Below are 72,089 nucleotides of genomic sequence, written 5' to 3'. Positions count from 1 at the left end.
CAGAGATATCCTGCTTATAACTTAAAAAAAATAATCTAGAGTGTTTGTTCAGAGACTTGACAATTCAGCTTATGAGATGGACTTGCTGGGTTATATCTCCCAATGACCTTACTCCCTAATTAGACCAACTCAGATTCTCTGCTCAATAAGCAATCTTATGGAACCAAATTGAAATAAAAATTACTTCTGAGAAGTCTCTCTTTAGGTTGTTAGCACATTTATTAACTGGATTGTGTTTCTTTGAGGATTTGTTTTGAGGGGTTAATTTTTTGAGTTCTAAGTATATTTCAGCTACAAGGTCTTTGTCTGAGGGCTTTCTATTTATCTTGATAGCTATGTCCTTTGCCATGCAGACACTCTTCAGTTTGGTGCAATCCCCTTGATCCAGTCTTTGATTTGTTGTGATTCTGGATCTTTACTTAGGAAGTTTCAACCCATGCCAAAGAGCCCTTGTATTTGATTTAGGGAGAAGAAAGGGAAGTACAGAAACACTGGGACAAAGTGTGAACTAATTCAGCAGTGATACTCACTAGACACTATGTTGGAGATGAACTATACAACCTGAGGAGAGAAGGGTCAGGAGGGAAAAATTGGGAGAAAATGGAATGTACTCAATACATGACTTATGTAACTGTAACCCCTCTGTACAAACCTGGAGGTATGGTTCAGTTATAAAACATCTTTTGATCAAGCATAAGAGTTCATACCTCAGTAACCCCCCTTATACACACACACACACACACACACACACACACACACACACACATATGAGAGAGAGAGAGGAGATAATATGCTTTCCAGTTGACTAGAAGTTATATTATTATATGTCTGTAAATTTGCACTCATGTTCTTACCATGCTCTCTTGAGAGCATCATGCCAGCCTGGTGTGATAATCCCAGAAGGCAGAAGCAAGAGGATCACAAGTTCAAGTCAACCTGAGCTACATACTAAATTTTGGGACAGTGAGATCCTATTTCAAAACACACACACACACACAGAGTGTAGTTTCATAATCTTCAATTTTGGTTACAAAGACATAATCAGGTTTTGAGTTACAGTGCTGGAGACTGGCCAGTGAGATCTGTCCTAGACATAGACCTACACATCATGTACAACGAAGTTGTAAATTAGTGGTCATAGTGGTGGTGATGGTGTGTATGTGTGTGTTTGTGTGTGTGTGTGTGTATCACTAAGTCCTTTTATCATACCTATATGTTCCTAGCTCCTCTATCTCTAATGATTGTAAAATGATATACTTTAAAGAAAAAAGAAAGTTTAGATTAGAATTTTCCTAAATCAGTATATTCTTCGTCAGGTATATGACTAAGTCTACAAAATTAACCTACCAATTCATATCCTCAAGTAGAATGCATTTAAGGAATTGGTTTCACGTAGGGGTGGCTCCATACTGCACCAGGGCTGTAAGATGGAATATGATTGGTCAAGCTGGCCTTTTCTACACTCCCCTTTCAGTAAGCATGCACACACATGTACACACATGTTTCTGTAGGACTTCTGAAGAAGGACCATTTGAAAAACAGGATCCAGGACCAGAATATACATGACAAAGCCAATACCCAGAGTGTAGAAGGAAATCACACAGCCAAGTAAAATTGAATCAGGTCTAGAATCCAATACCTAATTTAATCTATTTGTGTTTCTCTTGTACTGAAATATTAGGAGAGAGGGAAAGGGAGAGAAACAGAGAGAAAGAGAGACAAAGAAACAGAGAGATTCCTAAGAAAAGAGACACAGAAAGAGATTCCTAAGAAAAGTAATTTAAGAATTAATGCTAAGCTGATTTGTTAGCCCATACAACAATACATCTGGCCCAGAATTACTTGTGGTTTTATTTGCTTCCATTTAAATTAGTTCTCAAAAGGCTTTCTCATATGATCTTTTTCAATATTAGTAAATAAGCACAGAAAGTTCCATGATACACACAGGCTGTTCATTTTAGAAGACTGGTAAATCCATCATGAGCTAGAATATTTGTTGCTAGAGTTCAGTATGGTTCTAGGGAAATGGAATGGGACTTTTATGAAAATTCAAATACTGTGGTATACACAAACAATAACCTATATATATATATATATATATATAACCAGAAACATAATGACCGTGGAGAATTCTTTATTTTCATTGTCACCCATTAGCAATCGACCAAAAAAAGAGAATGAGTGAATAATACTAAAAACTCAAGGGCAAATGCTTTAATGTTATTATTTTTAGTCTTCATTTTGATAACATTTTCAAAGGTCAGATCTGATACAAAGTATGCATCACTTATAATGGAAGGCTAAAAAAAAAAAAACCCAAATTGGACTGGAGAAGAAAGTGATTCAGAATTGCTTTTGTATATGATATGTTCAAATCAGCAAAGGGTATTTTCATGCATCTGGATGGAGGTGGGCTGACTGCCACAAGACAGATTCCAACAGAGGACCAAAATCAGTTCATGATATTTTCGATATGTGATGGTATGGCTTGGTTCTTGACTGACCTCTAAATGCCCATGTGCTAAATCTTTGGTTGCCAGCCTCTGGCTATCCAGTGGTGGTAGAAACCTTAAGAGGTAGGCCTAATGGAAGAAAGGTAGGTCACTAGGGATGTGACCTTGAAAGAAATACTAGGACTCCTCCCACTTCTTCCTTCTTTTTCCATCCCCACCATTATTAAGTGAGCAGTTCCTCCCTTAGATACAGGTACCATGATGCGCCTTTTCAAAACAGGCTCACGATAACAAGGACCATGCCTTGAAAGCATCAGCTAACATAAACCTGTCCTCTTTTTAAAGTTTATCTCAGGTATTTGCCACAGGAAGGGGAAAGTAATTCATATACATGGGAAGATTTTAAATATCAACATATTCTATCAATTGGCAAAACAATATAGAAGACAAAAAGAAGACATGACGTTTTCCAGAATAAATAATCAGAAAGACATGCTTTACTTAGCAAAGAATGGAAGGAACTGTATAAAGGCTGGAGCAATAGATGGACTACATGTGGATTTTAAAACTTTTTGATAATAGGATCTGAACAACAACAACAGAAATAACACATACATTCATACATACATACATGCATACATATTTACATATATATCCATAAAATAGCTATAGAACTAAGGAATTATTGCTTGCAAGGCAAACATCATCTCAATTATGTTGATAAGAAGAGATAACAGTAGTCAAGCTCTACCAAAGATATCCATGTTCTTCATTCTTATGGATGCCTCTTCTCTGAACAAGAAAATGATTCTGACTTGCACAGAAATCATGCCTAGCAGTATTTCTTGATATAGCTATGTATCTTATCTCTCTAGGGATACCATAAAAAGTTACCAGTATGTGAGTAGTTTCAAATAACAGAATTTTCATAGTTTCCAAGGTCAGATGTCCAAAATCAAGGTGTTAGCTGCTTTGAAGCTGTTATAGGGAGACCACCCACATGTCTCCCATAGTCTCTGGGATATCTTGTGTGTTCTCCCTTGTTTGGGTTTTCTTTTTCAAAGACTTTAGTTGGATATTGGACCTTCTTTCATAGATTCCTTTCTCAGTGGGTTCCTTTTTATTTTTTTTTAAGTTTCCCATTTTTCAGTCTATATTTATCTCATTAAAATATTCTGTTTCTCTTCTTGTGTTTCTTCTACCTTAATCTTCTCTCTCTCTATTTATCTATACAATGAACCTGGGGCCAAAGATTCAGGTAATATGAATTTTAATTCCATATGATGACTGCTATTTTCCTATGTAAGGACAAGTATAGATACCGTTGAATAGAATAGTCTCACCAGCTTGAAAACCAAAAGCTCAGCCTCTAAAATGCAGAAACTATAGAGCTAAAGTTTAAGAAACGTCCATTTCCTAAACACACCCAAACAAATATGTACTTATTCACAATATCTGGTGGTCTAACTAAATCACATGCCTTCTTAAAGACACAAACATACACACATGCATACACATTCACACATTCATACACACATTTTAGACTAACACCACCAGAAAACAATAAATACTGCTGACCACATAAGTTCTAGTTCCATTAACAGGCACTTTCCAAGCATTCTGATTAATGCCAAAAGCAACTTTATATTGGACCCTTGGAGTCACTCCATTCAAAGAAGTGGCAGCATTTCAACTAAATCTGAGTTTTACTGTTGTGTCTTGTAATTCGAAGTGTTTAATCTTTTTTCTTCCATCTAAGGGGGTGACATTGATCAAGATGCATTGTACTCATACACTGATATGTTGAGTTGAAACCCTTTTGTACAAATTATTGTTTTAAATAAAATAAATTGTTTAATCTGATATAAAACCTTGAGCAAATGGAAAAGCAAAGTGAAAGATTCAATGAAAACTGCAACAACAATGTGGAAATATTTCTCCTTAATTCCTTAACTAAAAACACGATGGAGACTCAGGACTGAGAGCTACCAAGCTCTCCCAGAATCAGCATTTACACAGGAAAGGTGGAAGGAAGGCAAGTTGGTCTAGGCAGTCCTTGAAAGTTGAAATTATGGACAGCAGTTGTCAGTGAGACAGGATTTCTGTTGAATCAAATTCATTATGGCAGCTCTGCAACCCTGGCAGCCAGGGTCTTCCATCATCAACCACAAGAAATAAATGAGATGGAGAGGACGCTACGGAGTGGAAAACATTTAAAGAGATCTCTCAAACAAGACAAAGATGAGACCTCTTTTTGGACACCAAGCTAAATAGACCAATTAAAACATATTAAAGAGCGAGCTCATGGGATTTGAATAATGAATGGGTAGTTAATTATAGTGAAGAATCACTATGGATTTAATTAGGTGTGCTAATATTGTTATAATTTTTTAAAGCCCTCATTTTCTACAGATGCATTTAAAATACTTTCTGATTAAAAAACATTAATTTGGGATTTATTTAAAAATAAATAATTTGGTAAGGAGTGAATGAAAATATTTATGTGGAAGTGTTATCTATGATATGAATATAATAATATTGAGGTAATATTAGATAAGATCACTCAAGTTAGGTACATTGGGATGATTATGCTAGTCTCTCTATGTCTGAATATTGTCAAACTTTTCCACTGTGAAAAGGAAGAAGAAAATATTTAACTGAACAAAATTTTAAAGCGTTTAACTGACAATGTATCATACCAGTAAAGAAGGAAAGTAAGATCGAAACCCAGGCACTGAGTATAAAGCTGTAGAGATCACTCAGTATTCTTGGAATGCTAAGTATTTTCTTGGTTTCTTAGAGACTAAGTCAAGAAAAAAAGGGAAACTAGATAAACAGTATATTCAGGAAGGCAATTAACTACAGATTTTTCTTTTTTATTATCTTTGAATAGTTGTACAAAGGAATTGCCATTTAACAAAGCTGTTTATGAATAAAATGCATCGTGATCAGTGTCATCCCTTTAAGCACAGCTAGATCCTGGAGTTTAAAGAAAAAATAAAAAAGGTCTGCTCCAGTCATTCCAACTAAATAGCATTATAAAGGGAAAACAAGCTATGCATTTATTAGCAACATGTAAAATAAATCATTTCAAACCAAATACTATCTGTGCTAGATAAACAAATGGAAACAAGATATCAGAAAACATAAAAAGTGAAAAAGCAAGATTATTATGAATGAAAATTGAGTGGAAATGAAAAAGAGGTATGTGTCAATGCTGTGTAAAGCTAACCCACTAGACACTATGTTGGAAATTAACTATACAACTTTTCAGGGAGGGAAGTTGGGAGGGGAAAATCTGTGACAGAATGAGGGTGGAGGTAACACTGTTCAAAATGAAATGTACTCAATCATGTAACATCACCTTTATAATAAAGTGTATTCAAAAGGAAGGAAGGAAGGAAGGAAGGAAGGAAGGAAGGAAGGAAGGAAGGAAGGAAGGAAGGAAGGAAGGGAGAGAGGGAGGGAGGGAGGAAGGGAGGAGGGAGGGGGGAGGGAGGAAGGGAAGAGGGGAGGGAGGAAGGGAGGGGGGAGAGAAGAAAGAAAGAAGAAAGAAAGAAAGAAAGAAAGAAAGAAAGAAAGAAAGAAAGAAAGAAAGAAAGAAAGAAAGAAAGAAAGAATCCATGAACATGATTAGCCATTATACAGGGAGGATCCTTTATTCTATCCTTTCAAAGCCTGGATCTTGATTTACCTGAGCCTCTGTTTCCTTTTCTGAGCCACAAAAACTAAATAGTCCCTAGGATTGAAGGGTAGATTTATGTACACAGGAGTGCTTTGGAGACAGTAAAGCCAGCACTTGCCATCAATTGAAGGGACCGAAAGTTCTGGCACTTAATGTGTGATAAATAAATCTGATTCTAAGACAGTAGCTTTGGGCCATTATAGTTTAACATCAAACATGAGACAACTCCTTACCTCAAGACTTTCTTCTGCATTGCCATTTCAAATACTCACTAGAGGCCAAGAAGAAATCAGGTTGCAATTGGCTTTGAGGCTTTTCTAGTTTGATTTTAAATCTTCTTTGAACTGTTGGTTGTTATTGTGTTTTTAATGGTTCTAGTATTTTTAATGTAAAAGCAGTATAATTGTTAAGAATGTAAGGATTTGGAAGTGGTGCTGTGGCTCAAGTGGTAAAGCACTCGCCTTGAGCTAAAGAGCTCAGGGACAGAGCCCAGGCCCAGAGTTCAAGACCCACAACTGACAAAAAAAAAAAAAAAAAAAAGAATGTTAGGATCTAGAAATGGAGCTATGGCTCAAGTGGTAGAGCACTAGTCTTGAGCAAAAAAAGCTCAGGGACAGTGCCCAGGGCCAGAGTTCAAGCCCAAGAACTGGCACCAAAAAAAAAAAAAAAAAAGTAATATAAAGATCTAGATTAAAATTCCAATTCTATCATTTCCAAGTTCAGTGACCTTGGACAAATGACTTTCATCTCTTCATATGAGAAAGGGACACAACAATATTTTCCCTTTGTAGTGCTGCAAAGATGACAGATGAACTTATCTGGGATATTTGATACATGCCTATAGTCCCAGGGGCTTGGGAGGCTGAGACAGAGGATGACCTGAGCCCAGAGATTTGAGTTTATGACTAGTTTAGGCAAGAGAGGAAGACATTTTCTCAATATAGATGATAGGTAGGTAGGTAGGTAGGTAGGTAGGCAGGCAGGCAGATAGACACAGACAGACAGACAGACAGACAGACAGACAGACAGACAGACAGACAAATAGATAGAATTTTGTATAAAGCTTGTTTAACCAGAATTGGGAACTCAATAAATTGTTGCAATTCTAACAATAAAATTGCTATAAGTACTAGCATTATAAACTATCATGCTAAACAATTTGAGGTCATCTAATTGCAAATTTATTATGCTTTTATTTTTTATTAAGTTATTTTTGAAACAGAATCTCACTATGTTTCCTCAAGCTGGCCTTGAACTCTCAATCCTTATGCCTCCTCCTCCAAAGTACTGGGTTTACAGGCATGTACAATCACACTGGTTTTATTTTGGTCAAGATGGAACTACAAGCCAGGTGGCTCATACCTGAAATACTAGCTACTCAGTAAGGTAAAGTCTGAGAATAGCAGTTTACAGCCAGTCTGGATGGACAAATCTGAGACTCTCATCTCCAACTAACCGGCAATGGAACTGTGTCTCAAGTAGTAGAATGCCAGCCTTGAACAAAAAACTAAGGACAACACTTGGGCCCTGAGGGGAAAGGGAGGGAAGGGGAGGGGAGGGGAGGGGAGGGGAGGGAAGGGAAGGGAAGGGAAGGGAAGGGAAGGTGGTGAGCTCAGATTTCAATATTTTAGGAACTATACTGCTTGGTGCACAGGCCCTCACCATAAGGAAGCTACACGGATCAATCAGTACTTATGCACCAGTATTTTCTATCCCCATCCTCCATAAAGACATTTCCCCTGTCCTAGTCATGACTGGAATGCAAAAAGCAGATCCTGCAATCTTTTCTCACCTCCTCACATACATCACATAACTGGGAACCTACTTACTCCTTTCTAGTTAGGTAAGGCTGTGGGTTCAGACGGCTGTCCTTTTATATGGCAGTGACTCTGATGGACAGCACTGGTTTAAGTTGGAAGAAGGATGACTAGATTATAGGCAGGGGTTCTGACCAAACACACATTCTTCTCTAATAGAGCAATGTCCCTTGCCTTGCCCTTATAGCTTGAGAGCAAACCAAAACCCCAGCAGCCTGTGAAAGACTAACTTGTTCCTAAGTCACGAATAACTACATATCCTGAATATCTTAGCTGTTACCTTGTCAACCAATATTTGCTTGGTTGTTCCCTAATGGAAAGAATCTACTTTTAATTTAATCAGGATATTTCCAAAATGTATTTCTCAAGTTTGCAATTGTGCCAAAGATGTTAACAGAAAAAAGAGTTGTGATATGATCACTGTATCTCCAAGCTGTTACTTGTTATATGTCAAGAAAGCAAAATCCAGTAGCAGCAAGCTTAACCAAACTTTAATAAACCACTATCACACATCAGCATACTGATGGGCCACAGTGCCTAAAGACATGAAAGATGACTTGCTAAAATGCTCATGAATTCTCTCTCCCACAAACTAAAAAAGTGACCATGTCGTGGTTCAGTTGTCTTTGCTTTTGAATTTCATTATGATAGTTGTACTTCTTACTACAATTAGGCAATTTAATTGAATATTAAATACACTTCAGAAATGTAAGAGAAAAGGAGAGTAGTTGTGTCTGTGAAAGTGGCCTTTGGTGTTTTATAATGAATCAGTAAACATGACTCTCTAAAGCACTGCTAACCAATAGAAATAAAATACAAGCCACATAGCTTGCATGCTCCGGTATCACATGAAAATTACAAAGCAATAGATGAAATTTACTTTAATTAGTCTATTATATTAACCTTATGCTATTATCCAAAGTATTATTTCAGGACATACTAATATACAATGCATCTTTTTGGAAATCCACTGTGTATTTTAAACTTCTGGCACAACTTACTGGAGACTGGATGCATTTCAAGAGTTCAATAACCACAGGAAGCAGAAAGCTGTTCTGCTAGGCAGTGTAACTAAAGAACTACAACTGAACTAGCAGACAATCATAGAGGGCTGGGGAAATTTTCACTACACAGTTACTGAGCTGAGATTGCATTGCCAATGTTTATGACTTCTTCCACGATCAAGAAACTCCACTTAGAAATTGTGAATTATTCATTATGAGTATAAGTAGGGCAAGAATTAAAAATAGGAATTTGAGCTGGACACCAGTAGCTGTAATCCTAGGTACTCAAAAGGCTGAGATTTGAGGATCAAGGTTTTAAGCCACCCTGGGCAAGAAAGTCCAAGAGCCTCTTATCGCCAATTAACCATCAAAAATGCCAGAAGTGGAGCTGTGGCTCAAAATGTATAATGCTAGCCTAGAGTAAAAAAGTTCAGGACCAGTACTCAGGCCCTGAATTCTCAGGCCCTGAAGTCTCTAAACCAGTCCCCTACTCTCTTCCTCTCTCTTTGTCTCCCACTCTCTCCCTCTCCCTTCTTCTCTCTCTCTCCCTCCTTCCTTCCTTCTCTCCCTCCCTCTCTCTGTCTGTCTCTGTCTCTCTCTCTGTCTCTCTCTGTGTCTTTCTCTGTATGAATTTGAATCAGTAAATCAGAGAACTCCTTGGCTCCACATTAAAAATTTTGGTAAATGAATGTAGGTTTTAAGTTAAATGCTTTATAGTCTACAAATAGCTTTCAGAAAACTGTTAGGGTTTATCTATCTTTTTTGTCTTTGTTTTTGATTTTGTTTTTTGTTTTTGTTTTTGTTTTTTTTTGTCTGTCCTGAGGCTTGAACTTGGGGCTTAGGCACTGTTCCTGAGCTTCTTTTACCCAATGCTAGTGCTCTACTACTTGACCCACAGTGCCACTCCCAGCCTTTTCTGAGTAGTTTATTGGAAATAAGAGCCTCACAGACTTTCCTGCCTGGGATGGCTTTGAACCACGATCCTCAGATCTCAGCTCCTGAGCCACCATGCATGGCCACCAGGCATGAGCCAGCAATGTCTGACATGGTTTTTATAATTCATAGTTTTCATCATGGTATTATAAAGACCTATTGACAGATGATCAGGGGAATTAAAAACGCTCATGAAAAAGATGTAGGATTTAACTGATCACAGGCTTAATGGAACTAGAGCAGTAGATGGCCAGGACAGGAAGAATCCAGCGACCAAGAGTTTGTTCCAAAGTGTTGTGACCAAGTGTTGTTCCAAGTATTTTCAGAGGGGATTCACCGGATCCATTGGGGAAGGATTCTCCCCCAAAATGAGTTTGAGATGGTTGTTCTGGTGATTGTGTATATGTATATAACAGAACACAGAGAGGCTAAGGGCTTGGATGGAATCACACACTTAATTTGGAGACAGAAATAAAGGTCCTACCTCACCTGCTAGATCTGTATGCCTGGGCGTACAGCATAACCACTCTGAGCCTTGTGTTTCAATATCACAGGTATGGCCTAGGGATTAAATGAGGTTAGATATCTGAAAGCCCTCCATCAAGAGTGAACTGTACTTTTAGTTACTAGACACTGTGATTTTTATCATTGCCATTAGGAAAATGTACATATCCCTCTGTAAAGCCATAAAATCCTGTAATTGAATCAAAGCAGAAAAGCATTGACAAGGAGTAGAGGCAAAATACCCTGAAGAGGAAAAGTTAAATTTGGTCACTGTTTGGATTGTTGGAGGATGGGGGCCACAGAACAAGTTGATTTTCTAATTGTTTTTCTTGGCAGGTGACAAGCAAAAGAAATAAACTTCAACATATTAATTTGCAAGCTATCAAAACAGCAGCCTTTTCCACAGAAGCCAATGTTCAGCTTGCATTTCCCAACCATGTCTCCTCTCCATCCCAAGGCCTCTAATGTGTTCAGAACAAAGAAAGCATCTGCCTCTTCTTCGCCCTCTCCTCTGCAGCTTAGCTCTGAGACATGGAAATGCACCTGATTTGGCCGGCTAAAAGTTATTTTCATTGGTCACCTTCTACTTCCAAAGGCAGGAGTGACAAATGGAACGTGGACCTACTCTTATTGGTACAGATAAAATCTGCATTTAAAACTTGATAGGATGCGCATGGGCCATGCTTCTTATTACCTGCCTGCCACCCACCCATATGTCAGTTGTCACCAGTAACAGCTCACAACTGCCAGATATGGGTTGTTCTTGTAGTCAGTGGCAGTTGAGTTGTGTGTTTATGCAGGGACATGCACATGCACACATGCACACACACACACACACACACACACACACACACACACACGTATTTTAATTAAGCTTACAATCTAAATAAGCTCACTATCTAAATGTCTTTCCAAAAAAGGATGCTTATTTCTAGGACAAAAATAACCTGTTCGTACCCTTAATTAGAACTCAAATGAGACTATTAAATTGTTTCTGAGACACAGAGCCACGCAAGTCACACACTCACTCATCCACAAAGGACTAGGTTGGTACCAGCCATGTGTTCTCTCTCAGTTGTTTACAATATGTTTTGCTGTGAGCTCCAGGGGAGGTGGTGCAGGTGAAGGGAGAAAGGAAGGGTGGGTGAATGCAGTCCTAATATTCAGAGTACATATGTGGAAATGGAGCCAGGTAAGTTGAGGGGGATGGTTGACTTTGAGGGAGGTGAGGGAGATTGGGAATGACACTGATCAAGCTGCATTGTACTCACAGACGGACACGCTTAATTGAAACCCCTTGACACAACTACTTAAGGATAATAAAAATGACAAAAAAAGATGAAAAGAATTTAGCATCTATATGCTTTGCTCCAGAAGGAAAACAGGTAGCCAGTCCCAGAATGGTAAAGACACTGAGAATCAAACATTATCTCCTCTGCAAATCCAATTGTATATTTCTTTCAAGGTTGCCCACTGTTTTGAATTATGTTCTTCAACTATCCAACATTAGAGTGGATAATGCAGCATGAATAATATTTGGCAAGAGCTGTGATCTAGGAGCAGGCTATACAACCAAGCAAAATCATGACATAGGAAAAGTTATGTCTTTAATATCCTTCTATCTCTCTTCTGAACATTTTTTTTAACCTGAGTAGCTAACCATCCCTTTCTATGACCTCTTTGGGATCAGAATCTATAATCAAGATCTTTGGCTTATCAAAGCTTAATGATGGTGATATACACCTTGTATTTTATTCCTTAGAAGGCATGATCTCTATTCATGAATATCATACCAGAGTTTCTTTGGATCATATCCTCTAACATCACCTGATGATATTGCACAGATGAGAAAAATGTTGCAACTATTAGAGGCACTAGGATCAGTGCCTCTATTTCTCTTGCTATATCATGTGTCAGTGGTATATTGGTTCTGATTCCTACTAGCTTGCAGGTGCCAACTGTGCACACCAGCTCTACACTCAGTGACCTTGTGCTGGTAGTATGAAATTAGCCATAGTGAAAGCATGTACACCCTGGGAAGTAGCAAATGCTACATATCAGTGCATCCTCAGGGGAACAATTACCAGCACACATCTGTGTAACTCATTCTTATGTAGGCACAGATCACAGCCTAAACTTTGATTTGGCTACCTCTTGTCCTTCTCTCTCTTGTCAATACAACGTAAAACAATTTGGCCACATACATATCTATCTGTTGTAAATGGGCTTAGCCACATCATCCCTCACCAATACAAGCTCAACATCCACAGTGCCTGACATATTGAATATGGAAAATGCCATTTGATTAGGGGACCCACAGACACATTTAACACCTACATGGGTGTGTATATGCATGGACACACGTGGGCACATGCGCGCGCGCACACACACACACACACACACACACACACACACACCTAAGTCTGAGTTAATATGAGAGAGATATTTATTTTTTAATGCTTTAGTGGAAAAAAAGAGTAATTTATCTTATGTGCTAGAAGATTTACCTAATTTGTTGCCAAAGGCCTAGAAATCCTAGAGAAGCAAATATTAACAACTGCCAGGATCCGACACTGCTTAAAGATTGCAGAAAAATATGTGATAATACTTTTAGGTTTTTATCATCCTTTTAGGAACAAGATTAATTTTTGAAATGCAAGTTATCCAAAACAAATCTTTTTAATTTCTCAGCTTCTAGTTTTCTATTTCAAGTAGTTGTCCAAAGGATTCCAAGCCAACAAGTCAGAGTGTGCATACAATGCATCTCATTCAACATCATCCCTTCCAACATTCTCCCTCCATCCCTCCCAAACCCATCCATACCCTCAAGTTACCTAGTTCAACTTAGTACATCATGTACATCAAATATAATCACTAAATTTAGTGAGCAAAATTGCCTGTGCTTGCCTGATCCCTGTTTCCCACTAGAGAATGAGCTACCTCCCCCCTTCCCTAGGCTCAGGCCACTTCCTCCACCGCTGCACACGCTCCAGGCAGCCTCCACAGAAAACACTGAGGAAAGGTCACCAGACGCCATGTCATGGGTAAATCCCACGGGTGGCACCTGGCACAGTTACCCTCTCTGTCTGATACTTGGAGCTACTTTCTAGCTCCATGGCCCTCCCAGTGTGTGACAGCACCCAGGCTACTGCCTGCTCTGCAGCTCCTCATTCTTACATTCCCTACTCTTTGACTCTTGACCTTCTGGGATGTTCCACACATTGGCTGCCACTCTACCACTTTGCTCCCGGGATTGCAGGTCCCTGAAACATAGAAGGCCTTTTGTTACACATAGAACACAGAATTTCATAGGCACACATACACCTAGGCGAACACGCACGTGTCCAGAGATGTGCACCTGCATGCATAGTTACGTGGGCACACCATTATCTTAATCCTGTTGTGGACTTTCCAGTTGCCTTTCACAAGGACCCCAAACCTCTTCAGTGCCCTGCCTTTGCCTCTAGAGGACAAAAAGCCACTGTCTTAGTCTACCTTGAAACACAATTAGACTCGCCTACTTTTTTATAGTCTTAACTATAGGCCTCTCCCAAAATGACTTGGGTCTCTCCCAACGTTATCTCAGCATTACCATCACTGAGATTTTTCTCATGTGAATCCTCACAATAAAATGCTAAGTGAACCCCCATGTCAAACCTTTCTTCCTCTACTTACCTGCCAGATCTGTCTTTCTAAAACCCCAGTAAGATGACACCACTCTTTGGTATTTGTCACCTCTTATAACACGATTTACACAAGATTATCAGCAGATTTGCTTCTATCAGTGTTATCTAGGAAGCTGATGTATAATGTAGGTTGCTAAGACTCGCTTCAATCCAAGTGAACCAAATCAGCAGTCTCAGAAATCGACAATTTACCCCAGTCACTTGAATGAGCCTTTAGCTCACTAAAGCTTAAGAGCTACTAGCCTGTACCTAACTTTGTAGGGAACTTCACTTCTCTCCCTGTCTAGTCTCTACATGCCTTTTAAATCTGATTTTCCCTATTCCATTTACCCTCTGCCTTCTTCATTCTTTAGACCTTAAGGCTGATCCTTCTGCCTGGAATGTTCTTTGCCTTCTGCTACCAGATCTTACCAAGATTCAGCCCAAAGTTCAGCTACACTAACATGTTCTGTGGTACCTCTGGTTATATCCAGTGCTTACCTTCTCAGAAACTCCTATCTTCTTCTGTACCTTTTACATTTTTCTATTACAGTAATTTTTAAGTACCTATTTGTCTTTGAGCCAAGTATTTCTTAATGGCAAGAACCAAGTTTTACTTTCTATTCCCAGAGCTAGACACATATTAAGTGCTCAGTAAAATGATTTTCAAATGGCTAAATAAATCTCATTCACCACTGCAATACAAACATCAGATGCCCTGGATGGCAGCATTTAAAGAAATGCTTAAATCCGCACTTAATGTTCTGGAAGGTCTCTGATGAATGTGAAAGCATTATGCATTCTATCAAATCAAAGGAATGCAGATTTTATTCCTGTCATCCAGGAGGTTGCACAAGGACAGTCCTATCCACATCTCACTTCGTAATTAAGGGCATGGACACATATCTCAGCTGCTCTGTGTGTATGGAGTCATTCTTAAACTAGCTGACATCTAAGACCTAATTCTCATTCTCATGGGTAACTAAGGATCATTTAGAAAGAGCTGAGAGTCAGGACCATGGAAGGATACCAGAAAAACAAGGCTCTTGATGGGACTTGCCATCTGTCATCTGCCCACAGTTGACAGCATTATTTTCCTAACCCCTGAGTTAGTAGATTAGCAATTCGAACTCAGGGGAGGAATGGAGGGGTGGAGGGAGAAGGAAACCACATGGTCCCTTCTTTCTAAAAGTTTACCATTGAGTTAGAACAACCCAAATTTGCACATGGCAAAAGCCCAGGTACAAAAACAAAGTAGTGTGTGGAAGCTGCAAAGAGGCCTCATATTAAAAACAGAGCCCAGAGCTAGGGGAATACATAAGAAAGGAAGGGAATGGGGGTTATTTACAGTCATAGAATGCTGGCACTGGGCAGGGCTAGAAAGGCCTTGTAATGCAGCATTCTCATTTTACAAATGAAAACAAATTGACGTTTCCAAAGCTATTCAAATGGTTTATTGAGCCAAGAAATTTTCCAGATAGAAATGAGGTAACTTGGGAAGGGGAAGTAGGTTTTGTACTGGGTAATTTTAGAGGTGGATAAACTGTAGACAAGGGGGGGAGGGGGGAGGTGTTGAGGAAGGAGAATGGAAAAGTGAGCAGGCTTGCGGACCCAGAGTGGCAATTGCTAAGATGAAGAAAAGAATGGTTCTAAGAGGGATGAGGACTGAGAGGTAAGAACCAGTTTTTAGCAATGAAAAGCCATGGTGAGAAAAGGAGAAGGGTTTTCTGTGCACACAGTTGAGAATTGCACTACGTGATGAATTCCTATACTATCAGAATGAACCCTCTCACTCATAAATAGTCAGAGCAAGAAGAACTTTAGAGGATAATCCAATCCATTCAACTGACAGAAGAATAGGTCCAGGCTAAGCAGGAGTGGTCCCAAAGTGTGTGGTCTTCGGAGACCTGCTGATTCTGGTTACAAAACTCATTAATCATGGATCTTCAGGCCATATATTGAAACTCTCTAAGCTTTCATTTCCTGTCTTGTAAGATGGAGAAATGTTCATCTCATACAGTTGTTATCAAGGTTGGATGGTCACTCATTTTTTTTATAATTGCACCAGGGCTAAATTCAGGGAATACATCTCACTTTTCTTTTGTCACAAAGTGAGACGTGGATTTGTCCAAGGTCACCAACTGATGGTTAGCCAAAACAGAGTCAAATACACACAGGATCTTCCACCCAAGGTACTTAGGATCCTTGTACACAGGGAAAATCTGCAATTGCTGAGAGTCTATGGGAATTTGCAATCACAACTTATTCACTTTCCTTTCCGGTTTGTCTCTAGTGAACTCATAGCCTTGATGTGGAAACAAACTCATCTGAAAACAAAGACAATATGTTGAAAAATGAACTATACAACTTATGAGGGCTGGGAGGAAAAAATTGGGGAAAAAATGAGAGAAGAGGTGACACTGTTCAAACAGAAATGTACTCATTGCCTGACTTATGTAACTGTAACCCCTTTATATATCACCTTTACAACAGCAATAAAATAAATAGATAGATAGATAAATAAATAAAAGACAATACATCAAAGGTAAGCCTTCCAGGATGTATGTTAACAGAGAAAGAGAATAAAGTTTATTTTTTGATGAATGAAAAAGTTATTTGGATCAAGATCCAGTGGCTTATACCAGTGATCCCAGCTATTCAGAGGGCTGAAATCTGGGGGTCAGTCTCCAAATTAACCAGCAAAAAGTAGGTCTAGAAGCATGGCTCAAGTGGTAAAACACCACCTAGCAAGTGCAAAAATTCAAAGCCCTGAGTTCAAACCCCCGTATTACAAAAAGAAAACAAAAATCTAGTTGATCTGGACTCATAATTTTCTAAGAATTGTAATAATAATAGTGAGGATTATCAAGGCAATTCATACCTGAATGTGCTTGGTCTTTCTCACAGCCTGAGGATTTTAAACTAGATTGTCTTTAGCGAATAGACAGAGGTATGAGATTGAAATAAAGTTGAAGGAAGCTCTTCCAAGGAGCTGGCTTTCTTCCAGTCTTTGAAGGTTCACCACTACAAAGTGGAGAGCTTGTAAAAACTCTGATGCAGTGTACAACTAGTGGTCTTATTAATGACCTTGAGCTGTGCTATATTCTGTTTTCTATTTTCGGAGAGGTACTACCATTCTGTTCAAATATAGTCATCATTTCCCAGGTTCCAGAGAATGTTGATGTTGACTGATTCAGGGTCTCTACTTTTCAAGACTGTTTACATTCTAGGTTGAATCATGTGGCTCTTCAGCTCTGTCATATCTTTTGATCTTAATCAAACAGCAGCCAAAGTCCTTGCAGAGACCACTGGCTTCTAGAGGGTTCCTTTGCCCTTCTCCGAAACCCTGCCATCTACTGCTCACTCTTGCTCATGTCACTCAAGCCCACAAGTCTAATTTCTGACACTGACTATGTAGGCCATCACTCCCACACCCCCCCCACACACACACAACCCTACCCCTGTGAATGAGTGCATTTTCTTTTCTTTAAGAAAAAGAGATCGGCTCTCTGAGGGGGTGTGAGATATCAGTATGTGAAGAAAGAAAATTCTGACTTCACCTAAAAACTCTCCAATTGGAGGCCACTTTTTGCATGTTTATAATATGAAGGAAAAAAAAAAAACCTTCTGAGATTTCTGATGGGCTAGCTTCCTTACTTAAAGTGACAACATATCTGGCTAGCTGATCCACTCTGTGACAAGATCCAGCCCTGTTACCAAGAAATATTTTGGTTTACCAAAATTCTGAAATCATTAGGACGGAGTCCAACCACTCTATTATCATTATAACTGACCCTGATTTCAGGACTGTTTTGATTTCTCTTAGGGCAGCAAAGTCTAGAAATGAATAACAACAAACTCTCACATATGTGAGACCACTAGATAATTTTATTATCAGATTCATTGTCCAGTGGATACAAGAAGACTCACTCAGTGAGTGTCTCATGATGCCTCCATTGCGGCTACTTCCACATCTGCAAACTCTTTTGAAAATAAGAAAGAATAACTCCAGACTTCTGTAAAACAGGCCTAGACGCTCAGCAATGGAAATATCCAACACCGACAGGAAGAGAACTAGAACCTAAGAAGTCATCTGTGAGCTAGCATGTCCTCAGCCTACAAAGGTGTCCCTGTGCCAATAGGAGAAGAGCCTACTGTCAAACAGTGAGTGGAGCCTAGGAAACTATTTTGTGGTTGACTTGTCCAAGGCCACTGCTGCAAAGTTTTCAGTAGCCATAGCACTTGCTGAAGTACTACGCAGTCTCTTTGCTTCCTCATTGTCTTCCTCTATCAGAAATGTCTTGTAGGCACACTCTACGAAGTTTTCTTATGCTTTCTGAAAACTTGCCACAGCAGCAAATCAAAGCCTGTTTTTATTAAGCCCATAAATTCTAGGCTATTTGTTACTCACCCTGTCCAGAATTTGGGAGGCAGATTCATGTTTAAGGGTTATATAAATCCTGGCACACCTGCTTCTAAGTAGAGAATGGCAGGCTACTGGATGGAACATCCACTGCCTTGTGCTCCTCAGTCTCTCGCCATCACGTGGACATACGAGGCTGTGGAAGCATCACAGAACAGGTTGAGATAGCCTTGGGAGGTTTCAGGGACGTAGTTCCAGGGATGATATTAGGCACTGTGAGATAGCTGATTAGATAAGAGTTGGAGGTAGAGATGGAGGAGCAAGTAAAATGGGGAAAGGGAGGAGAAGGTAGAATTAAATATGGAGTGAAGTTGAAAGTCAAGACAGAGAAGAAGGAATAGAAATGAAGGTGAAGGAAAAGGTAGAGGTAGAGGTATCAAAGTGGAGAGAGAGATACAGAGTGGAGATGGAGGTGAGGGTTACTATAAAAGTATGGAGGGATGGAGATGGAGGGAGGGGTATAGAGGTTGGAGTAGAGATCAAAGAATAGAAGTATAAGTAGATATCAGTGGTAAAGATATAGCGAGATTTAATTCATATATTTATTTGTGGTTTGAATGTGCTGCGCCAGACTGAACCAAATCACATCTTCCATATTTGCATTCTACCCTGCACACATCTGTAGCATAGCACGTGCTAGAGACCTAGAATGGATGGAAGGAGCCTTCATCCTAATCACTACTTACACACAAGTCGCTCAAGTTGCAACCAGATTTCAAAGTTAAATAACAGCTTCTCTACAAAGTCTTCCTAGGTCTCCATAGTTGGAGGCAATCTCCTGCGGTCTGAATTTATGGTGTCTGATAGCTTAGTATCTTTCTAAGGACACCAGTCTTACTTACAAAGCTTTAAGGTCTCATCTAGTTCTCTAAACCCTTAAACAAGGATTACCATGTGAGTCATCTTGGTAGCTTGGTGGTTAAAAAAAAATCCATGGCTTTTGAAGTCCAACAGGACTGAGATCCAATTCCCTGTGGTGCCATTAATAGCTGTATGACTTTTAGGCAAGTTAATTAAATTTCCTCAACCTTAGTTTTCCCATATAGATACTGTCTATCATAAATATTGATGGAAGAGCCAAATAAAAAGTGCCATATAAAACACTTCATCCAGTGCCTTAACATATAATACAGATTCAATAAGCGGTAGTTGCCATGATTTATTATCAAGTATCTACCAAGCCCATGACCCAATTCCTTATATAGGGAGCATCCAACAATGGCATTAGGAATGAGCAAGTGTCTGAAACACTAAGTGCCTTGCCCAAGGTCATCTGCCTGGGAATGAGCAAGGCTAACATTTGAAGAAATGCCTTCATTGTGATCTATTTTCTCTAAAACTAGGATTTTTGAGAGGAAAGAACTATTCACATAACCATTTGGACAAATTTCTGTGTCATTTAGTCAGAGAACTAGGAATCACATGTATGTTAAGGAATGGACCTAATCTCTATCTTGTGACAGTCAGTATGTGATTGGGGGTGACAAAAAGGTTCTATGAGATAACTTACATGTAAAGCAGTTAGACTAGTAGCAGCCTGTGACAAGCTCACAACTGTGTCAGAATAATGACCACCCCCTGACCCCCTAGTTATAGAAGAATGTCCCCCCCACCCATAAAAAGCCATCATCTCTCTACTTGGCTTAAGGAGAACGTTAGTTGAAACAATCTTCTAACCGTTTTCAAATGAGACTGTTCAAATTAAATAAAACACAATCTTTGTGGTCCAGAAAACTTTTAAAAGCTCATTAAAACCATCCAATGGCTCTATGAACATCAAATGGCTTTTTGCAATCAATATTTTTATACATTTGGATGAAAGAATTAAAATGAAATACAGTGTTCCTTAGGAGGGGAAAAAACAAAAGAAAAACATCTCAGTCTCTGAGTGAAAGAACACACATGGATTTGGCCACATTCTCTCTTCTACGAAAGACCAAGCACATGGGGCAGTTCACCAGCACTGTCCTGAGGGAGGGCGCCAGGGCCAGGCAAGATACCAGTAAGGGGAGGATGAGAAGTACAATATCCATAGAACGTTACAAATAGATATCAGCTTCAAAAGTCAAGGAGTGACATCAATCAGGATGCATTATACTCATAAACTAAACCCCTTTTTATAGCTACCTAAAGATAAATTTTTAAAACATTTTTAAGTAAAAGAGAGGGGGAAAATCAAAAGTCTAGGCCTGTGCAAGGAAGGAAAGTCATTTGGGCAAAAAGGCCCTAACAAAGCCTTAGGGCCTATGGATGCTCTTGGATAAAAAGGTCTGTAAAGATGCTGGAAATGCTGGTAGCAACTTCAAGCTGTATTAAAACCCTTGCAAATATAGATAGCATCATATCATCTCAGGATGGCCATGGCCCCCTGAACTACTAGTGAGACTGCTGAAAGCTAGTGAGAAATTCTACTATAATTTGTCGTGCATGGTCTGTTCAGGGCTATTCAAGTGCACACGAAGTGGAACTGTGAGTGATTTGAGAGCATGGAGCCTTTCAGAGCCCTGAAATCCTGTGAGATGAAGGAAGTCATGGCTTAAATACAGCAAAGATCCCCGGGATGTCTCAGTGATGAATGGTTAGTAAAAAGTGATGGGTCACTATATTAGAAAGCAGGAAATGGCCAAGAAACTCACTGGAACACAACATTGGTAGATTCCAAGTCTTAAAGACAAGAATCCAGAGCAAGTGACTTCCTACAGCCAGAGCTACAAGCTACTGACCTGACAGAAGTTTCTCCAGTAAAGTCTGCTCTCAATTGCCTGCCCTCTTGATAGAGGCCTATATCATAACAAAGATAAATTTTGTGCAGGAAGACAAAGCCAGATCTGAGTTACAAGATTCTACAGGTCTTCACAATTTCCATGAAACTGTTCCCACTCAACAAATACAGAATTCCTACTTGAAAGCCACCAGCCCCTCCAGATAAGCTGCGTCCACTCGCTACAGAATGAGTGGCTCCCTAGGCCTCAGAGGGTGTGAACAGAGAGCCCTATTTCTCTGCTACTTTACCCCTTTTGCACTCAGATTATTTTTATCTATAAGGCTCCATTCAGGCAGAACTCTCTAGCCCAGCCTCTCAAGAGGGTAGCATTACCAGCCCATCCATCTTAATGAAATAACTAAAGTGAAGGCACAGCGAGACTGCAGATTGCAGTTGAGCACCAAGTAATCAATGGGATCGTTGGTGATAAATCCAATTCAGGCATCCTAATGACTGAAAGCAGTTATTAAGATAACCAACGACACTGCCCAGTCATGGCTATTTTATTCTCAACGATCTGCATCTGTTGTGTAAGACTGAACCACCGCCCCTCCCACCCCCACACACAGCTGAACTGTAAGCAGCAAACAAGAACAGACTATTTTAAAGCAATCCAGCAGTAGAGTATTTGTTCAATTCTCCACATAAATGCTCATCATAGATTCTGCACCATAACTATTTACCCTGGATGGCACCCATCCATAAATGCTCCAGTGCCATGTAGACCTGGATGAACACTGCATGGAAGGACTCATGCCGGAAACTGAATCTCACACAGTGTAATAGCAAGTGCTCTCAATGGCAGTGTGGGCTGGGGTCCAATGATGTCATATGACAGTGACATCACCACCCCTCTTTGGGGAGCAAAAGCAAGAATAACTTCTTCCTCCACTGTAAGACCCAGAGCCATACACATAACCCAAGGCCCAAGTGCCCTTTGGTTCTGGTTGTGACTCTCTTGCAAAGACACTGTGGCTTGCTCTGACAGGGGGCCCTATGAGAAAGATGGAGCCCCCTCTTCCTTCTCCTCCATTCTTCTAAGTCTTACCTCCAAGAAGCAGGTGTAATGGGGTTTGCTTCAGAACCACACATTATCTGTAAGAAGTATAACAGTATGACCAGCCAAGAGACCTGGATAGAATGTGGGCCAATCATTCAACAACACACACACACACACACACACACACACACACACACACACACACACACACACACACACACACACACACACACACACACACACACACACACACACACACCTTCTCTTGGAAATCATTTAAGGCGATCCAAGATGGACTGGCCTGAGAGAACCACTCAGTCGTATCCTGGTCTCAGCATGCAGTGGCAGGGAAACTGGTTTGGGGTTCTTCAAAATGAATTCACTCATTCAAACATGTAATACAACAGTCACCAATAAGCAGTCACTAAAGGACTTACTGGGGAATGGACACTATTGTAAGCACTGATTGTCCAGTCTGAGCTCCTAGTACCCTACAGTCTCCAGGAGGAGGAGATAGCAGCCACAGACATCACGTGGCCAGTATTGATTTATTTGATAGAGACAGATGAAATATGGTAGAAGGAAAGGCAGGGAGTCTTCACACAATGACTCCAAACTTCTACAGGTTATTGCATGGAGGGACTGTGTTTCAAGTAGATGGAAAGGCCAAGGACAAAGGCCCTGATGACAGAAATTATGTTGTCTGGTTTGGGAATGGTTTGAAATGTAGTACTTGCTTTTCTGGACTGCCACAGGCAATGTCAGGTCAGACAGATGAGCACTAACACAGGAGCCAGGGTTGATCACATGAACTGACAGGAAGCAGGCAAGGATGGGCCAGACAGATCAGGCAGGTGATCTGCCATCCTGACTCCTCCTTGGCTGCTTCCATTCTTCCTAATCTGGGCAGGGTAAGCTAGGAACGCAGCTGGGAGAGCTTTGTGGCAGGCAACAGTGTCTCTCACTGAAGGGTTCGGAGTGTCACTCAAGATGTGCTCTCCCTCTCTGCCTGCTGGGGTTCTGAGATTCTCCAGATCCCAGCAAGACAGATCTGCAGTCTCCTCAGGTTGTTCCAGAAACTGGCCTGAGAGCCTCTCACTCTTTATCAGACACATGTTTCCAACTGCTTTTTCCAGAACATTCTTTTCCTTCCTGCTGCTGACTAATTTTGCTCATTTTGCCTCCCATGGCAACTCAGCTGCTGGAAGAATTATTCTGAAGTTCTCCATCTGCCTTGAACTTCAGTAGCTAATAGACTGGCTCTTCAGGTATTCTCGACATCTTCCTAATTCAAAGGGACAGTGGAAATCCCCACCTTTCAAACTATGCCCATAGGACCCTGGGACTCAAGGTTAAAAGTCTAAAGTCAGGTGATGAGGGTCCAGGTGAGCTCCTGGTTAAATCTGACTCCAGCACCCAGGAACAAAACCTTTCTTCTCTCATGTAGGCAAATCATTAAGCAAAGCAGGGCTCAACTCTACTGGAATCATCTGACATGGTTTTGTCTATTTTTTAAACCATTTTCCAGTTAAATGAGAATTCCTGGGGTTTACATCTATGAATTCATACTTCTTTAAAAAACTCTCCAGGCGATTATAATGAATAAGAAATTGCCTATTGACAAATCAATTCTTCAATGAATTCTGCTAATCTCAAACACTACGACTCACTTTCTTCTCTCCTACAATTAATTACTGCATCTTGCAATTACACAGGGTAGTACACAGCAGGATCATGTACATTAGTTCACTCGATTAGGCCAAAGCTTTTCCATCACATCTGAGGAGAAAGAACTAGCGCTAATTCATAGTTATAGCTCACAATATGTACCATAAAGTAGATGCTCAAGGTCTATTGCTGTCCTATAAAATGTCATAGCACAATGTTATTATGACCAATACAAATTTATTCTTTAGAATTACAATTGGAGAATTGAGAAAAGTGAGACTAGGAGAGGTGAAATGTTTCTACTCAGTATTATACAGTCAGTAAGGAGGAGGACCAGAAATGAAATGCAGGTCCTCCCTCTAATTCTGATATAATAGGCATACTTCTCTCATCATTCCTATGCGCAAGTCTACATGGGTAAGCATCCCTATGCCAAACTGGAATATGCAGATGAAACTATTGAGCTCTACTTCTGTCCTAGCCAAGATCTTCATATGTGTTTCTCCAATCCTAGAATCCAAAGATATCTACAGAAGCATTTGGGTTTATTTGATAATGGCTACTATTTCTATTCCCTTCAATCACACAAAGCCTAAGCGCATCCATCATCTCTCATTCCTGGCCTTTGTTCTTATATGTCCAGATTCATCAAATTCCCTCCTATTACTTACCTCTCTTTGGCATCTATCTCCCTACTCCAATTTCCCACTGTGTCCCATGGAAGTCGTCATTAATCATTAGCAAACTCTCCTATATTCCAGACTTCTATGCTTGGTCTAACTGAAGCCCAGAGCTGCTCACTAAGGACAGGAATTTGCCCACAGCCCTCACAAGTTGTGCCTCTTTTCTCTCCCATGTCCTGTTAATTTCATTCTAGAATTGGGATAGGTAACCATATCCATTGCTTTCAGACAATAGTTCTCTCCTTTCTGCGACTCTTAAGGGTTTTCATGTTGATGCTATGACTCTCCTTGTTGGAGTCATGTGGAGAGGAGCTTCCTAGACTTCCATGTGCACATGAAGCTCTTGGAGAGCTTGTAAAACTCTAAGTTATGCTTCAGTAGACGCTGAGGCTGGGGCCATTTTTGGCATTTCTATCATTATCACACTCCCTGGACTCTCCTATAGAACTACAAGTCTGAATCACTCCCTAGGCTCAGGATGACTTTACCACTTGGGTTACTGTCTTTAACTCAAGCACACTGCTCCTGGCATCATTCTTCGTTATTTCAGTAGTATAGAAACAATCCTTCTAATTGTTGCATTAAAAACAACTCTGGCCTCTCAATTCTTGCCATGTTTCACCTTCAACTATCTTATCTTCTGCCTTACCTCACTTGATCAGCTCCCTTGGTTATGATACAAATCTTGTTATTGGCCCTAACTACATGTCTCACATCATCCGAAGTACAGGCTACCTACACTCACTGTGCATGCCCCCTCACATTAATTCCGTGCCCCAGCAGTTTTGTGACCCACTGAGAATGGTAATCCATTACACTTTTCTTGTGTCCCCCATCCCCAGCCTCCAACACTCCATGCTAACCTCCTATGTTTACTTCTCACCAAACTTGAAAGATTATAATTACTCTGTTGAATAAATAGATTCTCATTTCCCTGGCCCATCTCTTACCTAGCAAAACTTCAAACTTGGTTAAATACAACTCTGTGCTTATTTTGTGCTACTCCATGTACACAGTGAGGAAAAAAAAAACCCACAGGTATATTGAATGTATATGCCTTTGCTTCACTTGGGCTTCTCTGTGAATCTAGCCCATTAATCTTCCTCCTCTTCTGAATTACTATTCCAAACCTTCCGCTCACCTCTAACCTCTATTTCCTCCCTGCTCTTCAGACAGTTGATAACTTGCTTCGTATTTTACAGAGACATCTAGGGCAATCAGAACTGAATGTCTGGAAATTTCTCCTATAATGCGACTCATTACCTGCATCTGATATATCTGCAGATCGGCTTTCTCACACTTCACTGTGCCCTCTAGGACCCTGTCTTTCTTGCCTACTTATGGGCATTGCTTCAGCAACCTGCCTTTAATGCTTTTACATTGATATTTTTCACTTGTGTGTTCAGTAATTCAAATCCAGGACAGACCCAGAGCTTTCTGTATGCAAGGCAACAATCTACCACTGAGCTATGTCCCTAGTCTCTTTATATATTCTGCACAAACATACTTCTTATCTTTAAAAAAGAAGGTAAAAAAATAACCCTTTTCCCACAAGCTCTTCCAATAAACCACTCATTTCTCTGCCCTCCCTTATAGGAAATCTCTAGAGAACATAGCCTGTCATCATCTCCAATTCTGCTCATCTTGCTCTGATGTTTTGTTCTGTTTGTTTTATTGGAGCTGTGTTTTCCTATGGAGGAAAGTACATGAATTGTCCAAGTACAGCTTAAGGAATAAACACAGAGGAAGAATATGATCCAAGTATATTATATGCATGTATGGAAATACGATTAAATCAGTTTCTACGTGTCAAAAATATATCAAACGCAATGTTTTTAAAAAGAATAGGCATGAAACAAATATGTGACTACTTGGAAACCTAGCAGACAACCTGGAACTATCTTGCCCAAACAAAACTCTTCCTTTTGGCCCCCTAAGTATACTTTTCCTATAGTCATCTCCATCTTACGAAATAGCCATTTCAGCCTTCAAGTTACTTAGATGAAAAATCTTGGGGACACTGATTCTTATCTTTTTCTTATAATTAGCGTTCATTCTATTAGCAGATACTGGCTCTAATATAAAAATATATCCAGGATCTATGCACTCTTACCCTAGGCCCAAGCTCTACACAGCAACCAAAGTTTTTCTTGCAAATCATATCCACTATCATCTGCTCAAACATCCCAATGGCTTTCTAGCAAAGGATGTGCAATTTAGTCCTTCTGGGTCTCTAGAAATCTAGGCCTTGGTTTCATCTCACATTCAATCTCTTCCTACTCTCTCTAGCTCACTCCATTCCACCACTGGCCTTCTTGATGTTCTGAGAAAACTCCTGTCAGAGAGACGTTGCATTTGCTGTCCTTTTTCCTGGGCTGTCCCCTCAACTGTCCACACGACCAGTTGCTTACTCCTGCAGGTCTCTGTTTAAATGACTTGTTCAGAAGCTCTTTACCTGCCAACCTTAAAATATTACCCTTACAGTCTCTATCCTCTTACTCTGCTACACTCCTTTTCATCATATTCATTATCACATGGCTATGAGATTACAGAGGTAGATAGTTAGATGATAGACAGATCAGCAGATAAGTAGTCAGATAAAGGTAGATAAAATAGACAGATGGTAGCTAAGTAAGTGGGTAGACAGACAAATTATGCCTACATTTCATTTGTCTTGGTTTTCAGTCTCCCGGTAACATAAGTTCTTTGTCTGTCACTGCGCTCTCGAGTCCCCCAACAGCTAAAAATATATGGAATTTATGTGCTGAAATTTAAGAAAAAATTTGTGAATGGAAGTGCTAGGAAATCATCTACTGACTGTACTCATAATCACTAACCTACAATGTTGTCAAGAAACTATTGATTTCTCTAAATCTGAACCTGTCCCATAAGCTTTGCTGTGTGAAATCTTTAGCACAAGTGACATTTAACACTTAGTTTGAAACATGTTAATTTTCCCCTCCTTTCTTTCTTTCTTTCTTCCTCCATTTCCTTTATTCTAATACTGAGAATAACCAGGAATATCAATTTCATTGAATAGTCCTGCTTTCTACCACTTCTCCTAAGGCTATTATTCAAAGCACCCCCTTTGGCTATCAAAATGCCCATCTGGAATGACTACTGGTATGTTTCTCTGAATATTAGTGCAACTGGAACCTAAGGTGCCCATTTAAACTGCTTTAGAGATATCAACCCTGCTTTGGAAAGTAATTGGCCTTCCAAGTAGACATAATTCTTAGATGAAGTGACATTACATGCATCTGCCTCACAGGGCATCTGTGAATAAAAGATGGAGATATTTCAAATGCCTAGGCATATGGAAAGGAATTCTATCATACTTTACCCAATAGCATGATCGAGCAAGAGCCTGTGTGAATCATAAAATAGCAGTATAAGTTTCAGCTATAAAGTTTCCTACACGCTTGCCTAGAAGAGTCATGTGACCTTCCTCCATTGTAAGCTGGTCCCCTGTCATCTGTCCTACTGCACACTCTAAAGCATCTGGACACATCTGGCTGGACAACACATGGGAGTGCTTCATGATCTCACTACAGCTCCCTGGCTCCCCAAGAAAATGTTATCCAATGCTCATAAACAAATAAGAATTTTCTTTAAAAGCTTCTCTGGAAGGGAAATAACAAAATGCTGAAACAAGGATACAGGTTGACCCATTGTAACTATGAGACATACAAGACACTATGTTGAAAACGAACTTTACAACTTGAGGGCGGGAGGGTAGAGGAGGTGGGGAGATGGAGAGGAAAGGGATAGTAGGGGGAAAACAAAGGAGCAGTAACAATGCTCGATAGGAAATGTGTTCATTACCTTACTCATGTAACTGTAACCTCTCTGTACACTATCTTTACAATAAAAAATATTTTTAAAAATCTTCTCTGGTTATGTTGCCCTATCCACCTCTCAACTCTGAAGCAACCCAGGTGGCGGGAGAAACAGGGAGTAACACTTGATCCTTCAACCTGCTGAGTAAATGGGCAGTAAAGAGAGCCCAGGAAAACAATGTACAAGGACCCAGAAGATGTTTCCTTTCTATAAATATCTCTTCTCATTCAGAGGGCACACAAAAAGTGACAGGGGAAAAGTGGACAGTGTGCAGTCACAAGAATTCCTTGCAGAACTATCAGCAATTGCAATAGCAATAAATATACCAGCCTTCTGGTATTTTATATATATTTTATATTTATATATACCACTTCACACCTCTGAATTTACAGGAAAGGAATTAGGGAGGCTTGGGTCAGGAGCAGAACTGGCAAATGGAAGATTTGTAACAGTGTAGTAATTCCATCATTTTCCCCCCTGCCAGTGACATCCAAATGTCTCCAGGTAGCACTGAATGGGCTGTTCCAGGAAGGAGACACCTTCATTAATGCCAGCAGAAACCACAGTTGGATTGTTTTCAGTGGGTCAGATGGGATGGCTACTTGGTTGCTCTAGGAATCATGGGAGCAATATTCTTAGGGGGATCTCACTCCATGTCCCAATTTCTCACCTTCACTATTCCTGATTCTCATTTGCACACCCCCTATAAATACCAGTGTTCAAAGAAAATCCTGGAGATCCAGCACTCAGGATCCACTTTAAAGCTTCTAACTCTGAAAAAAATCCTTTGGCTGAATATAAGGAAGAAGTTTCTAGCAGATAGCGTTTTCAAAGATGAAAGACCTTTCTCCCCAAAGTATTTAACTCCCCTAGAAGTATTTAACTTGAAGAGAGTCTGCCTCTTGATGCCTCATTTAAAAAAAAAAAGTAAGGCATGGGATGAGTAGGATTCGGTGACCTTGAAGGTTATTAGTTACTCTGAGAACTTTCATGAGCATAACAGCTATAAGATACTGTAAACGCCTAAAGAAGACAGGATTGCTAACCCTCAAATAGGTTAGAACCTAGCTGGACACTGGTGATTCTCACCTGTAATCCTAGCTACTCTGGAGGCTGAGATCTAAGAATCAAGATTCAAAGCCAGATCAGGAGTCTTTTTTTTTTTTTTTTTTTTTTGTCGGTCGTAGGCTTGAACTCTGGGCTTGGGCGCTGTCCCTCAGCTCTTCAGCTCAAGGTGAGTGATCTACCGCTTGAGCCACAGTGCCACTTCTGGTTTTCTGGTGGTTTATTGGAGATAAGCATCTCATGGACTTTCCTGTCCGGGCTGGCTTTGAACCACGATCCTCAGATCTCAGCCTCCTGAGTAGCTAGGATTACAGGCATGAGCCACTGGCACCCAGCAGCTCAGGAGTCTTATCTCCAATCAGTCACCAAAAAGTCGGAAGTGGAGCTGTGGCTCAAATGGCAAAACAATAGCCTTGAACACAAAAACCTAGAAACACTACCCAGGCCCCTAGTTCAAGTCCAAGGACCAGCATACATATGCACATACAAAAATGTCAAAATCTGGGCTGGGAAGGTGGCTCAGTGGTAGAGCACTTGCATTGCATGCCTGAGGCCCTGGGTTCGATTCCTCAGCACCACATAAGCAAAAAGAAAAAAGCCGGAAGTGGCGCTGTGGCTCAAGTGGTAGAGCGCTAGCCTTGAGCTGAAGAGCTGAGGGACAGGCCCCACGACCGGACCCCCCCCCCAAAAAAAAAGTCAAAATCTAATTGATCACCCATTACAATGGTCTCTAATTCTTTCACCTTTGTCTTATAATATTCTATCAATACCTTCATCACAAGAATTACTGTCCTTCAAACACACTTGAGTTTATCAGCATTCTTGTTAAACCAGGGACCTTGAAGGAAATACAATTTCCCTGGTATGTCTTATGTGGTAAATGGTCAGAAATCCATCTTCTCTCTGAGCTTATATAGTCTGTATGTCAGAATATTGTCCAAATAGAATTTTGTTTTACTGAGAGGGGAGGGAGGATGTTATTAAATTTTGTACAGATCTTTAAGAAGTACAGTGTGATGTTTTGGTGCATTTCTATATGTATATGGATCAACCTGGAGTACTTGGGTTACATATCATCCCAAACACATCATTTCTTTGTGAAGAGAATATTTAAAATCTCACTTAGGTAGAATAGGATACCAGAACCTACCTCTTCTATCTGGCTGTGGCATTGTATCTGTTAACCAGCCTCTGTTAACCCACCTCTCAACTACCGTCCCCAGTAGGCACCATTCTACTCTACTTCCATGAGTTCAGCTTTCCTTACACAACTGCAATCATGTGGGGTTTGTCTTGTGCCTGCCTCATTTTACTCAACATGTCTTCCAGACTCATCCATAGCACACACGACAAAATTGTCTTCTTTTTTAAGGCTAACTGGTGTAGCATTGTGTGTCTATACCTTATTCTTTTCTTTATTCTTTATGGATATTAAGGTTGAGTCCATGTGTTGGCCACTGTGAATACTGCTTCAATAAACACGAAATTACGTTTGTCTTCATGAATTACATTTGTCTTCATTTCCTTTGGAGATATATCAAATAACAAGAGTCCTAGGTCATATGCCTGCTCTATTTTTCAGTTTTTGAGAAGCTTATATGGAACTTATAAGACGCTATGCCAATTTACATTTTCACTGACAGTATAGAAGATTTCCCCTTTCTATGTCCTCACCAGCATGTCATTTTTTGATGGTAATCATTCTAACTAGAAAGTGGTGATACCTTATTATGATTTTGGCTTGCATTTATTTCCCTGATGATTACTGATGTTATCATTCATTGCATATATATGTTGATCATTTACATATCTTCTCTTAAAAAATACCTGCTCAGATCATTGGCCCATTTTTCTTAGTTCTAAAAGGCAATTTGAGTAGTCTTTTTTTTATTTTATTTTTATCTTTAAGTAGTTGTACAAGGGAGTCACCATTCTGAATATCTGTATAAGAATATAGTAAATATTGATCATTTAACCATTTTTAAATTGGATTATTTGGGAGCTTTACTGGTTAAGATTTTTAGTTTTCTATATATTCTGAATATTAATATGTTGCCAAATGAAAATAGTTTGCAAGTATTTTCTCCTATTCTATAGATTATCTCTTTGCTGATTATTTCCTTCACTGTCCAGAAGCTTTCAAGTTTTATGTCTGTTTATTCTTTTATTGCTTGTTTTTATAACACTCCAAAATAATTTCTTGCTCAGAATCATGTCATAGAGGATTTCTCCCAAGTGGCTTTACAATTTGAAAATTTCTCTCTCTCTCTGTCTCTCTCTCTCTCTCTGTGTGTGTGTGTTGGGAAAACTATTTGTCACATAAGAAACATTCAAAGTATATCTCACAAATAAATAAGCACCTATCTAAACACATTATGATACCACCAGAAAGGCCATTGAGTCTAAACAAAAGCCTGCTGATGGTCAATTTCCAACTCAATATTTATTTATTCTATCAACAAGCTTCCCTGGCAGATAGACTAGATGTGAAAGTTTCACAAAATAATAAGACAAGCCTCCCACTCTTACTGACAACCACCCATGAGATTGATTCCACAGTCTGAATACTCTCTGAGAACATCCAAAGAGAAAACACCCAAAATGACTGCCTTGAAGAATCTTCACATGCTACATACTGTAAGTTCCCTCTAAGAAGAACTTCTCAACATTCCCTCTTCTCTCAAAAAAGAAATTAGATTCCCTTACAATGCACTTTTAAAGCCAGTGACCAGCAAAACTGCCAAAAAGGGGGTGGGAGAGAGAAAGGAACTATTCCAATCACTTAAGTTTACTCCCTCTGAGTAACTGAAAACTGAAGGCAAAGACAAAATAGATTCCATTTCTTGGTCTAAAAAGTGTCACCCTGGCATCCGCTGCCTATGTGAGATAAGCTATGCATTGGGGAAGAACTGGAGCATGCCAGGAAATTGAGGACGTGTGGGTATTTTCCCACGCTGTATTAACACTCCTTCTCATGCTTGGCAGAGATTAGAACTTTTTATCACTGCTTGCACACATTTCTTAAAATTGTATTAAGCTGTAATTTTTTTTTAGGACAGAACAGACCAAAATTGTTTCTTTCCTACATTTGCTGTGAGGTGACAGAGTCTGAATACTGACAAGGAATCTAACCCCCACTGAGCTCTCCCGCTCGAAAGTGGGTGCACTTTTCTCGTGGTGGGCCCCATGTGCAAGAAGAACAGATTTATGCAAATATCTATTTGGAGGCGTTAACTAAGGGGTCACTTTCACCCTTTGGTAACTGCTTTCTGACTAGAAAAAGAAGCAGGGATTACCAAAGGATGCCAAATGAAGGAAGATGGTCCAAGACAATAGCAGGATGGGAGGCAAAGGACAAAGCCAAGGTGGGAGTCAGAGAGACACAGTTTACAAAAGACCAGGGCAGGGGAATGGCGATCTACTCCTGTGGTCCAGCAACTTGAGAGACAGAGGTAGGAGGATCATAGTTTGAGGATGGCCCAGGCAGAACTGTAAGACTCAATATGACAAATAACTTAGAAAAGAAGCTCTGAGGGCCTGGAGAAAATGATGAAGTGATTGTAAGCATGAATCACAGAATTAAATCCTCAATACTGTCACACACAAAAAGAGAAAAGGCCAGGCAAGTGGGAGTAGTGAGAGACAGCTAAGAGTCCATAAAACAAGGACACTGGAGTCTGATGTGGCCATTTATTAACTGCTTGCCATGGATCAGGTTTCTTTTAAGTATCGATGCCCATGATCTCCTTTAATACTCAAACTTGTAGAAAGTGACCATTATAATTCTATATGCTATAAATGAAGAGTATCCCAACCAAAGAAGTCAAGAAGTTAGTGAGGAATAGCATCTTGATGGGAATTCAGTCCTTCTAGCCCTAGGTTCAAGGCCATCTCATTCTCTGCACCTCAGTCTCTGCATCCAACCCCAGCAATCATCCCCTCCACCAGGGCAGGGACAGTGCCTTCGTGTTTTCTGATTCCTCATTTAGCCAAGTAGAAAGGGAAAGACCCAACTTCCATTTCAAGAGTAGCCACAGCACCATGCTAGAGGTAGGCATCACATCTAGCTGACAGGGCTGCTGGTGGTCCAGACTGTGACAGAAAACTGGCTTCCCCTTTGACCTGATAACCTAATTTTGCTAAGTTTAGATCAGGTGTGATTTAGTGCTAAACAAAACTAGGTAGGTTGTAACTGTCCATGAAGAAAACTTAGGCCATCTCAAAATTGTGTCAACCTTTTGGAATGATTTGGGGAGCCAATGAAAAAGAGGGCCTGCCATGCAACTTTATGGTTTAGTCATTTTCCAAGTGCAAGATAAAAGTCTTAATGGGAGTTGACTCAATACACAAGAAGGCACTCTTATTAAGTGGCGAAGGGAGGGGGGATTGTGGAGAGGTATAAAAAGACAGGATGTGCCTCTTCCCTCTAGAGTCTAGTCTGCATAGAATAAGAAGGAATTGGCATCACATCAACACCAAGCAATTTGAAACATTCTATATCTTCATACAGAGCAAGGGGGAAGTTTACTGCAGCCTAGAAAGTCAAAGACATCTCACTGAAGAAAGTGAGATTTGAGGTGGGCTATTAAGGATGAGCAGAATTCTGGTGAGTCAAAAAGAGGGATGGACACTGAAAGCAGGGTGAATCAAACATTCAGCAGAGATACAGAAGTTGAGAAACTTAGAAAAATAGAGACTGAGAGAAGGAGTGATCAAGATGCATGGTATCTGAAAACCCTTTGTACAAGTACATAACAGCAATAAAATAAACCTAAAGAATATAACTTAGAAGGAGATGGTCTTATCTCAAGATCTGCAACTGGATTCTATCAATAGAGATCTTTTATCGAAACAAGATCAGGGTGAGGATATAGATATATCAGGTACAGAATGTCAGTCTGTTGCACAAATTATAATTCAGCTCCTCTATTCAGTTATCTTGCTTTCGGCTAAATTACACATCTCTTTGTTTCCATTAGTGAATGAGAAACATCCATAACAAATATAATATTTTACTGTAGACAGGCTCCTTATACCCCAGGCTTTCCCAAATAACATGTTAGAGATGGTGGCTGGCTTCCATGATGTCCAGTGGCGTCTTGGAAACAGTCTGTCAAATCCTAGCCTCAGCTCCCAGAGGGACAGCTAGGGTTTGTAGTCTAGCTTCTGGTCATACCGTGTGATGTCATCTCCATGCTTTTCATCCACACATACCTTTCTGAAATCTAACCCATGCACCCTAAGAAGCCAGGGTAGCCATTATCAAAAAGTGGCCACATATCTAAAAGGGGACACATTCCAGTTTCCTGTGAAAGGTTGTCCTTAAGCCTGCTAGGCCTCAAAGGTAATTTCCAAGCTTTTGTTGTCTGCAGTGGTCTCCAGATACCCACCCACAGAACAGGGTCCATGTGCCATGCAGGAACCATCCATCTAAGGAGCTTGTTAGAAATATGGATTCCCAGTCCACGAGAGATTTTTTTATTTCAACTCAGATTTGAGTCCATGATGTTTTATTTTTAACAAGCTTCCCAGGTAATTTTGATGGGCAACAGCGATACTGAAATATTCTGGCAGTATACAAATGTTTCCGTCATTTCTCTCTCTGTCTCTGTCTCTCTCTGTATCTCTTATTGTCTGTCTCTCTGTCTCTGTCTTTCTGTCTATCTCTGTCTCTCTCCCTCTCTTCCCTCTCTCTCTCACCACACTGGTCTGGTGGCTCTGGTTGTTACTTTTTCTAAGGATACTCTTCCTCTGGCTATCTCTCTCTACACTTCTGTTCCAATGCTACCTTACAAGAGATGCCTTTCCCAGTGACCTTCAATGGTACTATGCCCATTTACCACACTGTAGCCCATTACCCCACATAGTATTCTTCAGAACAATAAGCAGTACCTACCAGAGTTTTGTTGTCATTTTTTTGCTAGAGTTTAATTTCTGGGTCTTGTGCTTACTAGGTTGAGTATTCTTCCACTGAGCCACAGACAGAGGCCTTTAGATATGGAAATTTTTAAAAATACTTTTTGTATTTTATTCTTGGGGCTTGGGGGTCCACTTTATGAGTACAATGTATATTTTAATAGCTTTCTTCTTTTGCATTTATTTATCCCTCTTTTTATTTATTTTATTTTAAAGATGCTATCCAGAGGGATTACAGTTACATGAGTAAAGTAATGAGTACATTTCTTGTCGAACAGTGTTATCCATTCCCAAGTACGATGTATCTTGATCAAAATGACCCCTTCTATAATTCTCCCCCATCACTCCCAACTCTAATCATCCCTTCAAGTTGTCTGGTTCCATTTTCACAAATGAACACTGAATATTATAGGTCTGTTTTCAATGCTTCCTTTCTCCATTTGTCTATTCCCTATCCCCTTTAGTCCCTTCCCCAACAACACATGTTCCAGATTCCTAGTATTCCTCCTGTTAGACTATAAGTTAGTTGTTCATAGGCAGTAAACCATGTATATCCTTCACTAACCTACAGGGTTTTACTAGATAGCTCATGCTGGCTTAGAATTTACTTTATAGACCAATTTTTTTTGTAGGCCTGAAAGTTATGATCCTCCTACCTCAGCCTCCTGAGTCCTAGGATTACAGGCACTTGACCTTGTATGGACATTTATTAATTTTTGCCTATCTCAGAAGAAAGGGAGCTTCCTGAGTGTAAGGAACACTGCTTGTTTGTTTTTCTCTCAGATCCACATTTCTCCATGCCTCAAAGGTATTATGAATCCAATAAATATTTGATAAATTGATGCACAGAATAAAGCATATCTATCACAAAAGCGCAGGAGGAATTCCATCTTCTTAGATAAGAACACAAAATGTCAAAGAAGGCTTCCGCTTTAAAAAAGGGGTGGAGGGCAAGATAATGTTCTGCTTATTTAACCTTGAAGAACAAATTTCCCCAATTCTAGCTGCATCCTTAAACTTCCATCACCAGAATGAGACTAAAGGAATTCAGCTTTGAGAGTTTTGGAGTGTTTTACCAGAAAAAGCTGCTACTCCTGGAAAGGGAACTAGACCCTGGGAAAGATAAATGTGTTCATCATCCCTAATTGTGCCACCTCCCCCTCTCTGAAACAGCCAGAACTTAGGGAGAAAAGTGGATTCTAGTAGCTAGTGCTCACTGAGCCTAGTGGAATGCTGGTTGAGCTTCCAAACACAGAAACAAAAGGGACATCAAATCAATACCCAGGCTGGTGGCACAGGTATTCACTTGAGTAATACATAAAGCATCACTGAGCATAAACAAAGAGGTAAGGCCAGGCTTGGCAAAGAAATGCTATGAGAAATGAATGAGAGTCAGAAAGGTCACTGGGATCCTGAGAGATAAAGCAAGAGCTTTTTAGAAGGTGAAGAGGTTGTTAAAGCACTGAGCCAATTTTAGTGATGTCCCTTGTCAAAGGCGATGACTAAAATGCTGATAGTCAATCAAAAGACTCCTATTATAATCTCATCTAACAAGAATTTCTTTTGAAGGAAAGTGGGAGTAAAACTAGAAATTTGAAAAGAAACATGTACAGGCATTCACATGTGGGGGGGGGGAGGAATATGTGATCTTCCTTATTATCTGTAACATGTTCAGTGTATACTTCCTGACACATTGAACCCTTTTTCAAAAGGAATGATTTTACTAAAAGAAAATGCAGTGGAAAATTCTGTGACATCAATCTTGACAAACATTTGTTTCATATGCTTCTCAATGCATAGGTTACAAGAGCTACAGTCGAAAAATAGAATAATTGAGATACCACCTCACCCCAGTTAGAATGGCTATAATCAAGAACTCTAATAACAACAGATGCTGGAGGGGATGTGGACAGAAGGGAACCTTACTACATTGTTGACGAGAGTGTAAACTTGTTCAACCACTTTGGAAAGAAGTATGGTGGTTTCTCAAAGGACTCCACATAGAACTGCCCCATGACCCAGCAATTCCACTTTTGGGCATTTACCCAAATGATCACAAACAAGACCATACTAAAGCTACCAGCACAACTATGTTTATCTCAGCCTTATTTACCATAGCTAAGATATGGAACCAACCCAGATTCCCCTCAGTAGATGAATGGATCAAGAAAATGTGATATATCTCTGAAAACATTACAGGATGGAATAGGAGAAACCCTGGGTCTCCTTGGCTCAGGCCGAAATTTTCTGAATAGAGACCCGGAAACACAACAAATCAAAGAAAGGTTGGACAAATGGGATTGCATAAGGTTGCAGAGCTTCTGCAGGGCAAATGACATAGCTAGCAAGATCAATAGAAAGCCCACGGATTGGGAGAAGATCTTTACTAGCCATACAACGGACAAGGGTCTCATATCTAAAATATACTTGGAACTCAAAAAATTAAACCACCCAACAACAAATCCTCAAAGAAACAACTGCCCAATAAGTAAGTGGGCGAAAGACTTAAAGAGAAGCTTCTCTGAAGAAGAAAGAAGGATGGCCAATAGACACATGAAGAAATGTTCAACATCCCTAGCCATAAAAGAAATGCAAATCAAAACAACATTGAGATATCACCTCACTCCAGTTAGAACAGCAAAAATCAAGAACTCTAACAACAACAGATGCTGGAGGGGATGTGGACAGAAAGGAACCTTACTTCATTGTTGGTGGGAATGTAAACTTGTTCAACCACTTTGGAAAGCAGTATGGAGGTTCCTCAAAAGACTTCACATAGAACTCCCCTATGACCCAGCAATCCCACTTTTGGGCATTTACCCTAATGTTTACAAAAAAGACCACACTAAAGCTACCAGCACAACTATGTTTATTGCAGCATTATTTACCATAGCTAAGATATGGAACCAACCCAGATGCCCCTCAGTAGATGAATGGATCAAGAAAATGTGGTATATATACACAATGGAATTCTATGCCTCCATCAGAAAGAATGACATTGCCCCATTTGTTAGGAAATGGAAAGGCTTGGAAAAAATTATATTAAGTGAAGTAAGCCAGGCCCAAAGAAACATAGGTCCCATGGTTTCCCTTATTTGCAATATCTAGTATAGGTATGAGTCAAGCGGAAAAGGTCAGATAATGTGATGTTAGGAAAACGAACCCTCAAATATGTATTTTAATGTTTTTGTTTCTTTCATGCATGTGTTTCTAACGAATTCATAAGATTATTTCTTTGTTGCTTTGTATGTCCCTCCCCCACAGTGTAACCCCCGCTTTCACTATATTTGATGTCAGTATAACATGTGGAGGAGACGGGGACAAACAAGTCGTTTAAGGATTCAGGTGGATCTGTTGCAACAATGAGAAGTACAAAATGTCATGTCAAAACCAGCTTTACAATGTCGGAGTGGGGGCGGGGGGTATGATTGGGTGGGGGGGAGGGGGGAGGGTGGGAAGGGAGGTGAAGGGTAAACAAAGGAGGAGGCTGCAATGCTTGGTAAGAAATGTATGCATTATCCTGCCCATGTAATTGTAACCCCTCTGTACAGTATGTTCTCAAATAAAATAAAATAAAATTTAAAAAAAAAAAAAAGAAAATGTGATATATATTCACAATGGAATTCTATGCCTCCATCAGAAAGAATGGCATTGCCCCATTTGTTAGGAAATGGAAAGACTTGGAAAAATTATATTAAGTGAAGTAAGCCAGGCCCACAGAAACATAGGTCCCATGGTTTCCCTTATTTGCAATAACTAGTATATGTCTGAGTCAAGCAGAAAAGGTCAGATAAGTTGATGTTAGGGGAATGAACCCCAAGATAAGTATTCAAATGTTTTTTTTTCTTTCATGCAATTGTTTCTAACATATTTATAAGATGATTTCTATGTTGCTTTGTATGTCCCTCCCCCACATTATCTTCCCCATGTAATTGTAACTCCTCTGTATTCTCACAATTAAAAAAAAAAAGAAAAATAGAATAACATGAAACTAAAAATCTTTTGTGCAACAAAGCAAATAAATCAGTAAAGACAGGGCCTGTGTAATAGGAGAAAATATTTGCAAACCACCTGTCTGATAAGGGTTAATAGTCAAAATAAGATGATCAAACAACCCAGTAGCAAGAACACAACATAATTTAAAATGGGTTTGAGTTAGGATATAACTTAAAGGTGGAATGTCTTCATACCATGTGTCTAAACTATGCTCAAACCCTAGCACCACAAATAGGAAGGAAGGGAGGAAGAGGAAGGAGGGAAGGAAGGAAGGAAGGAAGGAAGGAAGGAAGGAAGGAAGGAAGGAAGGAAGGAAGGAAGGAAGGAAGGAAGGAAGGAAAAGAGGGAGGGAGGGGAAATAATAAGAACCTGGATATATATTTTAATTTCTATTATTTTTAAATAACTGTACCAAAGGTTTCAATTCAACATATCAACTTCTTGCCTGCAATTAGAAAATAATACCTTCAAGTCCCAAAAGGAAATAACTGTTAACCTATATTCATATGCTCAGAAAATGTATCTTTCAAGAAGGAACATAATGGTAAGTCAATTAGAGAGATCATATGAGCAATAGTGCTTCAGTAAATAAATAATGAGCTGTAGTTCAAGTGAAGAAAAAAATAACTGGAAGATATGTAATACAACAGCGATACTCACAAGACAATATGTTGGAAATGACCTGTACAACTTGGGGGAGTGAGGTGGGAAAGGAGGCAAAGAGGGGAAAAAATGAGGGAAGGGGTAACAATATAGACAAGAAATGGAATCACTACCTTACTAATGTAACTGTAACCCCTCTGTATATTACCTTGAAAATAAAATTAAAAAAAAAGAAAAAGCAATGAGGAAAATTTTGACTAAGTAAGTGAGGTATCTAAACATACCAACTATATTAAACAATGCAAGTAATGTTGCACATGAAGCATTAATAAAAGAGACAGAAAATAAAAATAATTCAAGGCACAAGTACTACCAAAATAAAAGTTCTAATACACACACACACACACACACACACACACATGGCTAGTGCTGGTGGCTCACGCCTGTAATCCTAGCTACTCAGGAGCCTGAGATCTGAGGTTCATCATTTGAAGCCAACCCAGACAGGAAAGTCTATGAGACTTTTATCCTCAGAAAACTCGAAGTGGCACTGTGGCTCAAAGTGGTAGAGTGTTAGCCTTGAGCAAAGGAGCTGAGGGACAGTGTCCAAGCCCTGAGTTCAGGCCCCACAACCAACAACAACAGCAAAAAATATATATTAAATAATGTAGATGTGATCAACAAGAGTAAGGATAAGAACCACATGATTATCTCAATAGATAAAAAAGCATTTGACAAGATCCAACACCCCTTTATGATGAAAGCTCTCAAAAAACTAGGAATCCAAAGAACATTCCTCAATATAATAAAGGCTGTGTATGACAAACCTACAGCCAGCATTATACTTAATTGTGAAAAGCTAAAGCCATTTCCTCTAAATTCAGGAATGAGACAAGGATGTCCACTCTCTCCACTTCTCTTCAATTTAGTATTAGAATGCCAACTAGAGCAATAAGAGAAGATGGAAGGGAGTCTAAATAGGGAAAGATGAAGTAAAACTCTCCCTCTTTGCAGCTGACATGATCTTATATTTAAAGAACCCCATGGAAGCCACTCCCAAGTTACTCAAGCTGATCTAAAACTTTGGCAAAGTAACAGGATTAACCCTCAAAATTAACCCTCAAAAATCAATGGCTTTTCAGTATGCCAATAAGGAGAAAAGCACGGCTAAAATCGGAAAGCAACTCCTTTTGTAATAGCCCTATAAAAAATAAAATAAAATGCCTAGGAGTTAACTAAAGAAGTGAAGGACCTCTATGATGAGGTCCTTTAAAATCCTGAAAAAGGAAATTAAAGCAGAACCAAGGAAGTGGAAAAACCTCCCATGCTCCTGGATTGAGAGGATTAACATAGTGAAAATGGCAATACTGCCAAAGGCTATCTACAAATTCAATGCGGATACCTATCAATATCCCAACCTTATTCTTCAATGAAATAGAAGAAGCAACCCAAAAATTTATATGAACAATAAAAAACCCCAAATAGCAAAAACAATCCTTAGTCAAAAGAACAGTGATGGTAGAATATCAATACCAAATTTCAAACTCTACTATAAAGCCATAGTAATCAAAACAGCTTGGTACTGGCACAAGAATAGATCTGAAGACCAGTGCAATAGAAGTGAAGACCCAGAAATGAACCCACAGACCTATAGCCACCTAATCTTCAATAAGGGAGCTAAAAAAAAATAGAATGTCGGGCTGGGAAGGTGGTTCAGTGGTAGAGCGCTTGCCTTGCATGCATGAGGCCCTGGGTTCGCGATTCCTCAGCACCACATAAGCAGAAAAAAAAAAGCCAAAAGTGGCACTGTGGCTCAAGTGGTAGAGTGTTAGCCTTGAGCTGAAGAGCTGAGGGACAGCGCCCAGGCCCAGAGTTCAGGCCCCACTACTGGAACCTCCCCCCCCCCCCCAAAAAAAAATAGAATGTCGAGAAACAAACTTTCCAGCTTTGGCGGGGGTGGGATGGGAGGGCAGGGATGATAAGGGGAAACAAAGGAGGAGGCAACAATGCTTGATAAGAAATGTACTCATTATCTTGCCCATGTAATTGTAACCCCTCTGTATGACATTTTCACAATAAAAAAAAAACTTATCAATAAAAAAATAGAATGGAAGAAAGACAGCCTCTTCAGTAAATGGTGCTGGCAAAATTGGTTTAATACCTGTAGAAAACTAAAGCTAGATCCTTATATATCACCCTGCACCAGAATCAACTCCAACTGAATCAAAGACCTCGGAGTCAAAGCAGATACCATAAAAACATTACAGGAGGGAATAGGAGAAACTCTAGGGCTCCTTGACACAGGCCGAAATATTCTTAATAAAGACCCAGAAACACAACAAATCAAAAAAAGGTTGGACAAATGGGATTGCATTAAATGCAGAGCTTCTTCATGGCAAAGGACATAGCAAGAAATATCAATAGAAAGCCCACAGATTGGGAGATCTTCACTAGCCATACAATAGACAAGAGTTTCATGTCTAAAATATACTTAGAACTCAAAACAATAAATCCTCCAACAATAAAACCTCAAAGAAACAACTGCCTGATTAATAAGTGGGCTTAAGACTTAAAGAGAAACTTCTTTGAAGAGGAAATAAGAATGGCCAATAGAGGACACATCAAGAAATACTCAACTTCTCAGGCTGGGAAGGTGGCTCAGTGGTAGAGCGCTTGCCTTGCATGCCTGAGACCCTGGGCTCAGAAGTGGCCGGAAGTGGCGCTGTAGCTCAAGTGGTAGAATGCTAGCCTTGAGCTGAAGAGCTGAGGGACAGCACCCAGGTCCAGAGTTCAGGCCCTATGACCGGACCCAAAAAAATAAAAAATAAATAAAAAAAGAAATACTCAACTTCTCTAGCCATGAAAGAAATGCAAATCAAAACAACATTGAGATTCCACCTCCCCCCAGTTACAATGGCTATAATCAAGAACTCTAATAACAACAGATGCTGGAGGGGATGTAGCCAGAAGGGAACCCTACTGCATTGTTGGTGGGAATGTAAACTTGTTCAACCACTTTGAAAAGCAGTATAGAGGTTCCTCTCCACATAGAGCTCCCCTATGACCCAGCAATCCCACTTTTGGGCATTTACCCAAATGATCACAAATTAGGCCATACTAAAGCTACCAGCACAACTATGTTTATCACAGCATTATTTATCATAGCTAAGATATGGAACCAACCCAGATGCCCCTCAGTAGATGAATGGATCAAGAAAATGCGGTATATTTATACAATGGAATTTGATGTCTCCATCAGAAAAAATGACACCTCCCCATTTGTTAGGAAATGGAAAGACTTGGAAAAAATTATATTAAGTGAAGTAAGCTAGGCCCAAAGAAACATAGGTCCCATGGTTTCCCTTATCTGCAATAACTAATGTATGTGTAGGACAAGCAGAAGAGGCCAAAAGCTATGTACATATGACCATATAAGATGATGGTAAATGAAATTAACCCTAAGATAGGGACACAAGAGGTTTTATCTTTGTTGTTGTTGTTTTTAATGTACTTATAATATACCATGTGATTTTTTTTGTTTCTTTTGTATGTTCTTCCCCCATGGTATAACCCCTGTTTTCACTGTATTTGATTCCAGTGCCCTGCATCTTGTATATACATTTTTCTAATTTGGGGAGGAAAGGGAATTAACAAAACGCTGAAATAAGGATATAGGATGACCCATTGTAACAATGAGATGTACAAGACACTATGTTGAAAATGAACTTTACAACTTTGGGCAGTGGGGAGTTGGGGAGGTGGGGAGGAAAAGGATGGTAGGGGGAAAAACAAAGGAGGGGGTAACAATCCTCAATAGGAAATGGACTCATTACCTTGCTCATGTAACTGTGACCCCTCTATACAGTATCTTTACATTAAAAAAAGAAAAAAAAAAGATGGTAGATGTGGTACATATAAAGAATACATTGATGTGTATATATACACATTGCATATATACAATGTATATATGCATATATATACACACATACACATATATTTAAATATTATTTCCCTTTTCCTCAAAGCAGGCTTCTTCCAAACAAGTTTTTCAATCTGAAGTTAATTCAATTTACTCTAAACTAACTGAAACAATTACTTGAACTGATTTTGGTACAAACTGTACAGTTTTTTTCAATGTATTGTCTACTTTGTAATTTTAATACAAATGGAAGCTTCTCTTTCGGGGAATGAAGATGATCACATGAATAATCAACGTAGGTAGAGTGAATAAGTTGATGTCAATGTGCCCTTTGTCTTCCACTAACCTTCTGTCTTTAATAAGACAAAAAAAAATCATACCAAACATATTTCCATTCTAACTACACATAGGTGTGATGCAACCAAATCAGCATTTCAAGCTGACAGTGCCTTTTCAGAACAATATAAACAAATAAAAAATGGAGTGCACCAATATAAAATGTTATTAACAACTGTATGGATTTTTACAAGCATATGTGAAGAATAAAATACAGTCTCATTCACCAACACCCAAGAGAGCAATTAGATCCAGAGAAATCAATGTAGCATAATTTTCTTTGGGATAACTTTTTTTCATATACACTGCATCACAGAGAGCTCTACCAAATTAAAATTGCCAATGTAGATGACAACATGTAATACAAATTACAAAAACCACTGGTATAGAGGAAATAGATTTCATGATAACTAAATTAAACCATTCCATCATGAGGCTGATAGTAAAGATAGAAGCAGAGCTATGAGGCACGTGGTAAAACAACAGTTGGGTGAGGTCTACAAAAAGAGAGGTATAACCTAGTGGTTACTGCTAGAGAAGTCTTCACAAGGGTCATATATGTCAGCTAACATTCTGTTACTGTGACAAAATACTCAGATAGCACAACTTATAAGGAGAAAAGGTTTGTTTAAGCTCACAACGTTAGAGAGTTCATAATAAGCTGGTCTCATTGTGTTGGGCCTGTGGCAGCACCTAACACCTAGAATGCAAGGCAGAGCAAACCCATTCACCTCATGAACAAAAGAAAGATGGAGGTCCTCCAATCTCCTTTGTAGATCCACCACACACACACACACACACACACACACACCAATGATCCAACAATCTCTCCCTAAACCCCATGTCTTAAAGTTCCCTGGGATCAAACTTTTAGCACATGAATCTGGGGTCACTTATCCAACCCTAATAACAGTCCATGGAGGGTCCAAAGCACTCTGGCAGCTCCATTTCCAAAACATGCCATTTCATTTTGATAGCTCATTGAGATATTCTTGCCTTTAAATATTCACAAATCAAAACTAAATAAAATAAGAAGACTTTGACCAGAATATCTAGATTCAGCTGCAGAAAATAGATCATTGTAAGTCATGAGAAACAATACCAATGTAATCTTAAAAACTAGGTCTTTGTATCACTGGCAATGATACAGTAACACAATTACAAATTGCTGCATAGTCACCAATGTACATGTTCTAAAATGTGCCTTTGTTTACCTGATGCTCATCTGGATTATCCAAATCATTTAAAAATAAATCCTCTTTCAAATGTGCCTCTCATGTCAACAAACACTGTCAGGAAAACTTCAGGAGTATAATTCCTATACTCTCAATGCTGAGAGAAACTTCTTGAGGGTCTTAAAATATTTAGCATGAGGCAGTGATTATAAGTGTTGGATTTCAGAGTCAATATACTTGGGTTTGCAAATTTTCTTGACCAATATCCCTAAGCCTCAGTTTCCCTCTCTCTGACAGGGGGTAAAGAATAGTGTCACAATCCATGGGCTTCTGTGAGAACTGGAGAAGGTCATTCATTTAAATACTCAATGGAGTTCTAGAACATTAGTTCTTTGTGTTGTTGCCTTTGCCCATGTTTTTGTTGTCTTGTTTTGTTTTGTTTTTGTTAAAGTTTCCTTCTATATCCCAGGCTGACCTTGAACTCATAATCCCCCTGTGTCTGCCTCTTAAATGCTGGGATTATAAGTGCGCAGCACCATACCCCACACACTCTAAATTCTTAATACATGTCACTATCCCTTCCTACTATCCCCCATCATTGTTACTTGGGCACTTCAGCAAAGAGTCCAGCTGCTACCGTTGCTTGGTGTCAAGCCCTCACTGATTTATGTTTCACGAAGCTCTCACAGTCATCTGTAACCAGATCCATAATGCCTTTTCCCACATATTCTTAAATATCTCAACTTCTCTATGATCACACATGTTTTGGGAGGGATAACAGCAAAATATTAACCTCTCTTTGTTACCATCTAGGCAGTATCCAGTTTGTATTCTCCCTTGCATTTTATTTCAGGGCCATTTTGGATTCGTAATTCCAAATGAGCCACAGATAAAATCAATGTTCTATGTGGTGACGTTTAATATTGATTTGGGATAAATAGCTGTAAATCAATGTATAAAGTATTTACTTTCCAAATAGTACTCACGCTTTCAATATACTAAGAAATGTGGTGGCATTTCATATATTCTAAGGCAGATGATTTTGTAAAGCAAAGCATGCAACTTTAATATGATTACTCGTTCCCTAGTCTCTTTTATTGTGTTGAATTTTTAAGTCACATTTGCTTAAAGAATGATCCTTCTGTGTATTTTTATCAGTTATGCATTTGTTACACCAAGGTAGTAAAGCATATTAGCTTTTTTTAAGAAATATTTTTATCATCTGTAAGCAGTTGTACAACAAAGTTGCCATTCAATAATTTATGAATACAGTGCATATTGATCAATGCCACCCCTTTGAAGATTCTCACCCACCTCTCCTTCACTTTTCTTCATTTCTTAGGAAGCAGCTTATGCATATAAAGCATCTTGGTCTTGTCATTCTTTCAACATTTTCTCCCCCCTTCCATATACCTTTTCCTTTAGTTTTCTTAATTTTGTGGCCTACACAATGAATTCTTGACTACATTCTCCTCCCTTCTTCCCTTTCTTCATCTACCTCTCTCCCACGCTCCCCCAACCCCTCTTGCCCCATTTCCTGGTACTTGTTTTTCTGGGTTTTGACTTAGTCTTTCTAAAGAATTCTATCATTTGAACTCTCCATAGAGTCTATCAAACTTCAGTTAATTCATTTGTAACCATTTACATACCACCCAATGTGTTTACTTACAGACTTATAGGCATATTCTAGCTACTATAAATGAGGGAAAACATGCAACCTTGGTTTCTCTAGTCCTGGTTTAATCTATTACACTGTTGGTGAATGTAAGCTTGTTCAAACACTCTAGACAGAAGTACGGAAGTTTCTCAAAAAACTAAACTATGACCTAGTGATTCTACTCCTTGGCATTTATCCAATAGAGCACAAACAAGGCTATAATAAAGCCACCAGCACAACCATGTTGATTGCAGTACTTTTTTTTTTTTTGCTATAGCCAAGCTATGGAATCAGCCCATATGGATGAATGCATTAAGAAAATTGGTATATTCCACTCATCCATCAGAAAGAAGGATAAGGAAATGGAAGGACTTGGAAAAATTATATTAAGTGAAGTAAGCCAGACCCACATTAGCTTTTATATTCTTTCCTTAGTGCTTTTTCTTTCCTTCCTTAAACTGATCACTTCCCTGGCTAACCAGTAAAGTTACCGGAAAGATGATCAAAAACACTATTAAACTTTCAAATATGAAGCCTGAAAAATCAGTTAAACACATGAATTTGAATGCGTTAAGTTATGCCTCTATTGATAAAAGCCAAGTTTTGAAAGAATTAAATTCAGTCTTTAAAACACATTTCTTGGCTGAGAGCCAGTACTATAATTATTTGAGTATGATGATTATGCCATTTCCATCCTTTTGCATAAATCTGAATAATACACTCAAGTAGCCCTAACCTCACATATGTAATCATTAGTACAATTAATTAGTATAAATGAATTTCAGCTCTGTATTCCAGGCACAGAAGACATGAAATACATAACAGTGTTTGAAAACAATCATTTTAATTATCTTCCAGGTAATTTATTACAAAGACATATTTTGTAAGTTATTCTTTTATTTGTAGACACTAAAATATAAAAATAGAAAACTACTCCTACTAGGGGATATAGAACTTAAAGGCAGGATAGGATGTGGCTTTAGCCTGTATTTGAAAGGCCCATCTCTTACAGAACACCAAATACTGTGGGTTCACATCCCTACTCCTCTTCTGCTACCGTGCTGTGTCAAAGTCATTCTGGAATCATTCACCCAATATACTGCTCCAGTTCCAGTTCTACAAAGTACCAGGAAAAAAATAAAACAGCTCACTAGAAACTCCAGAACAAAATTACAACTTAAACTTCCTCTTCACTCTTTCCCATCATAATATCAAATATGACTGCCCAGACACAAAATCAGCTATGAAGGCCAGGCACCAGTGGCTCACACTTACAATCTTAATTACTCAGGAAGTGGTTCCAAGCCAGCCTAGGCAGGAAAATCTATGAGACTCTTATCTCCAATTAACTACCAAAAGAGCCAGAAATAGAGCCATCACTCAAGTGGTAGAGTGCCATCCTTGAGCAAAACAGCTAAAGGACAGTGCCCAGACCCTGAGTTCAAGCCTCAGTATACACACACACACACACACACACACACACACACACACACACACACACACACACACACACACACACACACACACACACATCCACTATTAGCTATGACCACAGAGCTGATTTTTAGGGATTAGCATTTGCCTAACATATGTAAAGCCCTGGATTCAATTCTCAGTATTGCTCAAACACACAGACACCAAAATATCTGAATTTAGTTGTTAGGTGCTGGCATCTAAAGTAACTTAAGCATACTATATATGGTGAAGCAAAGGATCTCTATTACTTTTATTAGTTACGCCACTCTGATGCAATGGAGATAGCCAGGTCTCCTGGTAGTTAATGGCAATTTCTTTTCAAGTTTTTTAAAAAAAAGTGAACTATCTGAAACTCATTGCTTCACCCATTTCAAATCTCTCACCTTCATTATTCTCCCAAGGGCACAGGGAAGAGAGCAGATTCTAGAGCAAGGGCTTGAGTCTAGCTGGGAAACAACATGGCAGACAGGGGGTAACTATCCTGACCCTAATAACAGGGAACAGCCATCCCTGACTCAGCATGGCAAATTCCATTCCCTTATAAGGCCAAGAATTCATCCTGACAAAGCAGATTTCAGAGGCAGTCCTCTAGAAAACCCAGCAGATAAAAGCCCTTCTGCATCCAGAAGCCTAGAGACAGGAACCAGAGGAGGGTTCAGGGCAATGTATAATGGACCATGGCCTGAGTTTCTTCTCCAGTGTCATTTGGAGCCTCTAGCTTCTCAGATAAAGACAGAGGAGGTTTCATTCTTGCCTCAGCCTCAGTGTATCCTAGAGCCAGCTTAGTGAGAGTGCCTGGGGTGGGAGTGGGGGGAAGAGACTCATGCCAGAACTCCAGTAACAGGCCTATTCTGTGCCAGATGACAGATAACTACCTGGTGAGAAGTACCCAAAGGACCATCTGTGTGTCACATCATTCCCCACCTCCTCCCTCCAAGATTCTGGATCACCATCTTGGGACAGACATAAACCTGTCACTTTCTACCTCCCTCAGGATGTTCAGGGAGACCACCCTCTGTTTTCTAGACTATCTCCTTTTCCAGGAGAGAATTTTGAACATTAAACTGTGTCACAGGATTGCATCTAGTTTATCTGGATTCTGGACACAAGAAGCTGCCCTGGACACAAGAAACTTCCTTTATACCTTCATGCAGCCCGGATATTCTTTAGAGTACCAGAAATTTCTTGGCAAGTGGAGTCTAGCTCAGCTTGTTACTAGTTAATTAATCTTTTAGAGCCTCCATTTCTCCATGTCTAAGACAGAGATCATACAATTTTGTAGGGGTTGTTGTGGTAGCGTTCCTGGCTCCCACACTAAAGTTTTTTTTAGGAAAGCCTTTACACTAGAGGTGGGACTCGAGATGGAACTCAAAATATGTATAGGAGTGGGATCATTGAAGGGACTGAGAGTTCCAGATTTTGTGATTACAACTTAACAATTCTATGTTTCATGATCAGGTTACAGCATCACTTTACCCCACCCAGCAAAGGTCCAAGATCAGAGAAGACCTGCACCAAACATATCTCTACTTACCCACCTCAGGGCTAGACACACTATGAGTTCCTACTGAACATTATTAATGTTTGCTTGGAACTTCACTGTACAAGGTAGATGTGCACAGAGAAGGCTGGAGTCTTGAGATTATGGATAAAGAGTGCTTGATTGTCATGTAAAATGAATAATGTGAGCATGCAGAAATGTAAGACGAGCAATTTCTGTCCTAACCACTGCCTGTCCTCAAGTAAAAATGCAGCAAAAGTGGGGACGGGGCAGCCGCAATCTACCCTCCAAGGGCCAGGATCTCTTCACTGTCAAAGTTCCTCTTAGGAATTGCAGTCAGAAGTGATGATGATATCCAGAATCTATTTAAACAACGTTTTTGAACATGTTATGGGAATTAATTGTGACATCTACCCTCCAATGAGTACTTCCTTACCTATCTGTCATACTTTTAAACACTAAGTACATTTCTTCCTCATGCAAACTTGTTAGATATGCCTCTGATATAGATATCCTCAGCTCCAGTTTGTAGACTTAGAACCTGAGGTTTGAAGAAGGTAAGCAATTTTCCCCTTGGCTGCCTTCCTCCCAAGCCTGGTCCCCTACCCGCTCAGTGCATTCTGCTTTCTGCCTGGACATGGCCACAGTGCCAAGAAGCCTGTGTATAAAGTTGGCCTTCACTTGCTTTCCCTGCCTTGCCCATGTCTTCACTCTCTGAGAATCCATACAGGAAATCCATGGCTGCAGAATTGAACCTAGCTCACTAAAATGAAAATGCTGGGGAAAGAATGCAGTAATCTGTGTTTTTAAGCCCTCAGATTGATTCTGATGTATGCCCAGGTTGGAGAATCCCTAGTTTTGTAGAATAACAGAGTGACGGCAATGGAATACAGGAGGCTGATCTGCTTCCAATGCTGTGTCTAGAGATTCTTGGTGGTGGGGGGGGACTTTTTTTTTGTATTTGGAATGTAAATTATATACCACTTTCCTTTTTGGATTTATGCTTCTCATCAATATTATATACTCCCCATTTTAAAGCACTATATCAAATGTTTTATTCAAATTAGGATAACAATTTGATTCTTCTTTCATCTCACAGCCAGACTAGAATCAAAGTTGTTATATTTTTAGTTTTTATGATACATTTGCATAATTTTTCTTCCATGAAGAGCTCAGAACTTTGTTTCTTTATGTCTCTGGAAAATAATTTTCTCAGATTATCCTGATCACGGTGCAGTTTGATTCTCTTTGCTGAGCTGTGGGAAGTTATCTTTGCAAAATAGCTCATCCTTAAAACCAAATCTACAGTTTCCAGCTCTCCATAGGAATCCAGACGACCAAACCTTCATTCCAAAAAATTAGTCAAATTGATTGATTCATGAAAGTAAGTAGGTCATTGATATTCAAGGTGCTGGGTAATAGTTGTCAGAAGTTTAATATTTCTATCCAAGTTTTTGGAATCTCATGTGCGAGCTATTTGCTCTGTTTTTATTACACATAACATCTTCTTTCTTTCTTTCTTGACAAATGTTGGAGAAACCAGCCCATTCCAAGATAATCCTGATTGTTTTAATGCTAAAGGTGCTCTGGTACGTGGACCATCCTAGCCCAGTTGGAATGGCTTTCCAGATGAGTCATTCAGGCCCTTCCTTCATAGAGGTAACCAGCTTTTCTCCTCAACTTATTTTAAGCTTTCTTCATCTCAAAAACCCAATTCGCTACTTGCTATTCTACTCTATAGAAGAGAATAATGTGAGTTCTTAAGGCATTAAAATAATGCTATGAAACCATGCTGGGAGAGTTTGAAATCTAAGATCAACAGCAAACTTAGGTATAGGAGTACACATCTATAATCTTAGCCAAGGGGTGGGGGGAGGATTATGAGCATGAGTTTGGGTTCAAGGTAAGCATGGGCTAAATAGCAGGTTCTAGGCTAGCCTATGCAGCATAGTGATACCTTGCCTTAAAATAAATAAATAAATAAATCCAACATGGAGAATAGTAGACATCATTGAATATGGAGAAAAGACAGGTGTAGAAAACAAGAATGTAGCTAAAGTCCTGTATTTGTCAAAATAGAAGAGTGAAAAGGGATGGCACAGTATGTTTCTGTGTTCCAGCAAGTTTGGTCATTCAAATTTTGGGGCCCACAGTTAATCCATACATCTCCTGAGGGCAAGTCAGAAGAAGAGCAATTCCTAAAACCAAATCAATTTATGCTATCATTAAAGTTCTTCCCACTGCATGGAGCATAGCTCAAGTGGTAGACTATGTACATAGCAAGCACAAGACCCTGAATTCAAACACCAGTATTTATAATAATAATAATCATTATTATAACTGTATAGTAATAATAATTATCTGTTCTCTTTGAAAAGCTTAAAATGACATGCCAAGTACAAAGTAGTTATTGCCACCTGGCCTGTGAAAATCCCTAGGCAATTCTTAAAATTACAAATTACTAGGACTAACTCAGAACTTCTAAGGCAAGGGCTAATTACTAGATTTTCTTAGAAGCCTCTCTGGGGATTCTGCTACACATTCAGTTATCCGTAACTAAGCAATCTGATTTTCTTAAAATACTGAATCGTAGAAAGAATTATTGAAGTGCTATATCAAAAGCAGTAGTAGAGTCTAACCCTTCTTTGCCCACTCAGTAACTATGCTTTTCAAAATGCATCAATCTACTAATGAATTCAGAGAAGAGTACTGATGAAGCAATCTTTGAGTCTACTACAAATGGCCACTGAAAAGCAGGAGAAAGGGAAAAAATTTCCTCCATTCTGAAGAAGGATGAATCAAAGATCAGAGTGAATTATTAATCATCTATGTGAAACTGAGGTTTCTTTCTCACCATCAATACCCCAGAGACCAAGCCAACATTCAAATATTTATCAATATCTCTTACATACATAACACTCAGGGAATATCAAGGGTAATGCACCATATAAGCCAGTACCCAAAAAGGGCCCTGTCCTTCCTGCTAGCCTGAGTCTGACTCACGCCACCCATGCTAAGTGGCTTGAGGATTAGAGTTTGGAGACGTGAGTCAACAGACTCCCAATGCCCACATATTATTTTCATTATGAAGTGGAACACTCATCATTAGACCCTTTTCCTGAAGAGCTGCCTCACTCATTGTTCATTTGGGTACAGATGACCTAAATTGCAATCATTTTTAGAAAGTATATCAGCTAACTATGAAAATGTCAACCTTCCAAAGTCAAAACAGATTTAAGACCTCCTGGTAGGAAACAGGTGCTGGGGAGGGGAATCAATCTATAGCAAGAGCAGATGAATCAAAAATATATATAATCATCATCAAGTTATTTTTATTTGATGCACTGCTGCAGTATGACACTGGATAGAGTGTGATTTGCAATTTATTTATTTTTCCTTTAAAGAAGATCACAGATGCCAGGAGGAGGAGGAGGCAAAAGAAAGAAATGATCTTACCAGGTCACTAAATCATTGGCCAAATCAATTATTCATCATCAATGAATACTGGTTAAACAGTCACTGTTTGATTCATACAATATTAGAAATTTTCTTTTTAATTTCTTAACCTTCTGTATCTGGGCTTGAAGTCTTTAACCATTTCTATTCCTTTCCTACCGGAAAAATGCTCTTGTCCCATGGCATGGACCATAGTGGGTGCTGACTCTTTGGTGCCTCCACCTGAGAGAGCTGTGATTAGGATCCTCATCATTCTCCTAGGGAGCAACCTCACCTCACTAAAGGCATCGTGAGCTGCTCTTTCTCTGCATGAAGGAAGGACATTCATCCTGCTAGTATGATTCCAAGCCTACCAACCACCCTGTTTGTTCATTTCTTGGAAAATGGATACCAAGATTTCATATGAACTAATAAGCCATAATTCTTGTCCTATGAGCTTGCAATTCTTAATTAATTCTTACTTAAGTTACAAGAGTCATTGGACCACCTACCAATGGTCCCAAGCAGAGCGTTCCTCCGAAACTAATATCTCCTAGTTACCTCTTCAACTTTACCCTAGGCAGCGAGAGAGGAAGATTTCCAATTTATCCACTATAACCGCAAGACATTTATTTTTAAATTTTCTTTCTTATTTATTTTGGGGTTTTGGAAACAAGGTCTTACTATGAGCCCCGGCTGGTTTTAAACATGTGATACTCTTTCCTCAGCCTATTAAGTACTGAGATTGCAGGTGTATACTACCATGCCCAGCCTCAAACTGACTGTTGGAAGCCAGCACTATTCAATTCCCCACCCTCACCTTCCATTACTCCACCCCATATCTCCAAAGTATCAGAATGACACATTTCCAGACTATGTTCTCTCTGACCCTTCCATCATCATTCTATCATTCTCCACTCCTTATAGCTATCATATATTCATCAGTGAAAATCTTGTGATCTTTCTCATAGTTTGTCTTCCCCATTGGCTGACCAAATGTCTATTTCCACATTGGCTGAATAGCTTATCCACCATAGTGTTTACATACTGCCTTGCCACTGTAGAATGTGTCTCACCTGTGAGACCATACAACCCTTGAGATTGAAGATAGTATGCTTCCATGCAACCCCAAGGTTTAGTAGATTGCCTGGTTTAGAGTCATGGCTATTAATTAGCTTTGGAATAATTGATAGATGGTAGGTGGCTGCAGGGAGGGAGGGAGGAGATACAGATGAGAGATAGATTGACCGATTGACTGACAGATAGGCAGACAGATAATAGATATAGGAAAAAGAAATTTAATTTTGTGGGGCTGGGAATATGGCTTAGTGGCAGAGTGCTTGCCTAGCATGAATGAAGCCCTGGGTTCAATTCCTCAGTACCACATAAACAAAAAAAGCCAGAAGTGACACTGGTAGCTCAAGTGATAAAGTACTAGCCTTGAGTAAAAGAAGCTCAGGGACAGTTCTCAGTTCCTGAGTTCAAGCCTCAGGACTGGCAAAAAAAAAAAGAAGAAATTTAATTTTGTGTCCCATCCAAGTGCAGTCTTATCTGGCCACATTATCTGGCTCATTTACTGTGGGAGCAGACATGCTGAGATCTTTTCCTGACACATTTGCAAACATAACTTATTGGGCAATACAATCCTAACATTTGGACAGACGTGTGTGTGTGTGTGTGTGTGTGTGTGTGTGTGTGTGTGTGTGTGTGTGTGTGTTTGTGTGTTTGTGTGTATGTGTGTGTACAACATTGGTAGGAAACAGAGAAGCCTGGGAGCACAGTCTATTTTCTGGGAACCAGCTTTGGGTATTTCTTACCTGTTCTAGCATCTTCCATGTCAGATAACACTGATTATCTCCCTGCAGCAGATCTCTTCATGTTTTCTGCCAGAAATAAATGTTTCTGTGGAGAAGAAAAAAAACAGGATCAAAAAAGAAAGGCTGGAAGCTTTGAATTTCACTTGGATTCTGCCTCATTTTCTTTGGACCCACTCTCTGACTTCTTTAAAGATTCTGGCTCATAGACTAATTAATGCCTATGCTCACTGATGACATAAATAAGACATTAGAAAATTCAGATTGTATCCAGGCTCTGGAAATCTGCAATGCACTAGAATGGTGGCTTCCAAATATGTTTTTACAAACACATACTCTCACACACCCAAGCTGAAATAAGTCCCACAATACAATGCAGGGTGTCCCCAGGGACTAGTGCAGTTGGTAAACCACAGTAACTTCAGAAGAGCAAGTGCTACAACTTAGAACAGCATCAGTTGAAAATTTTTGTTTAAATTTAGTGTCTATTTATTTAGTTCTGTGAACTTGGCAAGAGTTATTTTTAATTTTTTTTCAGTCAACATTTTCCATTCTCAATTACAAAGATAAAAATAGAAATACAAAACTTATTGTTGCATAAATGGAATTGGAGGCCATCATGTTAAGGGAAGCAAGCCAGGCACAGAAAGACAAATTTCACATTTCTCACTTATTTGTGGAGGCTACAAAAGTTGATTGCATAGAAAAAAGGCCACTGGATGTCAGACAGGACGGTAGATGAGGGAGTAGAGAAGGGATGAATAAAAAGGAATCGTTCCAATATTCCATTGCACAGTAGGGTAACTATATGCTGACTTACATTTAAAAATAACTAAGGAGAATAAGAATTTTGAAGTTTCCAGCACACATAAACGATAATATTTGTGGCAATAAAAATGCTAATCAATAATTATCCTGCTTTGATCCTTATACATTGTGTAAATGTGTTGAATTATAATTATATATATTGCATGCCAATAAGATAGAATAAATTAAATATATATGTATAAGTATATTTAGTTATTTGGGGCTTTATTTTAATTTGGGGCTTTTTTTTAAGATAGGGTCTCACTATGTAATTCAGACTGATCTCAAACTCTTAACCTTCCTGCCTTAGATTTCCTAGTAGTGGTATTACAGGCCTATACCAGGATACCAATTTACTTTTTTTTTAGAAATTATTATTATTATTATTATTATTATTCTGAGGATTGAATTCAGCCTTTTTCATCTTAGTAATTTTCCAGGCACTCAAATTTTTTTTTTAATTTTATTTTATTTTATTTGAGAACATACTGTACAGAGGGGTTACAATTACATGGACAGGATAATGCATACATTTCTTACCAAGCATTGCAGCCTCCTCCTTTGTTTACCCTTCACCTCCCTTCCCAGCCTCCCCCCTCCCTCCCCACCCAATCCTTCCCCCCCCCCCACACCGACATTGTAAAGCTCATTTTTGACATGACATTTTGTACTTCTCATTGTTGCAACAGGTCCACCTGAATCCTTAAACAACTTGTTTGTCCCCATCTCTCCACAAGTTATACTGACATCAAATATAGTGAAAGCGGGGGTTACACTGTAGGGGAGGGACATACAAAGCAACAAAGAAATAATCTTATAAATGTGTTAGAAACACATGCATGAAAGAAACAAAAACATTAAAATACATATTTGAGGGTTTGTTTTCCTAACATCACATTATCTGACCTTTTCCGCTTGACTCATACATATACTAGATATTGCAAATAAGGGAAATCATGAGACCTATGTTAGGCACTCAAATTTTTCCCCAGACCTCTCTTGCCCAAGAGCTTCTTGCTCCCATAGAGCCGAGATGATAGATGTGTACCACCATACTCAGTTTCTTCTCGTTGTCGTTGAGATGAGAGACCAATAACTTTTTTACCTGGGCTGTCCTAAAGTAGTGATCCTTCCAAGTCTTCACCTCCTGAGTGACTACGAGTACAGTTGTGAGTCACTGCACCTGACTTTAGAACATAGTTTTGAAAATACATCTAAAACTAAACTAAGCCCTTGGAGACACTGGTGTCTATGCTTCCAAAAATCATCATAATCTGCAGCTTTCTATTCAGTTGTATTCTTTTCTCTCCTTATTCATGGATGTTGTTGTGTGTCTAGTTCTCCATGATAGTCTCGCCTCAATAGATGAACTCCATGCCCCACTAATGAATGGCAAACTACAACTCTAGAAGACAGAACAGATGTTCTAGAGGAGGGGGGAAATCATCCTTCCTCGGTGAGAGTGCTCAGTCCTCCTGGGCTGAGGTGAGGGCCAGATCCATTTATTTCACAGATGAGCTAATGAGGGAAAGCAGGCACACACAGAAAAGAGAATGAGGTCAGCGGCCTCCTCACAACTCCGTGGTGGGGGCGCTCCCCCACAGCTGCGTGTGTCAGCCACCACGGGAAGTGATCCCTTTAACCAGGTCTGCAAGCAATGGGTTCTTGGGAGGCAATAATTCTGTGACATAATGGAACATTTTCTTTTACTCTAGGCACATCTGAAAATATGTTCCTTGTTAGCAGCAAATCTTGTCCCCTGCCAGCGCTCTCCACTTCCCCCCCCCCCCCATTTCCCACCCTTGGTCACAGAATAATGGTCTTAATGAAAAACACCCAGAGTGGATATGACAGGCACGAAGCAGCAGTCACCAAGTTTAGAACAGGGAAGGAATTAAATCACTTCCTCCATGATGTACTCTTAGGCTAACGATTGCCTGCCTCTTATCATGGCCAGTAATTACACCAACCACCCTGAGCTGAGGACACAGTGAGTCTCCCAGCACCCTTCTCATACTCTCCACCTCCAACTTAGATCATCTTAGTGCTGCCACTCAAGCTTCACCTTTTACCTTCAATCAACTACAATTATCCTAAGAGATCTCTGCCTGTTACCTCTAGGCTGCATTTTAGAGTGCTTTTTAGTTGCAAGTAAGCAGATGGCTCAGAAATAATCGTTAACACATTTATAATCTCGAACAACAGAGATGTGGTTCCCTGGGTCGGTTTATTAAGGATCCTGGGTCAGTGAACAACAACAGGAAGAGCTCAACAAGGATCCAGGCAGCTTCACTTCTGTGCTCTGCATCTTAACACAAGGCCTTTCATCCTCAGCCTTATTTCTTTGTGGGCTCATGGTGGCTGCTGTGGTTCTGTGGAACCATTCATAGGATGTTCAGCTTGACTGATTTGATGCCTAGAAAATCGGCAAAGCATACTTCTGTCTGTAAGGTTTTTTTTCCAGAGAAGAGTGACACACAGGTGAACAAAGTGAGCAGAGAAGACCCTCCCTGAGTATAGACAACCCTTTCTAATAGGCTGGAAGCCCAGATGGGACAAAAAGCAAGAAAGGGCAAACTTGAACCTAGGCAAGCTGAGTTCTTGAAGTGTTTGTGGTTTTGCTGTTACCTTTCCTTTCCTTTCCTTTTTTCTTTTTGCCAGTGTTGGGGTTCAAACTCTGGGCCTGAGCACTGTCCCTGAGCTTCTTTTGCTCAAGACTAGTACTCTACCGCTTGAGCCCCAGCACCACTTCCATGCTGTTACCATTTCTAGTGGACATTAGACTCCAGACTTTTCTACCTCTAAGCACAGACTGACACTGGCAACTCTCAAGGGAACTTCCCTGCCTTCAGTAAGGCCTTGTCTTCCTAGTCTCTGACTCCCAGATTCTTGTAATGGAGTTACTGGTTTCCCTGACTCTCCAGCCTGGATATGGAACAATCTACCCTCTCATTGGGTTAGCCAAGCTATTTAAACCCCCGTTTATATTTAAATGTGCATTCTGTTGCTTCTCTTCCTCCAGAGAACCTGACTGAACACACACTGTTAGATAAAAGCATGCACAGACCACTGGGTCAAAAGGCAGGGAAGAGGTTTCTACCTGCCACCTTCTTGTTCTCAGAAAAGCTTCACAATGTCATTGGCCATGATTGGCTTCTGTGACTGAGCAAGAGAAGCCAGGTAAAGTGAGCCTCTGTCATTTTCACTTTCCACATTGGGAGGATCTCTGCCAGGAGGGAACACAGAGAGCACCCTCACTCAGGAATGCCCACTGCATTTGTAACCTGACCATTATGTGATTACTGTTGAAGTGACAGCAGTCACATAGACAGGATTTCAACACCATGCCAATCAGTTAACTAAACTTAACTGAAATGTAATCGACTCACTCCACTGCCCAGCGAGAAGCTGGGGCCTATGAAGCCCATGATTGCTCATTAGGATGAGGCATAGGCAGGCATGCAGAAGAATCGATGCAAAGTCATTCCCAAGCTATAAAACCAGTGATCCCAAGAGCTGCCTGATGCTGGGTTGGGAGGGCAACAATTGTCTTCAACTAATAATGCAGATGTCCTCATTTTGTTTGCTATCTTTATTTTTACAGGACATTGATGCTAAGGAAATAGCTCTAGGCTGCTTTTGCCCAGAAATTGGTGAATGTTGAACTCTTGGTGCTCACAACTTGTTTGTCTATTCTCTCTGACAGAAGGTGCTGCAGACACGCCGCACAAAACCTATTCTGAAAGTGTTTTAAAGTTACCCTGAATTTTCCTGAAATTTTACCAATAATAAAGTTTAAAATTTTATCCATTTCCCAAGACCATAGATTTTATTTTCTCTTAGGTTTGTTTGTTACTTCAGAGACCAAGCCAGGGGATGCACAATCCTCCTCTTTCTACCTCCCAAGTAGCTGGAATTATAGCATTAGACATCATACCTAGCTATAACCATGTTTATAATTATGTTTTTGTAACATTTTATAAGTCTGTAAATAAGCATATTCGTAACCCCAGTTCTCATGCCGATCCTTCTTTCACTCCCAAAGGTGCTAACTTTTTTTAAATTGTCTTTTTTTTATTATCTTTAGACCAAAGGTGCTGTCTTGTTATCATAACCATGGGTGGATATTATTTGTCCACATGACTTTAAATCGTTTCTCCTCTAATCATTGAAAAGAGCTTTGCGACAGGCTGTGGAGAAGTTTTATCTTTATGTGTAGCTGAAAGCCAGAATATCAAGATATCAATCCCTCATGATCAGGGAATAAATTAAATACTCTCGTATTCAAACACACAAAACCAAAAGAGACTCCTTCTCTTAGGATTTCCTAAGAACTCAGCGTTAGTCAAGGATAGACAATCGAACCAGGCTCACAGTCACTCACACGTACATAGTGTCATACAGAAGAACCTAAAGTAGGGAAAGAACCCACTTCAGATTGCATGGCACGTAATGAAGCAAAGGGGTGTTTCATGGTACAGCCAAGGAACTTCTCCTTTAGCTTCAGGTTGGCATAACTACTGATTTCTATATATCTATCATTGTGTATTAGGTAATATCACTGATATTTTCAAAAAATTCTAGTGTAAATTGGCAAATCATGTTCATGCATATGTATAACAAAGAACATTATATCTATATAATATGAAATGATTAAGTCAAGTTAAAAAACATACCCATCACCTCAAATACTTACTTTTGTGGCAAGTGTCACAGATATTTCAATTCTTATTTGTAATAATGTTGCCTGGAACTCTTTAAGCCAACCACCTCAGCGCTTTTCCCAGGATGGGAGCTGCACCATACAAGAGGTTTATGGGCCCTCTCGGAATGCAAATGAAAGCTTTGTACCTCACTGAGACAGATCATTCTTTCTGTTTAAAACTAACTCAGCACTTTTTCTCAAAGATTTTTTTGCCCACATTTTTGAGCACCGTATTAAGAAACTCTCAGAGGGCTGGGAAGGTGGCTCAGTGGTAGAGTGCTTGCCTTGCATGCATGAGGCCCTGGGTTCTATTCCTCAGCACCACATAAGCAGAAAAAAAACAGAAGTGGCGCTGTGGCTCAAGGGTAGAGTGCTAGCCTTGAGCTGAAGAGCTGAGGGACAGCGCCCAGGCCCAGAGTTCAGGCCCCATGACCGACACACACAAAAAAATCTCAGAAACAAACCCATCAAAGAAAGCAAAATGTTTTCTATCATCCCAGTTACCTAGAGAGAGTAAATAGGGATTCAATGTCAGAGTCCTATGTTTCCATTATAATTATTTATCCTGTATCAAAAGACAAGAATAAACCCTTTTACAGTTTGGATTTTACATAATGGAATACATTTCCATTCTCCAAGTCAAAGTATTGAGTAACAAGAAATTTGCTGCTTTTTTTTTTTTTAGTTCAAATAGTTTTTTGATGAAGTCTTTGGGTTTTCTGTAGAAAGGATCATGCCATCTGCATATTGATCATTTCACCTCCTTTCCAGTATGGATGCCCTTTGATTCTTTCTCTGGCCTAAGTGCTCTTATTAAGAATTACAGTACTGGCTGAACAGAAGAGAGGAAAGTGGGCATCCTTCTTAGCTCTTGCTCATTCAGTCTGATGTTAGCTGTGAATCATTATTACGTTGAGTCAGAAATGGAAGAATTAGAGATGTCACCACAAGGGAAATGGTGACAGGCTCTTGCGTGCTGGCATGATGGAGAAGTGGTGAGAACAGTGCCTTTATCCATGCCATTGTAAGGACAAATGTGCCAAGCCTAGACGGTACCCCGCACCATAGCTTGTGGACATGTTGAACATAACAGCATCCCACAAATCAGGTTCTGGTTTGTTTAATCTTCAAAAAGTCTCTGAGATTACTTAACAAAAATGTTTCCCCTCTTTAGTCTTATTAAGAAGACAATTCACTTAAAAAGAACTTCCTCAAAGGACAATCCTCAGGGAACAGAAAAGAAAAAGAAACCTTTCTCGTGGCTTTTTCTGGCATGTCTTCAACTAAGATTAACTAATATAACTGAGAAAGCACCAGGAGATGTAGAGGCTTGGTCTGAAGTTTCCTTTGGGAACAAAAATCTTTAACACACACACACACAATGTTTCAAATTAAAAAAAAAAAAGACTTCTACATTAATGAAAAACTTCTACCCACAAAAAAACAACCTCCAGGGGTTTTGTTGAAAACTGTTAAGATAAAATATATTTCACATCTTACTCTTCACAAAAAGGCTTATTATGTTCTCTCCCATTAACTTTCTCCTTAGGGTATTTCTTATGTCTGCAAAACATATTATAGCCATTTCCTGCTGGATGGTTTGCAATGCTGTCACTGAATTAAATTCACAAAATGACTGAGACTGTGAACAAACATTGAAGGATTTCAATGGGGGCCTGTTAAATAGTAGACAAGAAGGTAAATATAAATGCCCACTTGAATCTGTTACAGTGCATCCAGTTGGAGGCCGGACAAAGAGTCAAAATTAGAGAATTTCTCTTTAGAGGGAACCAGTCACCTTGCTGAATAAACCCTCAATCAGCCACCTTCTTACAAAATATCCCTGTGCCCAACATCCTTTCTCAATCTTGTAACCTCTTTCTCAAAATGTAGAAAATCCTGCTCACTTAAAGCAAATGCTTCAGTCTACTGAGTGGCCAACTCCAAGTACTACCTATTCCTACATAGCCTTCATGTAGGAAGAGAGCAGAGAAGGAAGCTGGGCACCAGTGGCTAACAGTAATCCTAGCTACTCAGGAGTCTGTGATCTGAGGATTTCAGTTGGAAGGGAAGGGAAGGGAAGGGGAGGGGAGGGGAGGGGAGGGGAGGGGAGGGGAGGGGAGGGGAGGGAAGGGAAGGGAAGGGAAGGGAAGGATAGGGAAGGGAAGCGAAGGCATCCAAAGTCTTACCACCCTAATATAGATTGCCACTTAGAAGGAAAAGCTGATTGGTTCTCAGGATGACACCTCACTAAGTATTAGGGTCAAATCTTGGGAAATATCTTTGGCCAGGCAAAGAAACATCTTAGGCTAGCACTTGTATATGAAGGGTGAAGGGTAAAGTGTAAAGGGTCAAGGTGTGCTCCTTCCAAAAGGAAGCCATTGACACTTAGCATGGGCAGCCTCCAGAAGTTGTCTTATATTAAACAAAGTGACCATAAAACTGTGAGCTGTGCTCACACCAAAAGCTAAAGGGGAGGGGTGGTCTCAAGACTTCAGACGCTCCATAGCTACAGCTTGGACTTACTGAGAATAAGTCATCCCCCCAACAGGTCCTGGGCATAGCCCAAAGAGCTCATCACCCAAAACTTCAGCAGCAGACGGCAAGAGAACAGGCAAGAAAGGGAGTCATTGCACCCACAAGACCAGAAAAGGGATGTAGATGCCACAGCAAAGGCCTGTGTGTGTATTCCTAGGACAGGAGGCAAATTCACACTCTCCACCACACACTAGATACCAGCCTGGTGAGGATCATGGGGAGAGGTAAGAATGTAAACAACCAAAAATCTACCCTTAACAAACCGAGCTAAACTAACCAGATGGGACTCCATCTAGATTCCCCCCTTTTCCTGTGGAGTGGCAGGAACATAGGAAATAGCAGTGTGACCTCTCATGGAGAAGATTAAGTAGGTTGTAGGAAACAAAAGGAAAATACTACATTTTCTTTTTGCACATCTGACTTCAGTGTCAGTACATGTTCAACTTCTTAGAATATTTCAAAGATCCTCTTCAGGGATAAAATATTTTCTATGTGTTGGGTTCTTTCTTCAGAGTAGCTTCCCAGAAGAGCTGTTGTAATTGGGCTTAAAGTTTTTAAAAGTAGCTTGCTATATGCTGCCAGATGGCTTTCCAGAAGAAATGCAAAGGTTGTGACCCATCAAAGCCAAGTGTGTGAGAATTACTGCTTCTCTTTGACCTACTTTCCAAGAACTCTCTTACATTTCCAGGAAAGCCAGTAGACATGGGGCATGCAATAGTCAAGAAAAACATACTCAGAATCCCATGTGTTCTTAGGTCAGATAGGAGTTCTGACTTGTTGAAGGGCTCCTGAGTCAGTGTGTAGAGACTACAGACCCCAAAATCCCAGCCACAAGATAATGTGAACTTGGCAAATTGCTTCTACTTTGTGCTTCTCTCTCTCTCTCTCTTTCTCTCTCTCTCTCTTATAAATAGGATTAAAAATATCTTACCTCATGGGGTCAATGTGAGAACCAAATGAAATATATTTAGAAAGTACTTACTACTTAGCACCTATTAAACACACAATAAATGTTAGCTATTTTATTTTTGGATTATAAAATTCCTTCATGCCTCCTCCCTCTTTATTCCCCGAGGATGAGTAAAATGCCAGGCCTATTGGTAATGTTGAATACACATTTGCTGAGAAAATGCTGAATGACTAGCTTGCCCATATTTTCATGCTTCAACTACCCCTGTCTACAGTGCAGGAAGAACTCTAGGCAAATTGTGTGAATCTTTATGGTACTAAGCTTCAAGGTCACAAGGTCAGGAGCTCCATGCTCACAGGTAAGGTTAGTAAGCAGCCCCCTGCGGTGGCTGATACATGGGTGAACTTCTGTTGAGGTCTGTTGTCATGAGACACCCTGCAAAGCAAAACTTCAAAGATGAGAAAATTGACTCAAGACGACAGAAAAAGAATTGGAGGGACTGAGGATAAGAAAAGGTACACAGACAGTCGATGGGGATATACAACAGGATGTTTATGCAACAAGCTTGCCCAAATACTGAAATATTCCTGGTAGTCAGGAGAGCTCTGCCAGCTTGCCACAGGCTGAGGGTGGAGATAAAATGTCTATGGAGGGAACAATTATGTTCCGAGAAGGTCCCTCTGAGGGAAACCACAACAGCTTTTTGTTTAAGTATCCTTAGAAAAAATAAAAACGTTCTCCTGGGATCAATGTGCTCCCCATATTACATCAGGTATTACTGAGTTCAGTCCTTGTTCCTTCCCTCAGTGAAAACATTTCCAGCCAGGTACGTCAAGAGAAATGATAGTAAGCCCATCTTATTCAGATTTATTATATGTGGTTTGCCCTAGTGCAGTTATTAAATACTTTTTAATTAAAAGAAATTTCAAATACAGAACTTTTAAGTCCTTGTGCACACGCACACGCACACACACACACACACAGCTCAAGTGAAAAGGAGAAGCTCTGAGTCATTCTCACATTGTCAGTTGTGTTTAAGTGGTTGTGTGATCCGTGCAGTGTTTCCTTGCCCTTAATTGTGGGAAACTTTGCCTCTCATAAAATAAAGGAGGCCACAAAAGAAAGGTCAAAGTGAATGTGTTTAATACGTGGTGAAGTAAATATTGTACAGTTGTTGAAAGACAATATGTTGTTAGCATGCTTTGTTATGAGAAAAAAATGAACCAAGCATCTGAGGTGCAGTACTGAGCCTATGTAACCAAAGCTTGGTTAGTTTTTAATAGCCTCCTTGGAATCACATACCTAGAGAGATCAAGGGTCTACCATACTGTATCACTCTTTTTTTTTGGTTGGTCCTGGGCTTGTACTCAGAGCCTGGGTGCTATGTCTGAGTTTCTTTTGCTGAAGGCTAGCACTCTACCACTTGAGCCACAGCACCATTTCCAGCTTTTTCTGCAAAGTTTATTGGAGATAAAAGTCTCATGAACTTTTCTTCCCAGGCTGGCTTCCAACTGCAATACTCAGATCTTGGTTTCCTGAGTAGCACACTCAGGAAACACACAGGAGTGCACACTTGTGTGTCTTGCTTTGTAGCTTTGGCTTCACAAGAGAAGGAAAGTATGGACCGTCTCTACCATGAGAATATTCCACACCTGAGCTTTCCTTCATTAGGAAACCCAGGCTCTTTGTCCTGAAAGAGATTTTACCCTGTGGTTCCCTATTGTGTTGGTGAGAGGGTTTGTGCCTGCCCCAGAGTTATTATATAAGATGGCCAGCTGTGTCTTAAGACTTTCAGTAGGAAAGGAGGAGGTGAAGCCTCCCTTAATACTTCAGCCCCTACCCAGGATTGCTGCAGGTCATCATCACAGGGAACCACCAGTGCCCATCTGTGGTTCTCTCCTTACTTTTCATTAGCCACAGATAAACATTGTCATGTCCACCTAAAGAATACTTTCTCTTTTTTTTTTTTTTACCAACTATAGGAACGTTTTAAAAAATATGGTAGTCAATATTTTGTTATGACCCATAAGTTATGTAGACTTAATCCCTAAAAAACTTGTATACTGTGTGTCTTGCTTTGCATAAGTGTCCTTCAAGACTCCATGGGCTAAAGACTATTTCCAGATTGGCATTATTGAAAGATAGTGAAAGTTTTAAGAGGTGGGGCTTAGCATGAAGTGTTTACGTCATTGGAGGAATGTCCCTGAAGGGATAATGGGATCCTGCCCCATTCTTCCTTCCCTTCTTTTCTTCTTGATTTTCTTCATGATTTATGCAATTTTGACCCACCCTGATCTCATGATGTACTTCCTCACAACCAGCCTGAAGGCAGTGAATCTAAGGTATTATGAACTGAAATCTCCAAACCTGCTGGGCATTTCTCTTTAAAAGGTAACTTAACATACCATGTGTATTATCTCACATGGAAAAAGAAAGAAAGAAAGAAAAAGAACTTTGCAAGTGTAAGCAAATCAAGAATCATGAAGTGGGGAATCATTTTGAAATATATAGATGGGTCACAATATATATATATATGAGAATTGTGACCATATATATATATATGGTCACAATTCTCATAAGAGAAAGACAGAGGGAAATTTGCCCATCGAAGAGGAGAAGCAATGGGAGGATGACCACGGAGAGTGGAGCTATCCATACATAAGGAGGGTTTGGGCCATCAGAAGCTGGAAACAGCAGGAAGAAATTCTCCTGTGAAACCTCCAGAAGGAACCAACTGACAAATACCCTAGATTTTAGCCCCACCAAACTCTTTTCAGTCATAGGCTTCCAGAAAGATAAGAGAATTACATTTTGTCATGTGAAGCCATTAAGTCTGCTGTCATTTGTTATAAGGAGTCCTAGGAAATTCACACCCAGGCCTGTGCCCTTCCAGTGCCCAGCAGCCACACTCATGGGAGAATACCCACCCATTGAGCACTTCCTTGAATGACGTGCCCAACTCCATGGACACCATGTATTACAAGGAATGCCACTGGCACTGTAGCTTTGGTTTCACAAGAGAAGAGAAATATGGACAGTCTTTACCATGAGAATCTTCCACACCTGAGATTTCCCGCTTTAGGAAATCCAGTCTCTTTGTCTTGAAAGAATTTTACCCTGTGGTTCCCTATTGTGTTGTGCCTGCCTCTGAGCTATCGTGTAAGATGGCCAGCTGTGCCTTAAGACCCTCAGTAGGGTCTTAATACGGCAGCTTCTACTCAGGAGTGCAGTGCTGCAGGTTACCATCACAGGGAGCATCTCTGATTTCTACACTTCCTAAGACAATAATTCTCTTTTAAGACAAACCATGTGTGCAATTTTGAAGGCATGAGAGTGTTTTGTTTGGTGTGAATATTGCAGGAACACACCATGTTTGTGTTGCTGCTGCTACTGCTGCTGCTGTTATTTTGAGTTACCAACATTTAAAGAGCCAAATCTCCAGCTTCTTTTGAACATCCAGAAAACACATATCACTAAGCCTAGATTCCTCCAGCCCAGCTGCCTCCCTCAGATCAAACATAAAATCTTCATTTTCCACATCTCTACTAGGTCTGAAATATTGCTTGTTCCACTCTGGAACTTTGTGGACCCACTTGAAGGCAGAATTTGGATCTGTTCTCCCTTCTCTCCACCCCTCCCTTGACTCCTCTCCCCTCTCCCTCACTCCTCTGTCTTGTACCAACCCTGGGTTTTGAACTCAGGGCCTGGGCACTGTCCCTAAGCTGATTTGCTCAAGGCTAGTGCTCTACCACTTGATCCATAGCTCCACTTCTAGTATTTTGATGGTTAACTGGAGATAAGCAGCCCATGAACTTTCCTGCTCAGGCTAGCTTTGAACCATGATCCTCAGATCTCAACCCCGTGAATAGCTGAGACACCATGGGCACATGGCTACTGGCCTCTATTTAAACACAACAGATCCCCCATTATTGTGCAGCAAAGGACCAAGCTTTACCTTCCAAGGGTTTGGAAACATGTAAAAATTTTATCAACTCCGTTGTCTGGGGAAAATAACACAAGCCTCCTATTACATTCATTCAATTCAGAGTCTCCTGTATATAATGAAAAACGAGAGCTGGGGAACATGAGACTTGGCCATGAGGAATTTTCCTGGTCAAATAATTTCAAGAGACAGGAAATACGAACATGAACATATTTGGCAGAATCCAAAAACTAGTGTTGTTTCTTAGCAACATACTTATACAACTATGTCTTGATTTTTTTTTTTTTTAGATTTAGGTATTATCTACTGAACGCCTATTATAAAAAATAAAAATGTAGTAGGAGAGAAGGGATGGTAGGGGAAAACAAAGGAGGAGGTAACAATGCTTGATAGGAAATTACTCATTACCTTGCTCATGTAACTGTAACCCCTCTGTATAGTATTTTTACAATAAAAATGTACTTTTTAAAAAAAGAAAAAAATGTAGCTATATTCCCAACCACTGTCTCAACTCACAAGGACTTTCTATCCCTAATTCTCTGAAATAATTACCTTAAAATGAGAGGCTGAATTCATAGTTAGGTTAATAATATTATTAGGATCACATAAATATTATTATTCATAGTAAGCCATGCAATATACCACAATATAACATTTTCCCTGGACTAAATAATGTCTTCATTTTCAATTGTTATAGTAGGCTGTATTCAGCCTACTATTTTCCAAAATATCCACATTCTAATTCATGGAAACTTATTACAATAGTAAAATACTTTTTGGAAAAAGAGACTTGTAAGGCACCAGTGACTCACACCTGTAATCCTAGCTACTCAGGAGGCTGGGATCAGAGGATCATGGTTCAGAGGAAGCCCAGGCAGAAAAGTCCCCATGAGACTCTAATCTCCAATAACCTACTCAGAAAAAAACTGGAAGTGGTTCTGTGGCTCAAGAAGCTCTATAGCGTTAAGCACAGAGAAGCTCAAGGATAGAGCCCAGGCCCTGAGTTCAAGCCCCAGGACCACCAAGTGGTGGGGGGGGGGGGGGGAGAGACTTGTACAGCCAAGTTAGTGATGCAGGCTAACCCCAGTATTCAGGAAACTAAGGCAGTAGAATCCAGTTCCAGCTACATAGTGAGGCCCAGACCTGTCTGAGCTACATAGCAGGATTGACACAAAAATAAATAAATACTAAAGGGCTACAAAGGGGAGGGGGAAATGTTAGAGGTTTTGTTATTGTTTTTCTGCTGCTGCTAAGAGAATACTTTAGACATTGTGTAACTTACAAATACTGAAGCTATATTGCTCACATTTAGGGAGACTGAATAGTTGAAGATCAAGGTACTAACAGTATCCAGAGACAGCCTGATCCCTACTTCAAAGATGGTGCCTTGAACACTGCTGTTCAAAAGGACAATTGCTGGGTCATTACATGACAGAAAGAATGGCAAAGGGTAGCTGAGTTCCCTTGGACTTTATTAAGCACACTTGAAATTCTATGTTGTTTTCCTATGGGTACAAACAATCACAAGTTGATGACTTAAAACCACATTAATTAATTTTCTCTCATTTCTGGATACCAGAAGTCTGAACTGGTTCCAAGCAACAGTATTGGCAAGTCACACCCTCTCCAGATCTTGTAGAGAAAATCTCACCAGCACTATATGCCTAGTCTCTAACCATTCAAACACATCAGCCTTGCTATGGAACTCATTTTCTTCAAGGCTTTCCTCTCAGAGTCCTGACCTGTTTTGCAGGTGTGCTGAAAAGCTGGTAACTTAAAGGCCCGCTATCTTCATCATCCGAGAGGTTCGTTTACCTCCTTCCTACCTTGGATCTCCCATTTTCTATATATCATACTTGGGTTATTCCCTCACTTACGCCACTCAGTCCCTGAAGAAAGATCCATTGGAAATAAAGCTTCTGAAACCATGCCTGTCTGAAATGTAATATCTATGCCACAGACTTGATTTGTATTTCATGTGAGTATAAAATTACAGGGGAACTGTGGAAGGCATGCCTCCTTTTCTTCAGGCTTTTGTGTTTGCTCTTCAAAGTTGAAAGACATTCTAACTCCTTGCATGCAAAGCCTCTCTTCTCCCTAGGGGAGGTTGAGAAATCATCTCTTTGTCCCAGTATTCTGAAATTTCACATCAATGTACATTATAATAGGTTTTGACTGACGTGTTATATTGGACACTTAGGACTTTTCAATCCTGAAACTTTTAACTCCTCGGTTCTAGGAAATTTTCTTGAATTCCTTCTTTGAGAATTTCTTTCCATTTTCTTTATCCTAGAGCACATTTATTAAATGCAGCCTCACTCATTCTGCCTTTCCGACTCAATCTCTCACACACGCTCTTTCTACCCCCCAACCTCTCTCTCTCTCTACTTTCCAGAACTTTGGAACAACTTCTAATGTTTATATCCTCAAATATTTATTGAACTTTTTAGGCTTTGTACAATAATTTTCACTTCAAATAACTTTCATGATCATCCCCATGTCCCTTCCTTCCATTTGTAGATTTGCACTTGTTTTGTAACGGAATTATCATCTCCTATTGCTCAAATATATTTCTACAGACAGACTATCCTACTTCTGTGTACTTTGTCTTTCTGCTGAAGGTTTGGGTTTTATTAGTTGTGGTGGTGGTGGTTTTCTATCCTGAACTTCTTCATGTTAGAAGGTCTCCTCTAATATATCTTGTATATCTTCATTTATAAAGAGGCACTGAAAATCCCAGTGGGAAATCTGCCCTTGCCAAATACAACAGGGATTATCCTTGTTTCCCTGTAGATTTGTATTATTTTTTTCAATTTTTTCTTGTGTAGGTATTTTCCAAAAAGAACTATATATATATATTTCCTGCTGGAAGGTCTGACAGCAAGAAGCATGTGTAACCTAATTGAGACCATTTTGGAATGCACCTGGCTAAAGAGATTGGGGCAGAGTTCTCTCTCTTGAGAAACATTGACTTTCATTCAACAACCTCATTTTCACTGAAAGCCCCTGTTCCTAAGCAGAGTCCTATATTCCTAAGCAGAGGTCATTGTTAGTCTTATGCAGATGGGCTCCTGTGATGTTTCCTTTTTTCATTGTTATTTTAAAGGTGATGTACAGAGGGTTACCATTACATAAGTCAGGTAAAGAGTACATTTCTTTTTTTAACAGTGTCCCTCCTTTCCTCACTCCCTGCCAGTTTTTTCTTCCCATCCCCACCCAAGTTGTATAGTTAATTTTCAACCTAGTGTCTAGTGAGTATTACTGCTTCCCCATGGTTCCTGTTGCTACATGGGTAAAATTCACCTTACTAAGCTTAACCTCCTGATCTGATTTCTGAGAGTCCCTCCACTATTACATTTCAGTGTCTTTCTTTCACCCTCTATCATTTCCTTGACTTTCACTGCAGGTTTCCATTGAAAACTTGCACTGCCTTCCTGTGGCCTTTACCCACACACCTTGTCTCTTTGCTGATCTTGCTTTTGATCATTTTGTCCTATAAATCACAGCATGTGTACAGCTATATGACACATCATCCCAGTGAATCCCTGAACCTGAGGTAGTGTGGGATATGCAGGCAGCACATGACTGCAGTCACAGACATCATGACATCACTGTTAGCACTGACCTTCTTCCTTATTTAACTTTCTGAAAAGTGTTTCTTCCTGATACATACTCTATCATGGGTCCTTCCAAAAGACATCTCTTTTGTGATATATATATATATATATATATATATATATATATATGATATAGTTTTATATATATATATATATATATTCTGATCTAGATGTCATGTTTAAGGAGTTTCTTGTATAATGAGTCGCTGAGTACATACCAGGTCCAACTTTACTCAC

Source organism: Dipodomys spectabilis, unplaced genomic scaffold (genome assembly GCF_019054845.1).
Source record: "Dipodomys spectabilis isolate Male_0828 unplaced genomic scaffold, ASM1905484v1 ptg000069l, whole genome shotgun sequence".
Lineage (NCBI taxonomy): Eukaryota > Metazoa > Chordata > Mammalia > Rodentia > Heteromyidae > Dipodomys > Dipodomys spectabilis.
This window is presented reverse-complemented; position numbering follows the sequence as displayed.